Source organism: Triticum urartu, chromosome 2A, assembly GCF_056163025.1.
Source record: "Triticum urartu cultivar PI428250 chromosome 2A, HENAU_Tu73, whole genome shotgun sequence".
Taxonomy (NCBI): domain Eukaryota; kingdom Viridiplantae; phylum Streptophyta; class Magnoliopsida; order Poales; family Poaceae; genus Triticum; species Triticum urartu.
This window is the reverse complement of record NC_141874.1, coordinates 713,560,396-713,632,484: the sequence shown is the minus strand read 5'-3', so window position 1 is coordinate 713,632,484 and position 72,089 is coordinate 713,560,396. Positions and strand designations below refer to the sequence as shown.

The window sequence follows — 72,089 nt, the reverse complement described above, 5'->3', positions numbered from 1 at the left end:
ACACCGTTCTCCGGTACTATGGAGAGAGCAAAAGATTTATTGGAAATCATACATACAGATGTATGTGGTCCGATGAATGTTGAGGCTCGTGGCGGATATCATTATTTTCTCACCTTCACAGATGACTTAAGCAGATATGCGTATATCTACTTAATGAAACATAAGTCTGAAACATTTGAAAAGTTCAAAGAATTTCAGAGTGAAGCTGAAAATCATCGTAACAAGAAAACAAAATTCCTACGATCTGATCGTGGAGGAGAATATTTGAGTTACGAGTTTGGTGTACATTTGAAACAATGTGGAATAGTTTCGCAACTCACGCCACCCGGAACACCACAACGTAATGGTGTGTTCGATCGTCGTAATCGTACTTTACTAGATATGGTGCGATCTATGATGTCTCTTACTGATTTACCGCTATCGTTTTGGGGATACGCTCTAGAGACGGCCGCATTCACGTTAAATAGGGCACCATCAAAATCCGTTGAGACGACGCCTTATGAACTGTGCTTTGGCAAGAAACCAAAGTTGTCGTTTATGAAAGTTTGGGGCTGCGATGCTTATGTGAAAAAGCTTCAACCTGATAAGCTCGAACCCAAATCGGAGAAATGTGTCTTCATAGGATATCCAAAGGAAACTATTGGATACACCTTCTATCACAGATCCGAAGGCAAGACTTTTGTTGCTAAATTTGGAAACTTTCTGGAGAAGGAGTTTCTATCGAAAGAAGTGAGTGGGAGGAAAGTAGAACTTGACGAGGTAACTGTAGCTACTCCCTTATTGGAAAGTAGTACATCACAGAAACCTGTTTCTGTGACACCTACACCAATTAGTGAGGAAGCTAATGATAATGATCATGAAACTTCAGAACAAGATACTACTGAACCTCGTAGATCAACCAGAGTGAGATCCGCGCCAGAGTGGTACGGTAATCCTGTTCTGGAAGTCATGCTAGTAGATCATGATGAACCTACGAACTATGAAGAAGCGATGGTGAGCCCAGATTCCGCAAAATGGCTTGAAGCCATGAAATCTGAGATGGGATCCATGTATGAGAACAAAGTATGGACTTTGGTTGACTTTCCCAATGATCGGCAAGCAATAGAGAATAAATGGATCTTCAAGAAGAAGACTGACGCTGACGGTAATATTACTGTCTACAAAGCTCGACTTGTCGCTAAAGGTTTTTGGCAAGTTCAAGGGATTGACTACGATGAGACCTTCTCACCCGTAGTGATGCTGAAGTTTGTCCGAATCATGTTAGCAATTGCCGCATTTTATGATTATGAAATTTGGCAGATGGATGTCAAAACTGCATTCCTGAATGGATTTCTGGAAGAAGAGTTGTATATGATGCAACCAGAAGGTTTTGTCGATTCAAAGGGAGCTAACAAAGTGTGCAAGCTCCAGCGATCCATTTATGGACTGGTGCAAGCCTCTCGGAGTTGGAATAAACGCTTTGATAGTGTGATCAAAGCATTTGGTTTTATACAGACTTTTGGAGAAGCCTGTATTTACAAGAAAGTGAGTGGGAGCTCTGTAGCATTTCTGATATTATATGTGGATGACATATTACTAATTGGGAATGATATAGAATTTCTGGATAGCATAAAGGGATACTTGAATAAGAGTTTTTCAATGAAAGACCTCGGTGAAGCTGCTTACATAATAGGCATTAAGATCTATAGAGATAGATCAAGACGCTTAATTGGACTTTCACAAAGCACATACGTTAACAAAATTTTGAAGAAGTTCAAAATGGATCAAGCAAAGAAAGGGTTCTTGCCTGTGTTACAAGGTGTGAAGTTGAGTAACACTCAATGCCCGACCACTGCAGAAGATAGAGAGAAAATGAAAGATGTTCCCTATGCTTCAGCCATAGGCTCTATCATGTATGCAATGTTGTGTACCAGACCTGATGTGTGCCTTGCTATAAGTCTAGCAGGGAGGTACCAAAGTAATCCAGGAGTGGATCACTGGACAGGGGTCAAGAACATCCTGGAATACCTGAAAAGGACTAAGGATATGTTTCTCGTTTATGGAGGTGACAAAGAGCTCATCGTAAAAGGTTACGTTGATGCGAGCTTTGACACTGATCCGGACGATTCTAAATCGCAAACCAGATACGTGTTTACATTAAACGGTGGAGCTGTCAGTTGGTGCAGTTCTAAACAAAGCGTCGTGGCGGGATCTACGTGTGAAGCGGAATACATAGCTGCTTCGGAAGCAGCAAATGAAGGAGTCTGGATGAAGGAGTTCATATCCGATCTAGGTGTCATACCTAGTGCATCGGGTCCAATGAAAATCTTTTGTGATAATACTGGTGCAATTGCCTTGGCAAAGGAATCCAGATTTCACAAGAGAACCAAGCACATCAAGAGACGCTTCAGTTCCATCCGGGATCTAGTCCAGGTGGGAGACATAGAGATTTGCAAGATACATACGGATCTGAATGTAGCAGACCCGTTGACTAAGCCTCTTCCACGAGCAAAACATGATCAGCACCAAGGCTCCATGGGTGTTAGAATCATTACTGTGTAATCTAGATTATTGACTCTAGTGCAAGTGAGAGACTGAAGGAAATATGCCCTAGAGGCAATAATAAAGTTATTATTTATTTCCTTATATCATGATAAATGTTTATTATTCATGCTAGAATTGTATTAACCGGAAACATAATACATGTGTGAATACATAGACAAACAGAGTGTCACTAGTATGCCTCTACTTGACTAGCTCGTTAATCAAAGATGGTTATGTTTCCTAACCATGGACAAAGAGTTGTTATTTGATTAACAGGATCACATCATTAGATGAATGATCTGATTGACATGACCCATTCCATTAGCTTAGCACCCGATCGTTTAGTATGTTGCTATTGCTTTCTTCATGACTTATACATGTTCCTATGAATATGAGATTATGCAACTCCCGTTTGCCGGAGGAACACTTTGTGTGCTACCAAACGTCTCAACGTAACTGGGTGATTATAAAGGTTCTCTACAGGTGTCTCCAAAGGTACATGTTGGGTTGGCGTATTTCGAGATTAGGATTTGTCACTCCGATTGTCGGAGAGGTATCACTAGGCCCTCTCGGTAATGCACATCACATAAGCCTTGCAAGCATTGCAACTAATAAGTTAGTTGTGAGATGATGTATTACAGAACAAGTAAAGAGACTTGCTGGTAACGAGATTGAAATAGGTATTGAGATACCGACGATCGAATCTCGGGCAAGTAACATACCGATGACAAAGGGAACAACGTATGTTGTTATGCGGTCTGACCGATAAAAGATCTTCATAGAATATGTAGGAGCCAATATGAGCATCCAGGTTCCGCTATTGGTTATTGACCGGAGACGTGTCTCGGTCATGTCTACATTGTTCTCGAACCCATAGGGTCCACACGCTTAAGGTTTCGATGACAGCTATATTATGAGTTTATGAGTTTTGATGTTCCGAAGTTTGTTCGGAGTCCCGGATGTGATCACGGACATGACGAGGAGTCTCGAAATGGTCGAGACATAAAGATTGATATATTTGAAGCCTATATTTGGATATCGGAAGTGTTCCGGGTGAAATCGGGATTTTACCGGAGTACCGGGAGGTTACCGGAACCCCCCGGGAGGTATATGGGCCTTAGTGGGCTTTAGTGGAAGAGAGGAGAGGTGGCCAGGGCTGGGCTGCGCGCCCCTCCCCCCTAGTCCGAATAGGACAAGGAGAGGGGGGCGGCGGCCCCCCTTCCTTCTCTCTCTCCTCTTTCCCCCTCCCGAATCCTATTCCAACTAGGAAAGGGGGGAATCCTACTCCCGGTGGGAGTAGGACTCCTCCTGGCACGCCCTCCTCCTGGCCGGCCACACCCCCCCCCCCCCTTGATCCTTTATATACGGAGGCAGGGGGCACCCCAAGACACACAAGTTGATCCACGTGATCATATTCTTAGCCGTGTGCGGTGACCCATCCACCATAATCCTCGATAATATTGTAGCGGTGCTTAGGCGAAGCCCTCCAATGGTAGAACATCAAGATCGTCACCACGCCGTCGTGCTGACGGAACTCTTCCCTGACACTTTGCTGGATCGGAGTCCGGGAATCGTCATCGAGCTGAACGTGTGCTAAAACTCGGAGATGCCGTAGTTTCGGTGCTTGATCGGTCGGGCCGTGAAGACGTACGACTACATCAACCGCGTTGTGCTAACGCTTCCGCTGTCGGTCTACAAGGGTACGTAGATCACACTCTCCCCTCTCGTTGCTATGCATCACCATGATCTTGCGTGTGCGTAGGAATTTTTTTGAAATTACTACGTTCCCCAACAAAAAGGCACTACCACTCTATCGCCTCTTACAGTGCACGAATAACTTCGAATGGACAGCCGCTGCGACTGCCGGACTGGAGGAAATAAAGACCCTTCTAGCAAGCAATTCAATCCCGGCCGCACCAAACGCAGCTCAACCCATGCTGCTATACATATCGGCAACACATCAAGTGGTGAGCGTCGTGCTCGTCGTCGAACAAGAACAGGACGGACACAAATTCCCACTTCAAAAGCCAGTACACTATGTATCCACTATCCTCACACCATGCAAATCTCGGTACCCCCACTACCAAAAGATAGCATGCGCAGTTTTCATGGCATCCCGCAAGCTACGACACTACTTCCAGGAGTGTTCAATCATGGTGGCTTCCGAGGTCTCACTCAATGACATAATAAACAACCGCATTGGCACGGGACATATCGCCAAATGGGCCATAGAGCTACTTCCATTCGACATAACATACAAGATACGCCGATCCATCAAATCTCGAGTGCTGGCCGACTTCGTTGCCGAATGGACAGAGGCCGAACTCCCTAAAGTGTACGACGCATACTCAAATTGGGTCATGTATTTTAATGGTTCCAAAATGCTGGCAGGGTTAGGAGCGGGTGTCGTTTTAACGTCCCCTACTGGAGACGTCGTCCAGTACGTTCTCCAGATACTATACATAGACTCCAATAACACAGCCGAATACGAGGCCTTATTGCATGGTCTCCGGATGGCTGTCTCCTTGGGAATACAACACATAGAAGTGCGCGGGGACTCAAACCTTGCAATATCTCAAATAAATGGAGATTTCGACGCTAAAGATCCGAAGATGGCAGCGTATCATAACGCAGTCATAAAAATGTCTACCCGGTTCGAGGGGTTTGAGTTCCATCATGTGGCTCGAGAAAGTAATCAAGCGGCGGATGTTCTTGCTCGTATTGGCACTAAGCGTGACCCCGTCCCACCTAATATCTTCCTGGAAAGGCTCTTTAAGCCATCCGTGGTGTGGCATGGGGGAAACGACAATACTAGTCCGGATCCAAACATAACCCCAGATCCCGGAAACACCGACATAACACCGTCGGCGCATATCATCATGTCAGTCATTGCCCCATGGACCGAACCATTCCTGGCCTACGTTAATAGCAAGGAGCTTCCCGAGGACCAGAATGAGGCTCGCTGCATTGTCCGGCGGTCAAAGACCTACAAGGTCCATGATGGAGAGCTCTACAAGAAAAGTGCCGCCGGAGTCCTTCAACAATGTATATCCGAGGAGGAGGGGCGGCAGCTTGTGGCTGAAATTCATGCCGGACTCGGCAGTCACCACGCCGCAGCTCGGGCCCTTGTTAGCAAGGCCTTCCATACAGGGTTTTATTGGCCGATGGCCCGAGCGGATGCATAGGACCTTGTCCAATGTTGCGTTGGATGCCAACTCTTTGCCAATCAAAGCCATATGCCCCCCCACTGTCTTACAAACAATCCCCATCACTTGGCCTTTTGCTGTCTGGGGACTCGACATGGTTGGACCCCTTAGAGTGGGAAGCCATAAGAAAAAATATCTGCTGCTTATGGTGGACAAATTCACTAACTGGATAGAGGCTAAACCGGTCAAAACGGCTGAGTCTGACCCGGTGATTGACTTCATATCAGGTGTTGTGCACCGTTATGGTGTCCCACACAGCATCATCACCGACAACAGCCCCAATTTCACAGCTGACGAGGTAAAAACCTAGTGTACTAATCTAGGTATTAAACTAGATTGCGCCTCCGTCTACCACCCACAAACCAACGGTCAAGTCGAACGCGCCAATGGTCTTATTACTAGCGGCATCAAGCCCAGACTAGTGCGGTCTTTGAAAGAATCAGACAAGCACTGGGTTGAGGAGCTCGACTCCGTACTTTGGGGGCTCTGGACCATGCCCAACCGTACTACAGGGTACACATCTTTCTTCATGGTGTATGGTGCAGAGGCCGTATTGCCCTGCGATATTATTCACGACTCACCTAGAGTGCGTATGTACGAAGATAGAGAAGCTGAGCTCGATCGGCAGGACAACCTAGATGCCCTCGAGAAGGAACGTGATGTCGCAAAAGCCCGTACAGCAGTTTAACAACAGCAGGCTCAAAGATATCAAAGCAGAGAAGTACGGGCCAAGACTTACAACATTGGCGAACTCGTTCTACGCCTACCGGAGAATAAAAAGGACAAACTCAAGCCCAAATGGGGGGGTCCCTTCATAATTGATGAAGTTCTCACCGGAGGAGCCTACCGTCTTCGCGATGCATCAGACAATCGCCTCTAGCCGAACCCCTAGAACACGGCCAGACTCCAGAGATTCTACGCCTAGCGCTAAACCCCTTGTTCGTCTCCTCCTCCCCTGTAGTTTCCATTATTTTCTCTCTCTTTTCCGATTACTTTCTTCTTTCTCGCTTTAAAGCTTTGGTGCGGCCAGACCGCACACCACTGGCACATACATCTTTAAATATGTATGCCACTTGTACCTGGGGGCTTCTCGGACAGAAATTCTTGTCATTCCTTGAGCATCAAGCTCCTCACATATGAGTTTTTCCATATGTACCTTTTCTTTGCCATTATATGCATCGATATGACTTAAGTTTTGGCCAATCTGGGTTGCCTGGCTCCTGTGCTTATGCCCTACGTTCCCATTAGTTTGGCTAGGGCATAAAGGGAGCACCTCTGCGATTGTTACTGCCGGCTCATCCGGATGTGTACCTCAGACTGGGTGAAGCCGAAAGCTAGCATTCTTAAGGGAATATTCGGTCGGTGAATTAAAGATGTTTTTAAATTCACTCCATTGTGCACCCCCAGAAGTTATACAAACCATGGTGCTCACATCACAATTCAGACATGTGCATTAAAGCATGCACACCCAGGGAAAGGAACCCTTAACGAAACTATTCTCTCTGGAAGATTTTTCTTACGATATCAATGTAATATAACATAGCTAGCCGGATACAACTTGTCTGTTCAAGCAACTATGACCCCTACGCCTAGTTTTCCAGGCATACCCCGGCCTATTCCGCTGCGACGCTTTTCGGAAACACTCCGCACCTTCGGGACCGAAGGTTGAAGCGAAAAGGTCTGCCATGACAAATGATATACAATTCAGCTAGATGAGGAAAGTACACAGTCACTTGGACTTGAAAACCTCCTCCTAGCGGTCCGACCCTAGCGGTCCGACACGATCCATGTGATTAGGATCCAGCTTGGTATATCACGTCTTCACCATGGCCCAGGCCTCTCACGCACCCTCTCGGCATGCCGATATCTTCCACAACTGGATACGCCGCCGCGCTCCCTTGAACAGCTCTACCAGCTTCTCCATGCTTCCTGGAGGGGGGCCGGATGGCCATAAAGCCTTGGCTACACTCCGCATCGCCTGCCGAGCTTGCTCGTGCAACTGCGACAGCCCTTGCAGAAGATCACTCGATGATCCAGACACCTTCTCTTCGGGGCGGTTCATCAAAACACCTGCAATTACAACTATATCAGCTACTGTTACCTCCAAAACTGTTATAAAACAAAAGTGGCCACATACTGAATATGCCGCCTCGCAACTTCTTGTTCTCCTTCACAGAGTCAGCTAGCTGAGCTCGCACATCTTTCAGTTCTTTGCCCATTTTGGCGTTCGAATCCTGGAGCTTCTTTTTCTCTTGAACGACTTTTGCCAATACACGCTCGCCCACTGCTAGTAGCTTTTTGGCTCTGTGTTCTTCGCTTCGAGCGGCGTCCAGCTGCTCTCGTACTTGGTATAACGGCCGAACACAAAGATTAGCACCTAGATTCGCATTATCGGTGTATCATTATGAATTTTCGACAGAAGGAAACATTACCGGTAGATGCCTTGTATTTCTCCAATTCGACATTGGCAGCAAGCAGCTGGCGCTGACACTTTTCCAGCTCCTGAGCTAGCTGGGTGTTCTTCTCCGTAAGCACCTGGTCATACAATGATCCTTAAATTAGTTGTTTCAACTCCTTTAAGTCTCGGGGGCTACTGGCATATGGTTATCATAGTCAGACAAAACAAATTTACCTGGACATCTTTCAAATGTTACTTTGTGGCCCTGTTAATCCCATCTAGAGCAGCTCGAATGTATGCATCGCCCGAGTTGAAGGCGTTACACGACTCTTCTGAAAACCCAGAGTCTTGTAAATTGGCGCCCATGATTCATCGCACTCTCCACTTCTGAGTTGGTGATGGATACATCATCCGAGCCCTCGGCTGGAGGACAGTCCGACTTCGCCTCTGCATCATCTCCCGTCTTCATGGCAGGATTTGAATCCTAGCTGCGGGAAGTACGGCCGCTTGAACCTCCGGATACAGTCCAGTGCATCTTTCTCCTGACACATGGATAACAGGAAGGTCACGGTTGGACATGACTGCTCAAGTGCAGGTTGGCGAATTCATACCTCTTTGATGAAGGCACGACCGTATCTTCGTTTGCTTTCCTCTTGGAAGGCTCGCCCGGAGTGGGGGACGCTCTCTTCGGAGGTACCCTTGGAGTAGTACGGCGCGCCGAACCCTTCCCCTTTTGAGCACAAGACAGTGTGGTGGGTAAGAAGGAAGGAGATATATCTTTTGAATAAGGTGTGTTCAGATCACTTACGCGTGAAGCTGGAAGGAGGCCGGGGTAATCGGCAATAATAGGTACATATGTACCATCATAGCTCATCCGATAGAACGTTCCTTCTTCAAGCTCCACGAATACGTCTGGATCTTCTTCATATCCGGGGTCTAGATCCCGGTTGCAATTCTCCGGCTGAGGGGCAGGGTCATGGATCCCCTCGACAGCCTTTCGCCATTCCTGATTATGAGCAGGTTAAATGCTGCCTGTCAACAAATGATCTGGGGACAAGATAAATTAAGTGAAGCCGAACCTTACCCAGCTGGGAGGATTGTACATGGAAAGTTTGTCTCGATGTTGGAGACGACTGAACTCCTCCTTCTCCCCTTTACGTAGCTCGGCCAGAATCTTAGCTAGAGCGGCGGGGGTCTTCGGGCCTTTTCGTCCATAGCGTGAGGCGTCGTCTTCTCCGTTGTAATGCCACATGGGCAATCCTCGGTATTGGAGTGGCTGGATCCCCCGCGTTATGGAGATTGCCATCACTTCGACTATTGACAATCCAGACTGGGCAAGCATTTTAATCTTGTCCAGTAGCAAGCGGATCTCCGTGCTATCCTCTTCCTCGAGGCTCCGAGGATGCCAGCTATGGCGCTTCTTCAGCAGAGTATTTGAAAACTCGGGGAGGCCTATGCGGATGAGGTCGGGTAGAGCGACGTCGTCGATGTAGAACCAAACGGGAGGCGTTGGATCTTGTGCGCTGTTAACTGGCCTTCCAAGCACCTCTCTGCAGGCAGGAGACATGAAAATCCATACTAGTTTTGGGCTAAAACCTGACGATTTGAAATAGGCAACCACAGCAGAACGTGTTCCCACACCAAAAAGAAAAAGAAAAGAAGCAGAACACGTATCGTCATAAACAGAATGCACCAGAATTTCAATTATAGTTTATTTTATTATTGTATCATGAGAAGACCATCTTGAAGAACATCACCAGCCCAATCACATCAAGGAAAAGAAGACCATTGTCAAGAACTTCCGACATCTTCAGGGGATGCTTCTATTTAGCGACCTACGCATTGAATAGGGAGGAAAAACGCACCCCCCCACTCCCCCAACCCATGTGTACGATTTTCGGGGTGGCCCATGTGTGGGCCGGGACGCCCATGTTTTTTTTCAAAAAATTGTTCTTTTTTCTTCTTTAAAATAATTCATGATTTCAAAAAATTCCAAACTACAAAATAAATTGTGAATTTTGAAGCAAAAAATGTTTGTGAAATTTAAAAAATAATTCGTGAGTCAAACAATTTTTCATGAGTTCGATTTTTTTCATTAATTTCAGAAAAAAAATCGTGCGTTTGAATAATGTTCATGAATTCAGAAAACAATTATGAACTTTGAAAAAATGTCTCTGCTTTGGAAAATGTTCAGAACTTTCAAACACAATGTTCCCGAGTTTGTAAAAAATGTTTATGGATTTTAAAAAATCTCACATTTGAAAAAATGACCATGAACTCAAAAAATATTCATGAATTTCAAAACAATTTCGCAAATTCAAACAAAATCATGAATTCAGAAATGTTCATGAATTTATAACAAAGTTCATGAATTCAAAAAATATTCATGAGTTTTGAAAAATATCCATAAATTTTACAAAACTTTTGGAAGTTGAAAAAATGTTCATTTTAAAAAATGTTCACAAATTTGGAAAATATGTTCATGAATTTGAAAATTGTTCACGAATAGCAAAAAGTATTCATGAATTCAAAACATGTTTGTGGGTTTGGAAAATGTTCACTAATTTAAAAATAATTAAAAAAAGTGTAATGAAACAAAAATAAAGAAATAAGAAGACAAAAATCCACCGTGTGCCGGCCCATATAGAGGGCTTGGGGCACTAGAGGATACGAGCTAGGTTGCTATACGATCGTAAGAAAAGCTAGGTCAGCTAACTACAGATCAAATAGGAGCTGCGATCTTCGGGTAGCTCACCACATTCACTATATCACACAAACCTTCTATGCCTACTCCAAGCTTCATAGAGAGGTCCTAAACAGCGCTCTAGGCACCATTTTGTCCCTATAGCGAGTGAAGTCGGTAATATAGGCCGGCCCATCTAGCAACAAGCTGCTATTTTGTCACCTGTATTTTTCAGTTGACTGGTTAAATGGTTGGCCAGTTGACCTTTGACCATAAAAAAATCACAAATTTGGAAAATTTCAAAATTGAAAAAAAAAGTTAGCGGATTTGTAAAAATCATAAATTTGAAAAAGTTTGGTAAATTGGAAAAGTTTGCAAATTCAAAAATATATCATTGAGTTTGTCAAAAAAATCGCAGATTTGAAAAATGCTCGCAAAAATTGAACAAATGTTGGTGAAATTGGGGAAATGTTACAAGATTTAAAAAACATGAATTTGGAAAAAGTTTGCGTATTTAAAAAATAAAAAAGGGAAAAGGTAAACTTGGGAAACATAAAGAACGAAAAGAAAAAATAAGAAGGAAAAAACATAAACATAAATGTCAAACAAAGAGCCGGTCTAGAAAAGCGAGAAACAAAAAGAAAAAAACGCTGGAAGCTTCCCGAAACCGGCTGGGAAGCTTCCATAAGCTTACCAAAACCTGGACGAGTTTCATGCTAGGTACCTAACGATGGGTTGGCTCATTGTGCTAGCGAGGGATTCGGGCATGGGCGCCAGTTAGCAGATAAGCGTGTAACTGGCGCCTTAAGTGCCAAATAGGGATGGACGGTTTCATGAGGAAGAAACCATTGTCACCCCACCCTATAGACCGTGATAAGGACATCATGGATGGCATCCCCGCAAGGCACCTCAAATATCCTAGACCTATAGTCTTGTATGCGGGCAAGTTTGCTAGTGCAAGACCGACAACCACGGGTTGGGCCGCTGCAGCCTTCACAAGGCTCACTTCTGTTTTGTCACATGTATTGTATCATGTGATCTTCACCGCGTGATTCCGCTTCTTGGAACATTTGTTGTCGTGCGACGAAGGGATAATCTGCCTCCATGTAGATGTCTTCGTTGTTGACAATCCACTTGAAGGCTTTCCTTGGGAGAACTACTAGTGCAATTTTTGTTGGTTGTGTCACAATTCACAAGCATTTGCGTCGAGAGGCAAAATGGAGCCTTGCCAGTCAGAGGCAGAGCTATGTCTTACTAGGGGGCATGGCCCCCTTCCCCGGCTTCGGTCTAAAAGTTGGGGGGAAATGGAAGGTTTGGTTACAACAGTTTTTAGCCTTCCATCCCTAGGAAACTCGGTTTTTATCTTTCACCCCACCCCACACCCTCTCAGCAAATCTCTAACTCTGCCATTGTTGTCAGTCTAGATGCTCTGCAAGCTCTTGATGCTCGCTATTGTCGCTAGCTCCTAGCAACATTATATAGTTGCGTACACAATAAGGAGATGACAATCCGTGAGTAGTAGTAGTAGATGCAGGCATGAGCCGGTCTACGTGTCTCGGACGTGATGCCTATATACATGATCATTGCCTTGAGCATCTTCATAATTATGCGTTTTCTATCAATTACCCAACAGTAATTTTTTTACCCATCATATGCTATGTTCAAGAGAGAAATCTGTAGTGAAAACTATGACCACGGGTCTATCTTTATCATATATTAAAATTTAAAAATATCTTGCTGCAATCTATTTACTTTTATTTTATTTTGTGTTTTTGTTTATCTATCTATCTATCACTACGAGATTTGATCCTTATAATTAACCACCAAGGGATTGACAACCCCTTGTTTGCGTTGGGTACAAGTATTTGTTATTTTGTGTGTAGGTATTGTTCACAAGGTCTTGTGTGGTTCTCCTATTGAATTGATAATCTTAGTTCTTAACTGAGAGAAATGCTTATCTCTATTGTACTGCATCATTCTCTCCTTTTCAGGCAAATCCAAACGCATCTCACAAGTAGCAAAGTACAACCAGTTTGGCAAATTACATTTGTTGCCCCTGCCTCAACGCACGCTCTGTTCACTTATAGCAGAGACCTACTAAGCTAGTATGGGTTCGTTGATGGGCCTCATGGCCGGCCTCCCCTGTGACAGTCTTGAACGTACGAGCCATCATGCTCCGTTCTCTCTTCTCTACTCTCTTCTTCAATCGTTGTGTCTCGGTCTTCATCAAGGCCGTGACAGTCTAATATCAAGACAACTTCTCGTGGGCACAATCATGGATGGCATCCCCGCAAGGCACCTCAAATATCCTAGACCTATAGTCTTGTATGCGGGCAAGTTTGCTAGTGCAAGACCGACAACCACGGGTTGGGCCGCTGCAGCCTTCACAAGGCTCACTTCTGTTTTGTCACATGTATTGTATCATGTGATCTTCACCGCATGATTCCGCTTCTTGGAACATTTGTTGTCGTGCGACGAAGGGATAATCTGCCTCCATGTAGATGTCTTCGTTGTTGACAATCCACTTGAAGGCTTTCCTTGGGAGAACTACTAGTGCAATTTTTGTTGGTTGTGTCACAATTCACAAGCATTTGCGTCGAGAGGCAAAATGGAGCCTTGCCAGTCAGAGGCAGAGCTATGTCTTACTAGGGGGCATGGCCCCCTTCCCCGGCTTCGGTCTAAAAGTTGGGGGGAAATGGAAGGTTTGGTTACAACAGTTTTTAGCCTTCCATCCCTAGGAAACTCGGTTTTTATCTTTCACCCCACCCCACACCCTCTCAGCAAATCTCTAACTCTGCCATTGTTGTCAGTCTAGATGCTCTGCAAGCTCTTGATGCTCGCTATTGTCGCTAGCTCCTAGCAACATTATATAGTTGCGTACACAATAAGGAGATGACAATCCGTGAGTAGTAGTAGTAGATGCAGGCATGAGCCGGTCTACGTGTCTCGGACGTGATGCCTATATACATGATCATTGCCTTGAGCATCTTCATAATTATGCGTTTTCTATCAATTACCCAACAGTAATTTTTTTACCCATCATATGCTATGTTCAAGAGAGAAATCTGTAGTGAAAACTATGACCACGGGTCTATCTTTATCATATATTAAAATTTAAAAATATCTTGCTGCAATCTATTTACTTTTATTTTATTTTGTGTTTTTGTTTATCTATCTATCTATCACTACGAGATTTGATCCTTATAATTAACCACCAAGGGATTGACAACCCCTTGTTTGCGTTGGGTACAAGTATTTGTTATTTTGTGTGTAGGTATTGTTCACAAGGTCTTGTGTGGTTCTCCTATTGAATTGATAATCTTAGTTCTTAACTGAGAGAAATGCTTATCTCTATTGTACTGCATCATTCTCTCCTTTTCAGGCAAATCCAAACGCATCTCACAAGTAGCAAAGTACAACCAGTTTGGCAAATTACATTTGTTGCCCCTGCCTCAACGCACGCTCTGTTCACTTATAGCAGAGACCTACTAAGCTAGTATGGGTTCGTTGATGGGCCTCATGGCCGGCCTCCCCTGTGACAGTCTTGAACGTACGAGCCATCATGCTCCGTTCTCTCTTCTCTACTCTCTTCTTCAATCGTTGTGTCTCGGTCTTCATCAAGGCCGTGACAGTCTAATATCAAGACAACTTCTCGTGGGCACAATCACCTCACCAAATCCTCTTGAATTTATTATCTTTGTGCAGAACCAAAAAAATTATCTAAAGGAGTGTAAAATTAGACTATAATGTTTTCACCTGATTCAAGATAGAGCCCTGCTTCGGTACCATCCCTTCACAAAACGTATAAAGGGTAATACTTACCTTTGTCCACTTTTGTATGCATGGTGGGTCGGTCGCTGGATGCCATACGATAAAGTGTTATTTGCTCGTCCTGGGCATGTCCCTTATATTTTTTTTCTTTTTTCTCTTAAAGCTTCGAAAAAGGAAAGCACACAGATGGGAGTCGAACTCTAGCACTCCACCTTTAGCTCTGCATGTGATAACCACTGGGACAATAACCCTGTTGTGCAATTTTATTTCTTTCTACCCTCTTGTGGAAATATAACGCTAATAAAAAAGTGCGCTTCTGATCTGCTTATTTTTTGCTTGGCCGGTTTTCTTTTGGGCTTTTTGTTTTCTTTTCTTTTCTTAATTCACAAACTTTTCAAAATTTGTTGAATTGTGGATTTATGATGTAATATTCTTTTGCGGTGTGTTTGTCGAGATCCGATGAATTGTGGATTTATGATCAGATTTTCTATGAATATCATTTGAATCTTCTTTGAATTCTTATATGCATGATTTGATATCTTTGTAATTCTCTTCGAACTATCAGTTTGGTTGGTCAACTAAATTTATTTTTCTTGCAGTGGGAGAAGTGCTTAGCTTTGGGTTCAATCTTGCGGTGTCCTCACCCAATGGCAAAGTAGGGGTAGCGATGCATGTATTGTATTGTTGCCATCGAGGATAAAAAGATGGGGTTTACATCATATTTCTTGAGTTTATTCCTCTACATCATGTCATCTTATTTAAAGCGTTACTCTGTTCTTCATGAACTTAATACTCTAGATGCAGGCAGGAGTCGGTCGATGTGTGGAGTAATAGTAGTAGATGCAGGCATGAGTTGGTCTACTTGACACGGATGTGATGCCTATATTACATAATCATTGCCTTGAATATCATCATAACTTTGCGCATTTCTATCAATTACTTGACAGTAATTTGTCCACCCACCATATTATTTGCCCTCAAGAGAGAAGCATCTAGTGAAACCTATGGCCCCCGAGTCTATTTTCCATCATATTAGTTTCCGATCTACTATTTTGTAATCTTTTATTTTCAGATCTATAAACCAAAAAATTCAAAAATATTTTATCTTTCGTTTAGTTTTATTTATTTATCTCTATCAGATCTCACCTTTGCAAGTGACCGTGAAGGGGTTGACAACCCCTTTATCGCGTTGGGTGCAAGTGTTTGATTGTTTGTGCAGGTATTGGTGATTTGTGCGTTCTTCTCCTACTGGATTGATACCTTGGTTCTTAACTGAGGGAAATACTTATCTCTACTATGCTGCATCACCCTTTCCTCTTCAAGGAAAAAACCAACACAAGATCAAGAAGTAGCACTCGGAAGGTCTGCGAAGGCGTCCGAGGAAGCCAGATTTGTATCAGCTGGCGAACCTGATGTCACCAAAAATGCATCAAAGCAAATATGGCTTACCGGCAGCGTTTTCCCTGACTTATTGAAGCTCCTCGCGGTCTCCCCGGGCCTGGGTCTGAGCCTCTTTGCATGTCGAGCTCAATTTCTCGATCTTGGCGGATTTCTTCTTCTGGTCCTCCTGAAGGACGTCGCTCTCTGCGTACAAGCCTTTCAGGTCATCCTCAACCTCGATGACCCGGGCTTGGTCCTTGCCTCGGGCCGCCTTATCCTCGGCCAGCTCTTCACTGGCCTTCTTCGCCACCGTCCTTTGCTGCTCGGCTTCTTGCTGAGCCTTTTTTAGCTCAGCCTTGCGGGCCTCAAGCTTCGCAGTGGCAGCTGACAAAAACAACCAAAAACGTCAACTATTAATAGTTAATGTTGCCATTATAAAATACTTTCAGCTCAAGACCAGATTTTTGCTTACCTTGGACCCCATAGATATGCTTCTTCATCAGGTCCATGTCCTCCTCAGACCACGCCGGCTTGTGGTTCAGCTCCGCCAACTCATCAGAGTTAGAGGCTGGAGCCGAAGCCGAGGCCTGTAAGCTAAGTTGTTAGTTATATCCGATGTCGATTTCGATCCTCTGGCCGGCTTTGTCAATCCAACCAGAGTCTTGGGGGCTAATGCATATTCGCTCCTAAATGAATTATACAAACAACCCCGAAGTTAGTTTTAGAAACTAACTTAGGGCTCGGGAGCTACTGCTTATTACACACCTATGTGTATTTGCAGTTTATCTTTGTATAGTCTTGAGACAATTCTTTTCAGCTATGTCCGTCAAAGGCTATTGGATAGATTGAGTGTCAAACTAAACTACATATAAATCCCAAAAATAGTAAACAAGGTTATGTAGAACATACCTCAAAACCTTTTAAAAGGCCTTTGAAGACCTCTCAGATTCCGGTCTCTGCAGACCGAAAGCTGCTCAGCGCCGTGCCAAGGGCACGGTGCTCTTCTATGATGGAGGAGCTTGTCAAGGCCACCTCCATCTCCTCAGGCCATCCCTTTTAGGCCTGCTCTAGAGTAGGAGGGGTGGGCGGAGTCACCTCAACTCTAGCCCTCGTAGAGGTGGGGATGGAAGTCTCCGACCTTTGTGATGGTACCGAGGCAGCCGGGGCCGTGGACTTGGGTTGGCCGAGCCCTCTCCTTCCTTGACCAAAGGGATTTCTTACCTTTGGTCATCGGTGGCCGAGGTTTGGACCTCGGCCGTAGAAACACCAATAACGGCCTCCATATTGACAGTGGAGGGGGCCTAGTGTGATATCGCCTCCCCTAGCTTGTCATGAGCAGGGGAGTGCGGGGTGTGCTCGACGGTTCCGCTCTCTGCCATAAAGAACGAGGGGAGCTCGTTCACCGAGGTCCTGTCGATGAGGAAGACACACTGCAGGCTTTAAAAGCAGGCAGGTGGTCATGTATTAAGGACAAATATCCGAGAACATGTTCTGTAAAATGTACCAAGCTACATACCTCCTTGGTGCAGGCTTCTCCCTGCGTGGCTGAAGGAGGTTGTCCTATGAAGAATGAGAGAACACGACCATGGCAGGGATGGATGGCTTGCGTGGCTGGGCTACGAAGGCCTTTAGGAGCCGCCTGCGATCCCGAGGAGGGTTGCCCTCCTCGGAGTCTTTGGACGCTGCCCTTTTTCAATATTGGGGGAGGACACACCCTCCCCCTCACCTTATTCTTATTCCTCCTCATGGACGGAGGAAGCGTGAGTGTCCTCAGATCTTGTATGTGAAGGACCTTGGAGGCCAAGACCTCCTATTTTCTTTGTATCTTTTTTCTTCTTACCAGAACTGTGTAAGGGGCCTCGGCCAAGAGAGCCCCAAGCTGAGGAGACCGGACCTCTGCTATTACCTCAGTTGGGTTGTTCTTGGTGTCAAGGCTACAGTCTGGCCCCTCTTCAGGGAATTCATTTTGAGATGGCTGATGTCTACTACACAACCTTCTTCTTGTAGACGTTGTTGGGCCTCCAAGTGCAGAGGTTTGTAGGACAGTAGCAAATTTCCCTCAAGTGGATGACCTAAGATTTATCAATCCGTAGGAGGCGTAGGATGAAGATGGTCTCTCTCAAGCAACCCTGCAACCAAATAACAAAGAGTCTCTTGTGTCCCCAACACACCCAATACAATGGCAAATTGTATAGGTGCACTAGTTCGGCGAAGAGATGGTGATACAAGTGCAATATGGATGGTAGATATATGTATTTGTAATCTGAAAATATGAAAACAGCAAGGTAGCAAGTGATAAAAGTGAGCGTAAACGGTATTGCAATGCTAGGAAACAAGGCCTAGGGTTCATACTTTCACTAGTGCAAGTTCTCTCACCAATAATAACATAATTGGATCATATAACTATCCCTCAACATGCAACAAAGAGTCACTCCAAAGTCACTAATAGCGGAGAACAAACGAAGAGATTATGGTAGGGTACGAAACCACCTCAAAGTTATCCTTTCTGATCGATCTATTCAAGAGTCCGTAGTAAAATAACACGAAGCTATTCTTTCCGTTCGATCTATCCTAGAGTTCATACTAGAATAACACCTTAAGACGCAAATCAACCAAAACCCTAATGTCACCTAGATACTCCAATGTCACCTCAAGTATCCGTGGGTATGATTATACGATATGCATCACCCAATCTCAGGCTCATCTATTCAACCAACACAAAGAACTTCAAAGAGTGCCCCAAAGTTTCTACCGGAGAGTCAAGACGAAAACGTGTGCCAACCCCTATGCATAAGTTCACGAGGTCACTTGGGATCACGTGATATCCCATTGTCACCACAGATAAGCACGTGCAAGACATACATCAAGTGTTCTGAAATCCTTAAAGACTCAATCCGATAAGATAACTTCAAAGGGAAAACTCAATCCATTACAAGAGAGTAGAGGGGGAGAAACATCATAGATCCAACTATAATAGCAAAGCTCGCGATACATCAAGATCGTTCCAAATCAAGAACACGAGAGAGAGAGAGAGAGAGAGAGAGAGAGAGATCAAACACATAGCTACTGGTACATACCCTCAGCCCCGAGGGTGAACTACTCCCTCCTTGTCATGGAGAGTGTCGGGATGATGAAGATGGCCACCGGAGAGGGATTCCCCCCTCCGGCAGGGTGCCAGAATGGGTCTAGATTGGTTTTCGGTGGCTACAAAGGCTTGCGGCAGCGGAACTCCCGATATAGGTTTCTTTCTGGAAGTTTGGGGTTATATAGGAGGTGTTGGAGTCGGGAACAAGTCAGGGGGTCCCCGAGGCGGCCACGAGGTAGGGGGCGTGCCCAGGGGGTAGGGCGCGCCCCCCACTCTCGTGGTGGCCTCGGGACTCTTCTGGCCCACCTCCGGTACTCCGTGGTCTTCTTCTAGTCCAAAAATGATCTCCGTGAAATTTCAGGTCAATTGGACGACGTTTGGTTTTCCTTTTCTGTGATACTCAAAAACAAGCAAAAAACAGAAACTGGCACTAGGCTCTAGGTTAATATGTTAGTCCCAAAAACATATAAAATAGCTTATAAATGCATATAAAACATCCTAGATGGAAAATATAATAGCATGGAACAATCAAAAATTATAGATACGTTGGAGACGTATCAACGGCTTGAAAAGCGATGTCTACATCCCGTCTAAGTTAGTACGGAAAAAGTTCCACACTGTTGCCACATCCTCGGGCTTATAAAGCCACCTCGGATTTTCCCAGAGTTGGAGGGGGAGGATGCGGCGATGGAGCATCACGTCGATCACATCCACTAGCTTGATGCCCTTGTCCTCCAGGGACTTGATCTTCTTCTGGAGCACCTCCGCCTCCTCCGGATGGCCCCAATCCAGGCCTTTCTTCAACTAGGAGACTAGTCTCCTAGGAGGCCTGACCGAGAAGGGTAGAATTCCCGCCTGGACTTCAGTGAGCGGCTCACTAATATAGAACCACTCGCGCTGCCATGTCTTGATCGTCTCCACAAAGGTGCCTTCTAGCCAGGCTACCTTCTGAAATTTGCTGATATGGCCCCGCCACATTCAGCTAGTTGTGTGTCGCTGCTCTTCGGCTTGATGCTGAACGTTTTCAGTCATAAGCCAATGTGGGGCTCAATCACAGGAAGGCCTCATAGACGATGATGAAGGTCGCGAGGTGGAGGATGGAATTTGGGGCAAGCTGATGAAAATCTAGCCCATAATAGAAAAGACCCCCCCCCCCCCCCCGCACAAAAGGGGTGTAGGGGAACCCCGGATCTCGGACGAGGTGGGGAACGAAGATCACCCTCTCCCTGGCTTGGGAGTGGGGCCGCGCTAGTTGGGCTCTGGAGCCCGGCAGGCAGCACCCACGGGGATGTACCACGCGGTCCGGAGCTCCTGGATAGTGTCCTCTGTGATGGTGGAGACCACCCACTTGCCCTTCGAGGTGGCATCATTGGTGGGTGGTGAGGGTGCTGTATGAGGGTCAAGAAGATTGGAAGCGAATCCGAGCGCTGGAGCTCTGGAGGCTATGAGCAATGGCGCATGATGGAAACATGTGGGATGGCAGAAGTGCTACCTGGCCTTTATAGGGCAGTGAAATTCGAAGGTCCCTTTTACTGCGCCAGCTAAATCGCCACGCTCCAGTCTCTGGTGCCGTTATACGCGCATGGGGTGAAGCAATCCTTGATGATATCCCCCGAAATACGAAGCACACTCTCTCCTTGGATGAGACGTGCCAATGAGGGCGTTGCCTCGGGCCGCGGTTCGAGCTACAATAACTGGCTCAAGCGCCATGGGTGGTGATGGTTTGGTAAAAGTTATCAGGCCAGAACACTGTTCACACCTATATGGCAGGCCTTCGAGGCTAAGTTATCTTAAGACTTCGGGAGCCAAAGTGGAACCCTCAAAACATGTGGTCGGCAGGTGGCTCCCTTAAAGGGAAGCTCGGCAGTTGCTTTGAAAAAAGAGGATCTCGGGTTTTCGTAAGAACTACTTGGAAGGAGGAACTCGTCTGTCAAGCCGAATACATTGGTCTGAGGAAGATTGTTGCCCCTGGCTCCGAAGAGAAGTTCAGGGGCTACTAGCGGGGTCCTGGATTAAGGGGTACCAATCTTGTTGGCCCGCCATCCATGGGCCGAGCTTACGACCCACCGATCTCACAAGGTAGGACTCCGGAGGCCTCGAACTTAGACGTGACCAAGACGGACTTAGCCAAAGATTTGGCATGTACTTCAAGGACTACTTCACCTATCGGCATGTTTATCCCTAGTTGGCAACCGACCATGTGTAACCCTAGATACACGTGGTGCCTATATAAGCCGGAGGGTTTAGTCCGTAGAGACACAGTCACAATTACTAGATTTAGGGTTTAGAACACAACATATGATCTCGAGGTAGATCAACATGTACTCGATACTCCATCATCAATATAATCAAGTAGGATGTAAGGTTTTACCTCTTCGAGAGGGCCCGAACCTATGTACACATCATGCCCTTTGTCTCCTGTTCACCATCGTTCCAAGATCCACAACTCGGGACCCCCTACCCGAGATCTGCCGGTTTTCATACCGACACCGGCCATGGCCGGTCTCAGTTTCATAGGGTGAAAAGGGGGAGGTTGTTGGCGGCCACAACCATCGCATGCAAAAGGGAGGAAGGACGCGGCCGGTCATGAATGGCGTGTCTTCGGTGGCGGTGACCATGGTCGTGATGGGTAAGGAGGAGGCTGCGAGCGGCGGCCATGGTGGCGTTTGGGAGAGCCAAGGAACGAGGCGTAATTCTACGCCCCCCCCCCCCCCCAAATTTCATGGGGTGGGGCCCGAGCAATTCTTTCTTTCAGTCAAATCATGACAAACCAACTCTTACGTAGGTTTACCTAGAATGTTTAGGTACATGTAGCAAAACCCGAGAGGAAAAATGAAGAGGAGTACGGTATAAGGATGGAGAGCGGTGCGCGGGGACCACAGGGTCCGCGTGGCACCTGGCGCAAGGGGTTGGTCTCGCAGCAGCATAGCGAGGCACGAGCGACCAGCCGAAAATTCAGCCGGTCAACCAGCAGCAATCGTTTACCATAAAAAGATACCTTCCATATAAAAATATCTTTTTTGCGGGCATATAAAAATATCTTCCATATATGATTTTTGGAGGATGGACTAGAGATGCCCTAATAGAATACATAGCATGTGCTGATTCATGGCAGCTAATGGTGTTACAAAACAGCTAAGGAGAGAGACGACAAGGGAATGGAAGATGGGCATGCATGGACCAGCTAGCTAGCGAAGCGATCGATCTGACTGGTCGATGACCAGCAAGCTAGATTACGGAGCTGGACTGCTGGAGCAGGCGGAGGAGAGGACGATCTCCACAGAGCCGTAGTGGGTGAGCTCCCTGATCATCTCCTCGATGCACTCCTCCTCCTCGTCGACGCCTTTGATAATCTCCTCGACCTTGTTTCGCTGGGCGGCGTAGCCTCTGGCACTGGCCGCCACGGTCATCTCGGCGCCCTTCGCCGTCGGCATGCAGCATTTCTCCACCTTGGCGCGCAGGGCAGGGGACAGGCCGCCGCCGCCGGGGGCGCTGGAGGGGAAGTTGGTGCGCGCCGCGGGCCCGCTCATGAGGCGCGCCGCCTCGTCGTACGCCCGCGCCGCGTCCTCCGCCGTCTCGTACGAGCCCAGCCAGATCCTAGTCTTCTTGCTGCACCAACCACAGACAAAAACGCAAACACAGATCAGTACATATCGATCGTACGTGACGAGCACCTGATCACCGACAGAAAACTGCACCGAAAGAGATGAATATACAGTTTGCGGACGTACAGAAGAGGATGGCGGATCTCGGAGACCCAGGAGCCCCAGTGCCTCTGCCTCACACCTCTGTACTTCTGCAGCTTCGGCATGTCGTCGGTCGGAGGAGCACCGATTACCCTACCAGGCCGGCGTTGATCTCTCGTTGCCTGATGGCAGACACGTCGGGTCTATATATATCGCCGCTCGGGGGCAGGGTCAGGGGGGCTGCAAGTGATGGACCGCGATCTTTCTTGAGATATACGCTCATCAGCGCGCGATATTATCTCGTGGATCACACAAGATCGATCAGTGTGGCAAAATGTAATGCCAGACATTGATGGTTCATTAGCGCAGGGTGCATGATGAGACGACCACAAGCTGACCACAGCCTGTGGATGGATCTGCTTCATTAATGTAGTGTACGTCCTGCAGATATAGATGATACATGTACGATACGTACAGTAAGGTTAGCAGCAGTGCCGCGGCGGGGCGCCGCAGAAATCCTATTCGTAGAGATAGATAACGGTAATGTTACCCAGCGGACGTTCGCCCAGAGAGGATGACAAGCCAACATCATTTTATGATAGTTTTAGTTGTAAAGACAAATCAAAAGATGGCAGTTTTAGAATGAAAAATGTCTTCTATGAAGAAACCCATGCCGCTCTAAAGAAACTGCTCTTTCTTCACAACTAAAAATGTCGTCTAAAACGTTCGCGCATGCCATGTCACCCTACCTACCGAACGTTCGCCAGTTATCTAGACCAAAGTGTGCTAATAACCATCACCCAAGTGAACGAGTACGTGTACTCAGAAAAAAAAAGTGAACCAGTACGTATATTTCAAGAGCATCTCTAAACAATCCCTTAAAAAGTTTTAGATCAATAAAATTTCCTTCTCTAAACAACACGTAAGCGATCCCTTATAATAGTTAGAGGAGTAAAATTTATCCTCCGTGGCCATCCTAACTCATAAATATACTCGGCCGCCCATCTGCGGAGTAAAAAATTCGCCCTCCCGCATCGGCCACACCCTCCCCACCCCGTGCCACATCCACTCCATCGCCGCCTTACTTGCCTCCGCCGGCCACCACGCGCCACCTCCGCCCCCTAGCACCCGCCGCCTCTAGCCACACTCTCCCCCGCCTCGATTCTCATCATCGTCGTCGCCAAAATCAACGGATCTACGTCCGCCGCCCCCGTTGTCGGATTTGACGCACCCCGCCGTTAGTGTCGTTGCGTTTTGCAGTGATTCAACAGGGACGGAACCGCAGCCCCCTCGGCCACTCTGTGTCGCCTCTCAGTATGTCCCCCTCCTCTTGGCGCTCCCATAACACCCGCCTGCAGGTACAACCGCGTATGCTCGTCGGCCGGGCTCAACACTCACACAGAAGCTCGTAGGCTCGTCGCTGCCTATCATCAAGTGTGACCACCTCTCGTGGCTGGTGCTGCGCCACATTTCGAGCACGGCGAAACATCCTGGATGGGTGTTCTACAAGTGAGAAAAGGACGGGGTCAGTTCCATTTCGTACGGTTGTTCTTCAGATTCATCGCAATTTGAAACTCATTGTTTGCTCAAAATTTTATGTAGGAAGGATGCAGATTTTGGTATTGGGAAGAAGAGTTGTCCACCAATGTCATGCTTTCGGTAATAGGGTGGTTATCATCGAGCTTCATTTCAAGAAAGCATCTGACACTGTTGAACACCACAAAATCCAACCCGTCCTGGACAATGAGATTTATCATATGTGTTGCACATCAATTGTGCAACAATATTCCACTCACCGAAAGAGCATTCTCGGCCACAAAATTGCACTTCAATCCTGCTGCCACTGAATTATTAGATGTTGCATTATCCAATGTGATCCCAAATACCTTATCCTCAATGTTCCATTCTTGAATGCATTTGACAGATGTTATGGGGCGTGCTGGGAACAACGACATGGATGTTGCAACCAGTGGGACTACATGTTTCAAGCAACAATGGCGAATGATACGATTAGGGAGATGATGTGCTGCGAGTGACGAGGCGGATGTTGTGACCATTGAGACGAAATGCTGAAACTAGCAACGATGGACGCTGCGACCGGTGGAACAATGTGCTGCAAGCGGTAGAGCGACATGTTGCAAGGGCCGTCGTGACGAGGGCGGATGTTGTGACCGTTGAGATGACATGCTACAAATGGCAACGACGGACGCTGCCACCAGTAGGACGACGTGCTGCAAGACTGTGTCTCATCTATTGACTCAATCAAACATAAAAGAGAAAACAAAATCCTCATGAATCTCCACATAAAATCATCGGCATCGGAGTTAGATGAGACAACATAGTGCATCTAATAATCCGAGATGATTAACTCCACCGAGGCCCTGAGCTCATGCACCACTTGGTGCAAGATTACAGTGCCATTCAAAATGTTGCCGCCTTGGATAAATATTGACTGCTTCAGATGAATCACCCTTTGAGCAAGCGGGGAAAGGTTGTTGGTGTATGCTTGAACACAAATTTGAAAGTTGGCATGAGCCACCAACGATGCAAAAAGATTTTGGTGTACGAGAGCGAATGCTTGTTCATTAATTATCCTTACATAAACCAGATCACAAAACGAATCAATTTTGTGGATTTCTAGCAGAAAGAACTACGTAGTACTATAGTAGCTAGAGCAGGGGATTGAGCACTTGCCCTGCAAAAAGCAGAAGAGTCAATTGCACCATTGGTGCTAAAACTTGACACAAATAGTCACTTTAGTGCCAGAACTTGTGTTGTACATATAAGTGGTTCAAGAACTTGGCTTGATTGTGTAAATACGGTGTTGTATACTCCTGCAGCTCTGACTTGGCGTTCCAGCATGGCGAGGAGCCCACTTTCAGTGGCCGAAAGGGTAGGGCTGGGCGTGTGGCCTTTTTATTTTCCAAAAAGCCCCTGATATATTTTTTATCTCAGAAAAAAGTACAGAAAATAAAATGGTCCGCCAGAGGTTTGAACATGTGACCTGCGGAGTTCCTGAACAATTTTAATCCCAAAAACCAGTGCATTATTTTGCGGAAAAAATCAGTGCATTTTTTAGTCCCAAAAATCAGTGCATGATCGGTCATTCAAACCAGGAACCTAATCAGGTAAATAAGTGCCCGGGCATTGCACCACAACCGACAAGGCAACTTATTTTGATGTAAATTACAATTTATGAATATAACACACCGCGATCGTGTGACTAAACTGAATTGCATTCGGCGCAACCATTTTCAACATTTTAATTTTTCACATTTTTTAAATTTTGTAAAAAAATATGTAAACTATAATCATGCGTTATAAATAATATACATATAAATAAAATAAACTACATTGAAAATGTTCATATAAATAGAAACATATCCAGGTACTAATTTAACAAAAATCCATATAATTAAATTTTATGGCTATAACACAAAACGATCGTGTGGCTAAACTGAATTGTAGTCAGTGTGGACAATTGCAACGTTTTAGTTTTTTGCATTTTAATTTTTTGTAAATTATAATGATGTGTTATAAATAATATATATACTAAGAAAACAAATTACATTATAGAAGTTCATATAACATCAGAACATGTCCCCGCACTAAATTTAACAACCATATAATTAACTTATGAATTTAAAAAAACTATGATTTAAAACGTGTTCACATTTTAAGAAAATAGTAAATTACTTCTAGAATTTTTTATATTTAAATAAATTCATATATATGTTAATTGTTTCCTGATTTCAATATCATATTCATGTAGTATATAAAAGTGATCATGGTTTAAGGAAATTTTAGGTTGTTTAAAAGAGTTCAGGTGTTTAATAAATTTTATGTGTTTTCTATTTTTTTACATATTTTGTAACTAAAATTAAATATAAAATATGTATGAAAAATAAATAGGAGCCTAGTGTGCCATCGGATTGCAGATTCTGATGTGTACTATTCAAATCATATAAGCGTATTTTGTAATTCATTAGTATTTTAAATTGTATGAATATGTTTTAAAATAACACATTAATTCTATTTAAAATGACATGAACCTTTTGAATTATGCATAGTGTAATTATACTTTTTAAACAAGAGATGTCTTGTGTTGGGGTGGTATGCCTGGGTATTTAACTTGTTATATTTTGCTTATGGGATTAAAGTTCTTAATTTATATTGTTCAGCCTAAAGTATATAAAGCTTATATATCTTACTGTGTTGTCAAATCTGACTCTGTGTGCTGGATAGCCAACCGCACGTGTAGGTCGTGAGTTTGAATCTGAGGAGTAGCATTTTTCTTTTATGTACAATTTCTCTAGAGCAACTTTTTCGTGAGAGAGAAAAAATTATCAAGTGGCTTTTCGCAAAAAGGCAGACCACAGGCCCTGCCCTCTCCTTCTTCTCACTGACAGCGGGCCTCACGCCTAGCTGACACACCTAGTCAACGCAGCAGGCGTATACAACACCGTATTTGCACCGTCAAGCCAAGTTTTTAAACCATTTACATGTATACCACAAGTTCTAGCACTAAAGTGATTATTCGTGCCAAGTTCTAGCACCTGTGGTGTAATTGACTCAAAGCAGAATGCCGCTCTTGTCCTCCCTGATGAGGACCAGGAACGGATGATCCGCCACGAAGTCCACGCGAGCCGGTTCCTCTCCGTACAGAGAAAACCCAACATCACAGTCTTTCTCAAAAAAAAAAAAAAACATCACAGTCAGCTTCAGTGGCCGCAGCGGCCATGGTTCCATCCTCGTCCACCTCCACGACGCACTCGTGGAGCACATTCTGCACCTTTAGAGGCTCCGCCAACTCAATCATCTCCGACCAGTCGTGCGTGAAGCGGAACGGCAGCTCCAGGCCAAGACCTTGCAGCACATCCCCCGCGTCCATCTTTGATGACACCTTGAACTTTGGGATCGTGAGGTTCCCCACCTCGACGCCTCGTGCCGCCGGGACGCAGCGGGCCACGAACACGGCAGTGCCGGAGGAGCTGATCTCGCGCACCAGGGCCTGCAGGCCGTCGCGCTCGTCGGGGAGGTAGATGTGCATGCTGAACTCGTGGTTGCCTTTGCTCTCGTAGGGCAGCAGCAGGACTTTGAAGCCGGGATGGCAGCTGATTCGCTGATCGTTTGTGCTCGTCATGAACGGCACGCGCACACGGCTCCCGTCGGCGTCGGGCAAGAAGAAGTCGTCGTCCAGTGTGTTGTAAGGAATGAACGGATCTAGCCATGTGCCCCTCATATAGAGCGCGTTGCCGATGACAAGGACCGTCGAGATGGCGTCGAGGTGGCCTTCTGGCATGAGGTCCTTGATGAAGCCGCCTGTCTTGTCCTCAAACCAGCGGTTGATCTCAACCCTCGCCTCTTCCACCTTAGGTTGATTAATTCTCAATTAGTTGGACAAAACAAATTAAAAATACAGGCAATATATAGCGGTATGATCGATCGACATTTTCTCTGTGTATATATAGGAACTAGCTAGGCAAGATCTGAATTGCAGCAGAAATTAAGAGAAATGTGGTTGCCGGACGGATAATAATCAATTAAGTAGTGGAGAATTACTGTGCGTACATTCTCTCTGAATGGCATGGCTCGCACCGCGGCCTTGAACTTGGAGGCGACCTTGTCGGCGAAGGCGGGCCTCAGCCGGAGCGACGCGTCCACCCAAACGCCTACTGCGCACCGGATTTGGGGCTCCACGCCATCGGCCCTCCCGAATACAAGGGTGGCCACCTCCGAGGCGAGGGCCGCATGCGCAGCGCCGCCGGAGAGGCCCAGGAAGGAGACGATCTGGTCGAGGGTGTCGCCCGTGGCACCGGCAGCGAGAAGGACGAGCACGGAGTGGATAGACAGCGGGGAGATGGCCAGGTTGCGTTTCTCGCCGTCGCCGCTGAGTTGAAGCAGGAGCCGCGTGGAGAGGGCGGCCAGGTCCCTGATGGCTCCGGCGAGATCCTCCATCTCCATGGAACGGTGCGGCGTAGGGCGGTAGGGGTGGGTGTCTTGGTGGGTGAGGCAGTGGCGAGGTGTATCGTAACTAAGAAGGGAGTTGGGGTTTTATAATTCAAATTCCTTCCTCACGAAGTTCCAGGGTTTTACGTATTTATTGCCGGGAATGATATTACTGTACTTCGCCCTGAAGTTTTCTAGTATAAATGGATTTTTATTTTCTTTATCAGAAAATATACAATGCGTATTATACAATAACACGACATGTCATTGATCTTCTTGTAAACTTTGGAAGCGTTCCTACTCCTCATAAGGAGCCGCGTGATCTTTATTTATATGTGACAGGAAGAGCCCCTGTTCGTGGCGTACAAGTTGAGACCAATCGCTAGGATAAAGCAGTACATATAAAGAACAAGAGGAACAGGAGAGGGAATAGAGATAAAGGGAGTTTGAGATTACAACGTAGCCATGAACTTGCTGCTTATGGCCGTAGTACTGTTTGAATTTTGCTAGTAGGCCTTTGGCCCAAATCCTAACTAAAATTCTGAAATTCTCTTGGCCTATTCATGCACACATGTGAGTGAAATGAGTGAGGCTAAAGTTTAGTCCCACCCCGAAAGTTGAGAGAGAGTTGCACCTCTTTATAAGGTGAGCTCTTCTACCACTTGTATGAGCATGAGAAGAGGAGACCTACACACGCGCTCCTCCTCCTCGCTCGCCTCGCCACGCCACGCCTCGCCTCGCCTCGCCTCGCCTCGCCTCGCCTCGCCTCGCCTCAGACTATTTCAGAAGCCTAAGCATCTCCTGATGCTGACTACTGGAAGGAAGCTGTACGTAGCGAGATGGATTCCATCTTAGCTAACGGTACCTGGGACATCACTGACCGTGAAAAGTACAAGGCACGGCTTGTGGCCAAGGGTTATACCCAGAAACAAGGTGAAGACTTCTTTGATACTTACTCACCCGTGGCTAGACTGACCACAATTCGGGTGCTACTATCACTGGCTGCCTCACATGGTCTTCTCATTCATCAAATGGATGTTAAGACGGCTTTCCTCAATGGAGAGTTGAAGGAGGAAATTTACATGGATCAGCCAGATGGTTTTATAGTACCTGGTCAGGAAGGAAAGGTGTGCAAGTTATTAAAGTCTTTATATGGCCTTAAACAAGCTCCTAAGGAGTGGCATGAGAAGTTCGAAAGAACATTAACTACTGCCGGCTTTGTAGTAAACGATGGTGATAAGTGCGTGTACTATCGCTATGGTGGGGGCGAAGGAGTTATTCTTTGTCTGTATGTCGACGACATATTGATCTTTGGAACCAAACTTGATTTAATCAAGGAGGTTAAGGATTTCTTATCGCTGTTTTGAGATGAAGGATCTAGGAGTAGCTGATGTTATCTTAAACATCAAGCTATTGAGAGATGAGAATGGTGAGATCACACTGCTTCAGTCTCATTATGTGGAAAAGGTCTTGAGTCATTTTGGATATAGCGACTGCACGCCTTCTCCAACTCCATATGATGCTACTGTGTTACTTCGAAAGAATCGACGGATTGCTAGAGATCAACTGAGGTATTCTCAGATTATTGGCTCGCTTATGTATTTGGCGAGTGCCACGAGGCGTGACATGTCTTTGGCTGTGAGCAAGCTGAGTCGGTTTGTGTCAAAACCGGGAGATGATCATTGGCATGCGCTTGAGAGAGTTATGCGCTATTTGAATGGCACCGCGAGCTATGGGATTCACTACACCGGGTATCCAAGGGTACTGGAGGGTTATAGTGACTCAAACTGGATATCTGATGCTGATGAGATTAAGGCCACACGTGGTTATGTTTTTACACTTGGTGGTGGCGCTGTTTCCTGGAAGTCTTGCAAGCAGACCATCTTAACGAGGTTAACTATGGAAGCAGAACTCACAGCATTAGACACTGCCACTGTTGAAGCAGAGTGGCTTCGTGAACTCTTGATGGACTTACCTATGGTTGAAAAACCAATACCCCCTATCCTTATGAACTGTGATAATCAAACTGTGATCGTCAAGATAAACAGTTCTAAGGACAATATGAAATCCTCAAGGCATGTGAAGAGGAGACTAAAATCTGTCAGAAAATTGAGGAACTCCGGATTTATTACGTTGGATTATATCCAAACGTCGAAAAACTTGGCAGATCCCTTCACAAAGGGTCTATCATGTAACGTGATAGATAATGCATCGATGGAGATGGGTTTGAGACCCACCGCATGAGTTGTCCATAGTGGTAACCCACTCTATGTGATCGGAGATCCCGTGAAGTAGAAGTGGGAGACAAGCTGTTGGTCAGCTGGGAGGAGAGTATCCCTATATTAATTATCCCACTCCGTGAAGATGCAATACTCTCCTGATCTGCATGGCAGGTTGATACTTATCTTAATGTGTTCCAAGTGGCTTATTCGGGTAAGCAGAGATGTTGTCCTCAAGAACATCTTCTGAGGAACACACCTATATGAATTTGACTGTTAACGTCGCAGTCTGTGAGAATTGGGTGTTCTCTAATAAATTCATGAAAGGCCCTGGAGTATGACGTATACGCTCCACCCGCGGGGAAGCCTTGCGGCAGCCCAATATCGGTCAAGAATTTGTCTGAAACTAGTTTCACAGAAAACTTGTAGTTCAAGGCATAGTCCACTATTCAAGTTGTGATCTAGTGTAGCATAAATTTCTAAGTGGAAGTTCAACTTCACAGTCTCCACTAAGCACCGATATATAAAACAATGTTTTGGAACTAATTGATGAGATGTGCCAATGAGACTTTGTGGGGGATTGTTGAAATTTTGCTAGTAGGCCTTTGGCCCAAAGCCCAACTAAAATTCTGAAATTCTCTTGGCCCATTCATGCACACTTGTGAGTGGAGTGAGTGAGGCTAAAGTTTAGTCCCACCCCGGAAGTTGAGAGAGAGTTGCACCTCTTTATAAGGTGAGCTCTTCTACCACTTGTATGAGCATGAGAAGAGGAGACCTACACGCACGCTCCTCCTCCTCGCTCGCCTCGCCACGCCACGCCTCGTCACGACGCGCCGCGGGTTGCGGGATTGAGCCGAGCCGAGGACAGAGCTATGCACGTTGTCTATATTTTTGCTGCATGGGAAAATTAATGAGTCATTAATTAATAATTAACGGACGCGTTAATTACTGAACCGTTTCCGATTTTTTTGGATCGTGACGACTCGGACGTGGGGTTTACTCCCACGACCTACCCGGCACGCACTATATAGTCAGGCAAACGTCTACCCTAGCCGCCGCCGCTTCGTATGGTTTCTCACCACCGTTCCAGATCATAGCGCCGCCAAGCAAGTCTTCTCCATCCCTCCTTCCGGCGTGCACCGCGTGAAGGGACAGCAGGCCTCCGGAACCCCACCTCTCATGATCCTGTATGGGAGAGGGGCGATCAGGTTTTTGGGGAGCGCACTCGCGCGACTGCTGGCAGCGACGACTTCGCGAACGACGACTTCTTCCCCGACCTCGGCAACCTCGTCCTCGACGACATGGGCGACAACGTCAACGCCGGCGGTGCTGCACCCGCTGCACCGTATGTGATTCTATCCTTCCTGTTCGAGATCGTGGTAGAATTCATGCTTCTAGTATGTGCCCTAGATGTGATATGTTCATCTGCTATGCTAGTTCGCATGATTAGTTTAATCTCTGCTGCTGTGGTCATGATTTATCTTCTGTTTATTCGGATTAAATCTCGTACTAATTTGCTCATATTTCCAACAATCCAAAAACCTGATTATAGGCAATTTACTCCGAGTGGTTTTGCTGCGCATCTGAAGCCGCCTGCCTTTAAGGGGGCGCAATATAAGAGGTGGCGCACGAGAGCAGTCTACTGGCTTCAGACCATGAGCTGCTATGATGCCACCAAGGGCAAGCCTGAGGGCGATCTTAATCCAGCACAGCTGGAAGCTTTTGAGAAGATCGATATCCTCTTTAAAGGCGCTCTTCTGAGTGTTCTTGATGACTCCATTGTGGATTCGTATATGTAGTTTGACAACGGCAAGGACATGTGGGCTGCGCTCGAGGCCAAGTTTGGTGCCTCAGACGCCGGCAGCGAGTTGTACGTCATGGAGCAATTCTATGACTACAAGATGACTGATGAGCGCCCTGTTGTACAGCAGGCTCATGAGATACAGTCGCTCGCAAAAGAACTTGAGTACTTCAAGTGTGTGTTGCCGGACAAATTTGTTGCCGGAGGCATCATTGCCAAGCTTCCACCTTCGTGGAACAATTTTTCTACTTCCCTGAAACACAAGAGACAAGAGTTTTCCGTTGCGGATTTCATTGGTACTCTTGATGTTGAAGAGAAGGCGAGAGCAAAGGACACACGTGGTTGAGTTGCTGAGGGAGGTTCTAGTGCCCACATGGTACAGAAGAAGAACTCCCAGCCCAACAAGTTCAAAAACAATAAGAACAAAACTCAGGGCAAAGGCAAGTTTGATACAAAGAACAAGCCATCACATTCTACCAACTTCAAGAAGAATTCTCATAAGAAGGGGAAGGGACTTTGCCATGTCTGCGGTGATCCTAATCACTGGGCTCCGAAGTGTCCTAACCGCTTTGAGGAGCGCGAACATGAGAAGAGCGGCAAGTCCGCTAATGTTGTCATCGGTGATACTGATATGAAGGAATCAGGGTATGGTATTTTTCCTACCATCCTTTCAGTATTTCAATCCCCTGATTGGTTAATTGACACCGATGCCAATGTACATGTTTGTGCTGACGCCTCCATGTTTTCTTCTTACCAGGCAACAGGGACTTCACCCGTGCTGATGGGGAACGGGTCACATGCCATCGTTCGAGGTGTTGGTACGGTCGATCTGAAGTTTACTTCGGAGAAGACTGTGCGTCTGAAGAACGTTCATCATGTGCCGTCCATCAATAAAAATCTCGTTAGCAGTTCCCGTTTATGTCGAGATGGTTTTAAGTTGGTTTTCGAATCCAATAAAGTTGTAATTTCTAAGTGTGGACAATTTTTTGGAAAAGGATCTGAGTGCGGAGGCTTGTTCCGCCTATCTTTGTCAGATATTTGCACTAAAGTTATTAATAATGTTTGCCACAATAATGAGTCTGATATTTGGCATTCACGACTCTGTCATATTAATTTTGGTTGCATGACGCGGTTAGCCAATATGAATTTAATTCCAAAAATCTCTACTGTCAAAGGCTCCAAGTGCCAAGTATGTGTGCAAGCTAAGCAACCTCGCAAGTCCCATAAGACTGCAGAGGCAAGAGACTTGGCACCACTAGAGCTTATATATTCTGATCTTTGTGACATGAATGGCGTGTTGACAAAAGGTGGAAAGAGATACTTCATGACGTTGATTGATGACTCCACTAGATATTGTTATGTGTATCTTCTGAAATCAAAAGATGAGGCTTTGACTTTCTTTAAAAACTATAAAGCTAAGGCAGAGAACCAACTTGATCGAAAAATTAAACGGCTTAGGTCCGATCGTGGTGGAGAGTATTTTTCCAATGAATTTGATCTGTTTTGTGAGGAACATGGTATAATCCATGAGAGGACGCCTCCCTACTCACCCCAGTCAAATGGGGTAGCCGAAAGAAAGAACCGAACTCTAACTGATATGGTTAACACCATGTTAGACACTTCGGGTCTATCCAAGGAATGGTGGGGGGAGGCGCTAATGACTGTGTGTCATGTCCTAAACTGAGTTACCACAAAGCATAAGACCATGACTCCATTTGAGGAATGGGAAAGGAAAAGGTTGAAGTTCTCTTACCTACGTACTTGGGGTTGTTTGGCGAAAGTCAATATACCAATTCCCAAGAAGCGCAAGCTTGGACCAAAAACCGTGGATTGTGTTCTTCTAGGCTATGCTTTTCATAGCATCGGCTATAGATTTTTGATAATAAAATCTGAGGTATCTGACATGCATGTTGGTACGATTATGGAATCAAATGATGCAACTTTTTTTGAGGACATATTTCCTATGAAGGATATGTCGAGTTCATCAAATCAGGAGATACCTACTCCATCTAGTGAGGAATTCACTGTAATTCCTGAACGCACCATTGCGATGGAACACGTTGAGAATCCTGTTGAGGGTAACAATGGAACTCCTGTGAGGCGTAAGAGACAGAGGACTGCAAAGTCTTTTGGTGATGATTTCATTGTGTACCTCGTGGATGACACACCCAGGACTATTTCAGAAGCCTATGCATCTCCTGATGCTGACTACTGGAAGGAAGCTGTACGTAGCGAGATGGATTCCATCTTAGCTAACGGTACCTGGGAGATCACTGACCGTCCTTATGGGTGCAAACCTGTAGGATGTAAGTGGGTGTTCAAGAAGAAGCTTAGACCTGATGGTACGATTGAAAAATTCAAGGCACGGCTTGTGGCCAAGGGTTATACCCAGAAAGAAGGTGAAGACTTCTTTGATACTTACTCACCCGTGGCTAGACTGACCACAATCCGGGTGCTACTATCACTGGCTGCCTCACATGGTCTTCTCGTTCATCAAATGGACGTTAAGACGACTTTCCTCAATGGAGAGTTGAAGGAGGAAATTTACATGGATTAGCCAGATGGTTTTGTAGTACCTGGTTAAGAAGGAAAGGTGTGCAAGTTATTAAAGTCTTTATATGGCCTTAAACAAGCTCCTAAGGAGTGGCATGAGAAGTTCGAAAGAACATTAACTACTGCCGGCTTTGTAGTAAACGATGGTGACAAGTGCATGTACTATCGCTATGGTGGGGGCGAAGGAGTTATTCTTTGTCTGTATGTCGACGACATATTGATCTTTGGAACCAAACTTGATTTAATCAAGGAGGTTAAGGATTTCTTATCTCGCTGTTTTGAGATGAAGGATCTAGGAGTAGCTGATGTTATCTTAAACATCAAGCTGTTGAGAGATGAGAATGGTGGGATCACACTGCTTCAGTCTCATTATGTGGAAAAGGTCTTGAGTCGTTTTGGGTATAGCGACTGCACGCCTTCTCCAACTCCATATGATGCTACTGTGTTGCTTCGAAAGAATCGACGGATTGCTAGAGATCAACTGAGGTATTCTCAGATTATTGGCTCGCTTATGTATTTGGCGAGTGCCACGAGGCGTGACATGTCTTTGGCTGTGAGCAAGCTGAGTCGGTTTGTGTCAAAACCGGGAGATGATCATTGGCATGCGCTTGAGAGAGTTATGCGCTATTTGAAAGGCACCGCGAGCTATGGGATTCACTACACCGGGTATCCAAGGGTACTGGAGGGTTATAGTGACTCAAACTGGATATCTGATGCTGATGAGATTAAGGCCACACGTGGTTATGTTTTTACACTTGGTGGTGGCGCTGTTTCCTGGAAGTCTTGCAAGCAGACCATCTTAACGAGGTTAACTATGGAAGCAGAACTCACAGCATTAGACACTGCCACTGTTGAAGCAGAGTGGCTTCGTGAACTCTTGATGGACTTACCTATGGTTGAAAAACCAATACCCCCTATCCTTATGAACTGTGATAATCAAACTGTGATCGTCAAGATAAACAGTTCTAAGGACAATATGAAATCCTCAAGGCATGTGAAGAGGAGACTAAAATCTGTCAGAAAATTGAGGAACTCCGGATTTATTACGTTGGATTATATCCAAACGTCGAAAAACTTGGCAGATCCCTTCACAAAGGGTCTATCACGTAATGTGATAGATAATGCATCGATGGAGATGGGTTTGAGACCCACCGCATGAGTTGTCCATAGTGGTAACCCACTCTATGTGATCGGAGATCCCGTGAAGTAGAAGTGGGAGACAAGCTGTTGGTCAGCTGGGAGGAGAGTATCCCTATATTAATTATCCCACTCCGTGAAGATGCAATACTCTCCTGATCTGCATGGCAGGTTGATACTTATCTTAATGTGTTCCAAGTGGCTTATTCGGGTAAGCAGAGATGTTGTCCTCAAGAACATCTTCTGAGGAACACACCTATATGAATTTGACTGTTAACGTCGCAGTCTGTGAGAATTGGGTGTTCTCTAATAAATTCATGAAAGGCACTGGAGTATGACGTATACGCTCCACCCGCGGGGAAGCCTTGCGGCAGCCCAATATCGGTCAAGAATTTGTGTGAAACTAGTTTCACAGAGAACTTGTAGTTCAAGGCATAGTCCACTATTCAAGTTGTGATCTAGTGTAGCATAAATTTCTAAGTGGAAGTTCAACTTCACAGTCTCCACTAAGCACCGATATATAAAACAATGTTTTGGAACTAAATGATGAGATGTGCCAATGAGACTTTGTGGGGGATTGTTGGAATTTTGCTAGTAGGCCTTTGGCCCAAAGCCCAACTAAAATTCTGAAATTCTCTTGGCCCATTCATGCACACATGTGAGTGGAGTGAGTGAGGCTAAAGTTTAGTCCCACCCCGGAAGTTGAGAGAGAGTTGCACCTCTTTATAAGGTGAGCTCTTCTACCACTTGTATGAGCATGAGAAGAGGAGACCTACACACGCGCTCCTCCTCCTCGCTCGCCTCGCCACGCCACGCCTCGTCACGACGCGCCGCGGGTTGCGGGATTGAGCCGAGCCGAGGACAGAGCTATGCACGTTGTCTATATTTTTGCTGCATGGGAAAATTAATGAGTCATTAATTAATAATTAACGGACGCGTTAATTACTGAACCGTTTCCGATTCTTTTGGATCGTGACGACTCGGACGTGGGGTTTACTCCCACTACCTACCCGGCACGCACTATATAGTCAGGCAAACGTCTACCCTAGCCACCGCCGCTTCGTATGGTTTCTCACCACCGTTCCAGATCATTGCGCCGTCAAGCAAGTCTTCTCCATCCCTCCTTCCGACGTGCACCGCGAGAAGGGACAGCAGGCATCCGGAACCCCGCCTCTCGTGATCCTGTACGGGAGAGGGGCGATCAGGTTTTTGGGGAGCGCACTCGCGCGACTGCTGGCAGCGGCGACTTCGCGAATGACGACTTCTTCCCCGACCTCGGCAACCTCGTCCTCGACGACATGGGCGACAACGTCAATGCCGGCGGTGCTGCACCCGCTGCACCGTATGTGATTCTATCCTTCCTGTTCGAGATCGTGGTAGAATTCATGCTTCTAGTATGTCGTGGTTTTGTCACGGCAGATGTCCTAGCGTGAGGACTTAGTCGTGAAGCCAACGCATCTATGTGGTAGCTTGAGAGGGGTTGAGAGGAATCGAGAGACGCAACACAAGACAGGGATTTAGACAGCTTCGGGCCCCGGGAAACATCATCCGGTAACAACCCTACATGCTGTTTGAGGCTAGGTCTCATTATCATCACGAGGGAGTCGCCGTAAACCGGCTCTCCTCTTTGTGTCTATCCCTAAGATTGTTTCTTCTTGCTTGTAGCTTGTCCCTCTTTGGGGAGCCCTACCCCTCCTTATATATGTTGAAGAGGTGGGTTACATGTAGAGTCCAACTCGGACTTAAGACTTAACTATTCTGACTTATCTTCATGGGCTTCTTAACATCTTGGGCTTCATAACGTCTTAGGCTTCATAACCCCTGGCAACCCAGTTATCACTGTTTGCCAGTTTAACATTGTCTGCCAGTTTAACATTGTCTACCGGTTTAACATTGTCTGCCGGTTTAACATTGTCTGCCGGTTTAACATGGTCTGACTTAACTCCAGCCGGTTTACCGTCTGTCATAGCCATCTGTCTTAACTGTCTGCCTTAACTGTCCGCCGGTTTAACATCCGCCGGTTTAACATCCGCCGGTTTAACATCCACCGGTTTACCAAGTCCCAGCCGGTTTACAACTCCGGCCGGGTCATACCGCGGGGTATATCCCTGACATTAGCCCCCGGTTTAATTTGGATTTATCCATGTTAAACTAATCCTGATCCTCTTTAAATCCTTGTCATTTCCTTCCAGAAAATCCGGGTCAATAGGCCAGCTTCATAATCAATTTGCTGACATTGGTTTGTCACAGAGAAATATTGTGAAGAATAACTCCTTTGACTCAGCTCCCAATGCTTAACAAAAATATTGGTCTTTAAAATACTCATCTGATCTTCACCCGGTTTAAGAATGTAGAACTTTGCCGGTTTACAAATATTGATGGCACCGGATCATAACTATTTGTAAACATCAAGCTTGAAAATATACCTCCTTTGTATGCATATCACTTGTAGCCACCGAGTCTTAAGAAGGGAGCGTAGTAACTGCTTTAAGACTTGCTTCAATATGAATGTCACAGGCTTGAAGAAATCCATGTTGTTTATCCTAGTCACTTAGTAAAAACTGAATACTCCATATTATGTAGCCCCCAAGTTTCGGGTTGTCTTGCTTGCAGCAACCTGGGACTTGAAATTGCCTTATGCTCATAAAAACTTCAACCAGTGTAGCCCCCAAGGGCCGGGTCATTTATGCAAATAATGAGCAGGGACTTGAATTGTTGACAGGAGCAATTGGTAGCCCCCAAGGGCCGGCTCATTATGATGTGATAAGTCGGGTCTTCAATAAGACTAATAAAAATGACTTTGCATTAGCCCCCAAGTGTCATGGTGCATGCTTGCAGCGACATGAGACTTGCATATTTGATATAATCTTCAGTTGAATAATGTAGCCCCCAAGTGCCGGGTCGTGAGCCTACAGCGACTCGGGACTATTCCTTCAATTGTAAAATAAATCATATCCATTGATAATATAATAGCCATTGTGCTAAAGCGACTTTGAAAACCTTCATCATAATACTGGTTATTGATAACCATAATAAAATCCAGCCATGTTGGCTATTTGAAGGTTTGAATAATACAATCCAATGATTTATGAGCGCATGATTCCAATAGCGCAATCCAAATATATACTGGTGACTTATAGTCGAAACCAGACCGGTCTGATAGTCTCCGGATTATGATTTGACCGTGTTTCATCAATTTGTAATTGACAGTCGAACCGGTTTAATAATGTCGGCTTGAAAACACAATAAAAGAAATAGTTTAAAAGAGAACAAAATTCAAGCAAAGGCAAATATAAAACCATTGCAAATGAGGCTTTGAGCCGATCAAGAGGCATTACCATGGTCGGACACGACCAAGCCCCCAAAAGGCGTAGCTATGGTTCGAGTCAGCCAGGTCCCCAAATGATGCATTGGCATTACGCCGATCAAGAGGTGTAGCGATGGTTCGGGTTCGACCAAAGCCCCCAAGTGATGCTGTGGCACTAGGCCGATCAAGAGGCGTGACTATGGTTCAGACGTGACCACAAGTCCCCAAGTGATGTTGTGGCTTTACGCCTATCAAAAGGTGTTGCTATGGTTCGGACGCGACCAAAGCCCCCAAGTGATGTTGTGGCATTGAGCCGATCAAGAGGTGTGACTATGGTTCAGACATGACCAAGCCCCCAAGTGATCAATAATATGATAAGCCAATAAGGCTGGATACCCATGTTTGAACTGCGCATCATGGCAGCAGGTCCTCTTTGGCACCCTTTAACTTTTCGTAAGAGATAAATCCTTCTTGAACCGGGATTTTGAACCGGATATTGAGAGCTTCAAAGCTATGTGGGAGAACAAATTTCCCTTAAACCGGATTGCAAACCGGAATCTTCATTTTCAGCTAGAAATTTTCTGACGGCCTTTTAACTCAAACTTGCGAGAGGTTAATTCCTTTTTAAACTGGATTTGAGCACTTCAGAGCTTTGTGGTAGAATAGATTTCCCTTGAACCGGATTATAAACCGAAAGTATCATTGTGAGCCGGAATATTTCTGACGGCCTTTAAATTTTCATCAATATAACCGTAACCTCCGGGACCGGGTTATCTTTTCCTTTAACATCCTGGGACACTTGAATTTGCTGAAACTGGCAAGACTTGTTGATTCATATCATCGTAGCCCCCGAGTCTTAAGATGACTCAAGGAGTTGTCTTGAGATTCTCCGTACTTTGACCATAGTAGAAGGTATATATCATTGGTGTTGATAACGCGATGTAAATCCACAGAAGGCTGAGGTGACTGCGGCGGGTTATAAATGATCCCATATGAGCCGTGTCAGCAACTCGGCCAATGGTTCCTTCCAACTGGCTATTTGAAGTTGATCAAACTGTAGTGGCAGCGATTTGTGTGCATGTCCATTGAACCATTAGTGCAGACGGCGGCTGATGATAACTTGCCTCCAATTTGCTAAAAGAAAAACGGGCTACCCAAGTTGTGACTTGTTCATACGCAATAAACAGCTCGTGCAGACAGGTGCGGCCCGATATGTTGATGTAGACCAGGCCACGAGAGACGGACAGCAAAGACGACCGCGGCATCAGAAGCGGCACGGACAGATGAGTCGGCCGCGGTGTTATAAGCCGGCTCGGACGGGCGAGTTAATCGCGGGCGCGGTCCCGGCAAGCTGATGTAAACATGGCCACAGGGATGACGACGTGCTCACGTTCATTCACCAGGTGGCATGACACGGACGAAACACCAGTGCAGAATGTTGCTAGTGCGTGCTCCGCGCCCGTAATATAACGCCTCATTTGTAATGATCAATTATCCTGCGTCAAAAAATATCACATGCCAAAGCAATTGTTCCTTGACAAAAATATTATGCGCTAATAAAATAGTCCTTAGATGGATATCACCTGATATGTTAAGACGGAAATTATCCGCCGCGGAGTTGATGATCACCCCGATAAAGCTGATTTATTGTCCAATCGCGCGTAGTTGCGTTGAACCCGAGCAGCGGCTCACTTGCACTTAATAAACATCTCATGCAGACAGCACAGACAGCTGCTGATAATATAGACCGGATCACATGGTGGCGGTTTGCACATGTCCATTGGACAGCTTGCATGGGCAAGTGTAACCCTAATATGCTGATATAGATTGGTCCTGCATATAAAAATATACAAACCAACATAATTGTTCTTTGACAATAACAATATCTATCAAATAAAATAAACTTGAATGAATATCACCTGATTTTTTTTATCGGATGCTGACACTTAATAATGTCTGAACATAGCCCAACGCAGATGTATGTTGTGATCTGATGTAGCACTGCCTCATATATGTCTGGGTAGACAGACTGAAATATCAAATGTTGAAGTCTATGCTATCCTTCATATTCTAGCACTTGATCACTCGGTCTTCCCGACTTGATTTAGTACTTGGTCCATGTAATGTTGCTACCCACTCAGGTTGAATCTTTTCAACAAGTGCATGGGTCTTGCCTTGAAAACTGACCCGCCTATGACTGATGATCGTACAGCCTGAACCCGTGCAAGTCTTTCTTATGGCAAACTATTGCTCTTGCAAGGACAGATCACACTAAGTGCAAACAGAACCTTGATAACTGACAGCGTTTTAGGGGCTGAACCGATCTGACCCCCTTTTTCTCCCAATCTTCAGCACCAGAGGCTAGACTTTTGTATTTTGTTTTAGAACACGCTGATGTATCAACGGAAATGCCTTACGCTTTGTAGAATCACTACCACATCAATCCAATCGTGCACCTGCCATCAGCAATGATCAGATGTACACACAGGGGTGGCTCGTGGCGGCTCAAACCGGACCGGGTTAGGCGACACGAAACTGTCTCGAGGTACGCCTACAGCCGCGGGTCAAAGCGACATGAGGCCTGCCCGGGGTGGCTTATTACACAGCCAGCAAAGGCAGCGGTGGTTTAGGCGGGGTCCACGGCGGTTTAAGCGAGGACCACGGTAGTTTAGGCAACTGTGGTTCAGCGAAACAACAAGCCGGCTTAGCCAAGGCCATGGTAATAGCAAGTCGCGACTCACCGGAGAAGCAGCAACTTAGCAAGGCGGAACGGAGGTGACGCCGGTTTGGCGAAGGCGAGTTGCGGCAGCTCAGGTCACCGGGAGGCGGCAGAAACAGCAACTCGGAGGCGGGCCGCCGCGTGAGGGGCGCGACGCAGCAACCCGGCGAAAGTGAGCCGGTGAAAGCGGTGCGATAAAAGCCGGCCCTCGATGGTGGCGGCTCACAGGGCGAAGCAACGGAGGCGGAGCCCCACGGCGGCTGTTCGACATGGCAGTTTAACCCGGCGAAGGCGGTTTGGAGGCGCGGAGGCCCGGTACAGGGCACACCGCAGCCGCGGGAACACCGCGCAGAAGCAAGTGCTTGACCCGGGACTGGGAGCACCGTGGAGATGACCCGTGGGCGGTTCGGTGGAGACGAGGGTGCGGACAAGGCCTGGAGAAGATGAGCAGCCGTCCACGGCGGGTCGCACGGGGGGAGTCCCGCAGAGGCGGAGCCCGACGACTTGAAGACGAGGTTGTGGTGGCGATTCTGACGCGGCTGGTTTGACGAGGCGATGGCGGTTTAGAACGACGGGGCAGGGGCGCCGGCGGTTCGACCATGGAGACAGGCGAGACGACTCGGGGTCGCGAGCCTGGGCGGTTTAGAAGCAGGGGCGTCGGCGGTTCACGGCGACAGGGCAGGGTCAACTTGGCCAATGGAAGCGCCTCGGTGGTGAAAAACGGGCGAGCTATGGCGACTGGAGGTGGCTCGGAGCCAGCGGAGGCGGAGTAAAGCAGAGTGGCGATTTACAACAGCGGAGGAGCAGGGCGTCTCAGGGCAACAGAGATGAGTCCGGGGCGGCCCGGCACCGGTTCGGCGGCGGCTCGGAAGTGGGTGCGAGGCACGGGTGCAGCGGCAGGTTGGAACGAGTCTACGCCGGATCGGTGCTGCGGGCAGCTCAGAAGCTGCATGTCAAAGCGGAGGGATGAGCTGGCGGCAGCCGGAGCCGGTTCAAGGCGAGGCCAGCTTGGCGCGAGGTCGGCGGCGGTTTGGCATGAGCAACCCGGAGGGCAGCGGAGGCTGAGCTGACGGGTTGGAGAAGAACAGAGGCCGAGGCCGGCGACGGCAGCTCGGGCGACTCAGCGCGGGGTCTGTTTCTGGGTCGTCCGCCTTGCCAAGTCGTCCGCCTCACCTTTACGGGCCGTAACCAGTTGAACAGACCAGGTCATGGCCTGTTTCTCTCTCTCTTTTTTATAGTAATCTTCCCTTGAGAATCTAAGCACTGGCACTGGCATCTAATACCCTGGCAATCTGATGTGATGGCTTGTCTTCATCTTCACCTTGGCTTCCGTCCAACACGTGAGACGTACTGGCTGAATTAGTACTTTGACTTTAAGCGGTGATTTGGGTCTTCCCATGAGGACGTAAGTAGCTTCATCAGTTTGTTCGCTTCCCAAACTTTGAGATTTGAAGCGAACCTGCATACATCAGCGGCTCGAACGCAATCTGCTTTACGCGTAATTTTTCCATCCTGTCCCAAAACGGAGATAGGGTTCATAGTAACCCGGCGGCAGCCGCGTCTGAGGTGCTGCCACAGGAAAATTTCTCTGTTCCAGCTTCTGACAATGGTGTAGCGGAAATAGATCCGGTTCAATGGATCGCGAGGTCACAGCAGCACGCAGTACGCAACCCTCGTCATCTTTATCCCAGAAAGCGATCAGCAGCTACCAGTTGATACCCTCGGATGCTCTGAAAGCTCATAGGTACGGTACAGTAGTAATGCAACATGCCGGATTGGATAAAGCTTCAGTTCATCTCGGCGGATCAAAATTGATCAGACAAACCGCCGGACAGTAGCTACGAACAGACCCTGACCCTGACTGTTTTTGACTTTGGACCAATCTTGTATTTTGTTGCTCTGACTGCTTAATATTGAAACAACATAACTCCTCCGTTGATGACTCTTCTTTATCTTGAAAAATTGCAAACTTCTCGAACTTTAGAAAAGATCCCTCCAAGAACTCGACACCACCGTGCGCAGGCCCCACGGTGGGCGCCAACTATCGTGGTTTTGTCATGGCAGATGTCCTAGCGTGAGGACTTAGTCGTGAGGCCAACGCATCTATGTGGTAGCTTGAGGGGTTGAGAGGAATCGAGACACGCAACACAAGACAGGGATTTAGACAGCTTCGGGCCCCGGGAAACATCATCCGCTAACAACCCTACATGCTGTTTGAGGCTAGGTCTCATTATCATCACGAGGGAGTCGCCGTAAACCGGCTCTCCTCTTTGTGTCTATCCCTAAGATTGTTTCTTCTTGCTTGTAGCTTGTCCCTCTTTGGGGAGCCCTACCCCTCCTTATATATGTTGAAGAGGTGGGTTACATGTAGAGTCCAACTCGGACTTAAGACTTAACTATTCTCACTTATCTTCATGGGCTTCTTAACATCTTGGGCTTCATAATGTCTTGGGCTTCATAACCCCTGGCAACCCAGTTATCACTGTTTGTCGGTTTAACATTGTCTGCCGGTTTAACATTGTCTGCCGGTTTAACATTGCCTGCCGGTTTAACATTGTCTGCCGGTTTAACATTGGTTGCCGGTTTAACATTGTCTACCGGTTTAACATTGTCTGCCAGTTTAACATGGTCTAACTTAACTCCTACCGGTTTACCACCAGCCGGTTTATCGTCTGTCATAGCCATCTGTCTTAACTGTCTGCCTTAACTGTCCGCCGGTTTAACATCTGCCGGTTTAACATCCGCCGGTTTAACATCCGCCGGTTTACCAAGTCCCAACCGGTTTACAACTCCGGCCGGGTCATACCGCGGGGTATATCCCCGACATAGTATGTGCCCTAGATGTGATATGTGTTGGGGAACGTAGTAATTTCAAAAAATTTCCTACGCACACGCAAGATCATGTGATGTATAGCAACGAGAGGGGAGAGTATGATCTACGTACCCTAGTAGATCGACAACAGAAGCATTTGGTTGATGTAGTCGTACGTCTCCACGGCCCGACCGATCAAGCACCGAAACTACGGCACCTCCGAGTTCTAGCACACGTTCAGCTCGATGACGATCCCCAGACTCCGATCCAACAAAGTGTCGGGGAAGAGTTCCGTCAGCACGACGGCGTGGTGATGATCTTGATGCACTACTGCTGCAGGGCTTCGCCTAAGCACCGCTACAATATTATCGAGGACTATGGTGGCTGGGGGCGCCGCACACGGCTAAGAATAAGATCACGTGGATCAACTTGTGTGTCTCTGGGGTGCCCCTGCCTCTGTATATAAAGGACCAAGAGGGGCAGGCCGGCCGGCCACACAGGGCGCGCCAGGAGGAGTCCTACTCCCTTCGGGAGTAGGACTTCTCCCCCAATCCTAGTTGGAATAGGACTCGCGAGGTGGGAAAAGAGAGAGAGAGAAGGAAGAGGGCGCCGGCCCCCTCTCTCCTTGTCCTATTCGGACTAGGGGGGAGGGGCGCGCGGCCCAGCCCTGGCTGCCTCTCCTCTTCTTCCACAAAGGCCCGTTAAGGCCCATGTAGCTCCCGGGGGGTTCCGGTAACCTCCCGGTACTCCGGTAAAATCCCGATTTCACCCGGAACACTTCCGATATTCAAACATAGGCTTCCAATATATCAATCTTTATGTCTCGACCATTTCGAGACTCCTCGTCATGTCCGTGATCACATCCGGGACTCCGAACAAACTTCAGTACATCAAAATGCATAAACTCATAATATAACTGTCATCGTAACCTTAAGCGTGCGGACCCTACGGGTTCGAGAACAATGTAGACATGACCGAGACATGTCTCTAGTCAATAACCAATAGCGGGACCTGGATGCCCATATTGGCTCCTACATATTCTACGAAGATCTTTATCGGTCACACCGCATAACAACATACGTTGTTCCCTTTGTCATCGGTATGTTACTTGCCCGAGATTCGATCGTCGGTATTCCAATACCTAGTTCAATCTCGTTACCGGCAAGTCTCTTTACTCGTTCTGTAATACATCATCCCGCAACTAACTCATTAGTTGCAATGCTTGCAAGGCTTAAGTGATGTGCATTACCGAGAGGGCCCAGAGATACCTCTCCGACAATCGGAGTGACAAATCCTAATCTCGAAATACGCCAACCCAACATGTACCTTTGGAGACACCTGTAGAGCACCTTTATAATCACCCAGTTACGTTGTGACGTTTGGTAGCACACAAAGTGTTCCTCCGGCAAACGGGAGTTGCATAATCTCATAGTTATAGGAACATGTATAAGTCATGAAGAAAGCAATAGCAACATACTAAACGATCGGGTGCTAAGCTAATGGAATGGGTCATGTCAATCAGATCATTCACTTAATGATGTGATCCCGTTAATCAAATAACAACTCCTTGTTTATGGTTAGGAAACATAACCATCTTTGATTAACGAGCTAGTCAAGTAGAGGCATACTAGTGACACTCTGTTTGTCTATGTATTCACACATGTATTATGTTTCCGGTTAATACAATTCTAGCATGAATAATAAACATTTATCATGATATAAGGAAATAAATAATAACTTTATTATTGCCTCTAGGGCATATTTCCTTCAGTCTCCCACTTGCACCAGAGTCAATAATCTAGTTTACACAGTAATGATTCTAACACCCATGGAGCCTTGGTGCTGATCATGTTTTGCTCGTGGAAGAGGCTTAGTCAATGGGTCTGCAACATTCAGATCCGTATGTATCTTGCAAATCTCTATGTCTCCCACCTGGACTAGATCCCGGATGGAATTGAAGCGTCTCTTGATGTGCTTGGTTCTCTTGTGAAATCTGGATTCCTTTGCCAAGGCAATTGCACCAGTGTTGTCACAAAAGATTTTCATTGGACCCGATGCACTAGGTATGACACCTAGATCGGATATGAACTCCTTCATCCAGACTCCTTCATTTGCTGCTTCCGAAGCAGCTATGTACTCCGCTTCACATGTAGATCCCGCCACGACGCTTTGTTTAGAACTGCACCAACTGACAGCTCCACCGTTTAATGTAAACACGTATCCGGTTTGCGATTTAGAATCGCCCGGATCAGTTTCAAAGCTTGCATCAACGTAACCGTTTACGATGAGCTCTTTGTCACCTCCATATACGAGAAACATGTCCTTAGTCCTTTTCAGGTACTTCAGGATGTTCTTGACCGCTGTCCAGTGATCCACTCCTGGATTACTTTGGTACCTCCCTGCTAGACTTATAGCAAGGCACACATCAGGTCTGGTACACAGCATTGCATACATGATAGAGCCTATGGCTGAAGCGTAGGGAACATCTTTCATATTCTCTCTATCTTCTGCAGTGGTCGGGCATTGAGTCTTACTCAACTTCACCTTGTAACACAGGCAAGAACCCTTTCTTTGCTTGATCCATTTTGAACTTCTTCAAAACTTTGTCAAGGTATGTGCTTTGTGAAAGTCCAATTAAGCGTCTTGATCTATCTCTATAGATCTTAATGCCTAATATGTAAGCAGCTTCACCGAGGTCTTTCATTGAAAAACTCTTATTCAAGTATCCCTTTATGCTATCCAGAAATTCTATATCATTTCCAATTAGTAATATGTCATCTACATATAATATCAGAAATGCTATAGAGCTCCCACTCACTTTCTTGTAAATACAGGCTTCTCCAAAAGTCTATATAAAACCAAATGCTTTGATCACACTATCAAAGCGTTTATTCCAACTCCGAGAGGCTTGCACCAGTCCATAAATGGATCGCTGGAGCTTGCACACTTTGTTAGCTCCCTTTGGATCGACAAAACCTTCTGGTTGCATCATATACAACTCTTCTTCCAGAAATCCATTCAGGAATGCAGTTTTGACATCCATCTGCCAAATTTCATAATCATAAAATGCGGCAATTGCTAACATGATTCGGACAGACTTAAGCATCGCTACGGGTGAGAAGGTCTCATCGTAGTCAATCCCTTGAACTTGCCGAAAACCTTTTGCGACAAGTCGAGCTTTGTAGACAGTAATATTACCGTCAGCGTCAGTCTTCTTCTTGAAGATCCATTTATTCTCAATTGGTTGCCGATCATCGGGCAAGTCAACCAAAGTCCATACTTTGTTCTCATACATGGATCCCATCTCAGATTTCATGGCTTCAAGCCACTTTGCGGAATCTGGGCTCACCATCGCTTCTTCATAGTTCGTAGGTTCATCATGATCTAGTAGCATGACTTGCAGAATAGGATTACCGTACCACTCTGGCGCGGATCTTACTCTGGTTGATCTACGAGGTTCAGTAGTATCTTGTTCTGAAGTTTCATGATCATCATCATTAGCTTCCTCACTCACTGGTGTAGTTGTCATAGAAACAGTTTTCTGTGATGCACTACTTTCCAATAAGGGAGCAGGTACAGTTACCTCGTCAAGTTCTACTTTCCTCCCACTCACTTCTTTCGAGAGAAACTCCTTCTCTAGAAAGTTTCCGAACTTAGCAACAAAAGTTTTGCCTTCGGATCTGTGATAGAAGGTGTATCCAATAGTCTCCTTTGGATATCCTATGAAGACACATTTCTCCGATTTGGGTTCGAGCTTATCAGGTTGAAGCTTTTTCACATAAGCATCGCAGCCCCAAACTTTCAGAAACGACAACTTTGGTTTCTTGCCAAACCACAGTTCATAAGGCGTCGTCTCAACGGATTTTGATGGTGCCCTATTTAACGTGAATGCGGCCGTCTCTAGAGCGTATCCCCAAAACGATAGCGGTAAATCAGTAAGAGACATCATAGATCGCACCATATCTAGTAAAGTACGATTACTACGTTCGGACACACCATTGCGCTGTGGTGTTCCGGGTGGCGTGAGTTGCGAAACTATTCCACAATTTTTCAAATGTACACCAAACTAGTAACTCAAATATTCTCCTCCACGATCAGATCGTAGAAACTTTATTTTCTTGTTACGATGATTTTCAACTTCACTCTGAAATTCTTTGAACTTTTGAAATGTTTCAGAGTTATGTTTCATTAAGTAGATATACCCATATCTGCTTAAGTCATCTGTGAAGGTGAGAAAATAACGATATCCGCCACGAGCCTCAATATTCATCGGACCACATACATCTGTATGTATGATTTCCAACAAATCTGTTGCTCTCTCCATAGTACCGGAGAACGGTGTTTTGGTCATCTTTCCCATGAGGCACGGTTCGCAAGTACCAAGTGATTCATAATCAAGTGGTTCCAAAAGTCCATCAGTATGGAGTTTCTTCATGCGCTTTACACCGATATGACCTAAACGGCAGTGCCACAAATAAGTTGCACTATCATTATCAACTCTGCATCTTTTGGCTTCAACATTATGAATATGTGTGTTACTACTATCGAGATTCAATAGACCACTCTTCAAGGATGCATGACCATAAAAGATATTACTCATATAAATAGAACAACCATTATTCTCTGATTTAAATGAATAACCGTCTCGCATCAAACAAGATCCAGATATAATGTTCATGCTTAACGCTGGCACCAAATAACAATTATTTAGGTCTAATATTAATCCCGAAGGTAGATGTAGAGGTAGCGTGCCGACTGCGATCACATCGACTTTGGAACCGTTTCCCACGCGCATCGTCACCTCGTCCTTAGCCAATCTTCGTTTAATCCGTAGTCCCTGTTTCGAGTTGCAAATATTAGCAACAGAACCAGTATCAAATACCCAGGTGCTACTGCGAGCATTAGTAAGGTACACATCAATAACATGTATATCACATATACCTTTGTTCACCTTGCCATCCTTCTTATCCGCCAAATACTTGGGGCAGTTCCGCTTCCAGTGACCAGTCTGCTTGTAGTAGAAGCACTCAGTTTCAGGCTTAGGTCCAGACTTGGGTTTCTTCTCTTGAGCAGCAACTTGTTTGCTGTTCTTCTTGAAGTTCCCCTTCTTCTTCCCTTTGCCCTTTTTCTTGAAACTAGTGGTCTTGTTTACCATCAACACTTGATGCTCCTTCTTGATTTCTACCTCCGCAGCTTTCAGCATTGCGAAGAGCTCGGGAATAGTCTTATTCATCCCTTGCATATTATAGTTCATCACGAAGCTCTTGTAGCTTGGTGGCAGTGATTGGAGAATTCTGTCAATGACGCAATCATCTGGAAGATTAACTCCCAATTGAATCAAGTGATTATTATACCCAGACATTTTGAGTATATGCTCACTGACAGAACTGTTCTCCTCCATCTTGCAGCTATAGAACTTATTGGAGACTTCATATCTCTCAATCCGGGCATTTGCTTGAAATATTAACTTCAACTCCTGGAACATCTCATATGCTCCATGACGTTCAAAACGTCGTTGAAGTCCCGATTCTAAGCCGTAAAGCATGGCACACTGAACTATCGAGTAGTCATCAGCTTTGCTCTGCCAGACGTTCATAACATCTGGCGTTGCTCCTGCAGCAGGCCTGGCACCCAGCGGTGCTTCCAGGACGTAATTCTTCTTTGCAGCAATGAGGATAATCCTCAAGTTACGGACCCAGTCCGTGTAATTGCTACCATCATCTTTCAACTTTGCTTTCTCAAGGAACGCATGAAAATTCAACGGAACAACAAGACGAGCCATCTATCTACAATCAAGCATAAACAAGCAAGATACTATCAGGTACTAAGTTTCATGATAAATTTAAGTTCAGTTAATTTACTTAAAGAACTCCCACTTAGATACACATCCCTCTAATCCTCTAAGTGATTACGTGATCCAAATCAACTAAACCATGTCCGATCATCACGTGAGATGGAGTAGTTTCATTGGTGAACATCACTATGTTGATCATATCTACTATATGATTCACGCTCGACCTTTCGGTCTCCGTGTTCCGAGGCCATATCTGTATATGCTTGGCTCGTCAAGTATAACCTGAGTATTCCGCGTGTGCAACTGTTTTGCACCCGTTGTATTTAAACGTAGAGCCTATCACACCCGATCATCACGTGGTGTCTCAGCACGAAGAACTTTCGCAACGGTGCATACTCAGGGAGAACACTTCTTGATAATTCAGTGAGAGATCATCTTATAATGCTACCGTCAATCAAAGCAAGATAAGATGCATAAAAGATAAACATCACATGCAATCAATATAAGTGATATGATATGGCCATCATCATCTTGTCCGTGTGATCTCCATCTTCGAAGCACCGTCATGATCACCATCGTCACCGGCGCGACACCTTGATCTCCATCGTAGCATCGTTGTCGTCTCGCCAAGCTTGTGCTTCCACGACTATCGCTACCGCTTAGTGATAAAGTAAAGCATTATATCGCGATTGCATTGCATACAATAAAACGACAACCATATGGCTCCTGCCAGTTGCCGATAACTCGGTTACAAAACATGATCATCTCATACAATAAAAATCAGCATCATGTCTTGACCATATCACATCACAACATGCCCTGCAAAAACAAGTTAGACGTCCTCTACTTTGTTGTTGCAAGTTTTACGTGGCTGCTACGGGCTTAAGCAAGAACTAATCTTACCTACGCATCAAAACCACAATGATAGTTTGTCAAGTTGGTGCTGTTTTAACCTTCGCAAGGACTGGGCGTAGCCACACTCGATTCAACTAAAGTTGGAGAAACTGTCACCCGCGAGCCACCTCTGTGCAAAGCACGTCGGGAGAACCGGTCTCGCGTAAGCGTACGCGTAATGTCGGTCCGGGCCGCTTCATCCAACAATACCGCCGAACCAAAGTATGACATGCTGGTAAGCAGTATGACTTATATCGCCCACAACTCACTTGTGTTCTACTCGTGCATATTACATCAACATATAAAACCTAGGCTCGGATGCCACTGTTGGGGAACGTAGTAATTTCAAAAAAATTCCTACGCACACGCAAGATCATGTGATTCATAGCAACGAGAGGGGAGAGTATGATCTACGTACCCTAGTAGATCGACAACGGAAGCGTTTGGTTGATGTAGTCGTACGTCTCCACGGTCCGACCGATCAAGCACCGAAACTACGGCACCTTCCAGTTCTAGAACACGTTCAGCTCGATGACGATCCCCGGACTCCGATCCAACAAAGTGTCGGGGAAGAGTTCCGTCAGCACGACGGCGTGGTGACGATCTTGATGCACTACTGCTGCAGGGCTTCGCCTAAGCACCGCTACAATATTATCGAGGACTATGGTGGCTGGGGGCGCCGCACACGGCTAAGAATAAGATCACGTGGATCAACTTGTGTGTCTCTGGGGTGCCCCTGCCTCCGTATATAAAGGACCAAGAGGGGGAGGCCGGCCGGCCACACAGGGCGCGCCAGGAGGAGTCCTACTCCCTCCGGGAGTAGGACTTCTCCCCCAATCCTAGTTGGAATAGGACTCGCGAGGTGGGAAAAGAGAGAGAGAGAAGGAAGAGGGCGCCGGCCCCGTCTCTCCTTGTCCTATTCGGACTAGGGGGAGGGGCGCGCGGCCCAGCCCTGGCTGCCTCTCCTCTTCTTCCACTAAGGCCCGTTAAGGCCCATGTAGCTCCCGGGGGGTTCCGGTAACCTCCCGGTACTCCGGTAAAATCCCGATTTCACCCGGAACACTTCCGATATCCTAACATAGGCTTCCAATATATCAATCTTTATGTCTCGACCATTTCGAGACTCCTCGTCATGTCCGTGATCACATCCGGGACTCCGAACAAACTTCGGTACATCAAAATGCATAAACTCATAATATAACTGTCATCGTAACCTTAAGCGTGCGGACCCTACGGGTTCGAGAACAATGTAGACATGACCGAGACATGTCTCTGGTCAATAACCAATAGCGGGACCTAGATGCCCATATTGGCTCCTACATATTCTACAAAGATCTTTATCGGTCAGACCGCATAACAACATACGTTGTTCCCTTTGTCATCGGTATGTTACTTGCCCGAGATTCGATCATCGGTATTCCAATACCTAGTTCAATCTCGTTACCGGCAAGTCTCTTTACTCTTTCTGTAATACATCATCCCGCAAATAACTCATTAGTTGCAATGCTTGCAAGGCTTAAGTGATGTGCATTACCGAGAGGGCCTAGAGATACCTCTCCGACAATCGGACTGACAAATCCTAATCTCGAAATACGCCAACCCAACATGTACCTTTGGAGACACCTGTAGAGCTCCTTTATAATCACCCAGTTACGTTGTGACGTTTGGTAGTACACAAAGTGTTCCTCCGGCAAACGGGAGTTGCATAATCTCATAGTTATAGGAACATGTATAAGTCATGAAGAAAGCAATAGCAACATACTAAACGATCGGGTGCTAAGCTAATGGAATGGGTCATGTCAATCAGATCATTCACTTAATGATGTGATCCCGTTAATCAAATAACAACTCCTTGTTTATGGTTAGGAAACATAACCATCTTTGATTAACGAGCTAGTCAAGTAGAGGCATACTAGTGACACTCTGTTTGTCTATGTATTCACACATGTATTATGTTTCCGGTTAATACAATTCTAGCATGAATAATAAACATTTATCATGATATAAGGAAATAAATAATAACTTTATTGTTGCCTCTAGGGCATATTTCCTTCAATATGTTCATCTGCTATGCTAGTTCGCATGATTAGTTTAATCTCTGCTGTTGTTGTCATGATTTATCTTCTGTTTATTCGGATTAAATCTCGTAGTAATTTGCTCATATTTCCAACAAGTACCCCCCGAACCGCAGTGTGGTTGTACTCGGGGTTAGACTTCATTGTAAACTTGGTTGTGGCTGAGAGGCCCCCGTGCGTAATGAAAATTTCCTTTCCCCACAAAAAACGTGATTTAAACTGAATCTTCTAACACCCTCCCTTAATCTAAACTACCCTATATTTAAGTTCCTCTTGAATTCCTCAAATGGCCTTGCCGGAAGGGCTTTGGTGAACCCGTCTGCCACTTGATTTTTGGAAGGAATAAACCATATGTCCAACTTCTTCTCTGCAATATTTTTCTCTCAAAAAATGAAAGTCAATTTCAATGTGTTTGGTTCTATCATGAAAAAACGGATTAGCAGAAAGGTAGGTTGCTCCCAAATTGTCACACCATAAACAAGATGTACGATGTTGCTTAATTCCTAGCTCATGAAGAAGTGATTCCAACCAAATAATTTCAGCAGTGGCATTCGCTAAGAATTTGTACTCAGCTTCTGTACTTGATCTTTACACTGTGGCTTGTTTTCTGGCACTCCAGGAGATAAGATTAGAGCCAAAAAATACTGCAAAGCCTCCAGTTGATTTTCTGTCATCACTACATCATGCCCAGTCAGCATTAGAAAATGCACTAACAAGAGTAGAACTAGAACGTCTGAACTGGAGACCCAAACTTGCAGTATGCTTTATGTATCTTATAATTCTTTTAACAGTTATCCAGTGTACCGTAGTAGGAGCATGCAAATACTGACAAACCTTGTTAACTGCAAAGGATATATCTGGTTGTGTCAACGTCAAGTACTGCAAGGCTCCCACAGCACTCCTATATTTTGTGCTTTCTTCTTCCTTGAGTGGCTCACCTTCAAACGCTGAAAGTTTTTCTAAAGAGGACAATGGTCTGGGTGAAGGCTTACAGTCCTTCATCCCCATATGAGTTAGAAATTCAGTAGCATATTTTTCCTGAATCAATACTATGCCATCTTGAAGCTTCTTAACTTCAATGCCTAGGAAGAAGCGTACATCACCAAGATCTTTGAGAGCAAATTCTGAACTTAGATCTTGCAGAAGAGCATTAGTAGCACTTTGTGAAGAACTTGCAACTATAATATCATCAACATACATCAACACAAATATAACTGTGTTTCCCTTATTATAAATGAAGAGTGACGTGTCAGCCTTGGATGCAATAAAACCAAGATGCCTCAACTGAGAGCTCAACCTTGAGTACCATGCTCTCGGTGCTTGTTTCAAGCCATAAAGAGCCTTATCAAGCTTGCACACATAGTGGGGTGTTTTTTTATTCTCATACCCAGGTGGTTGTCTCATGTAAACCTCATCTTCCAGAACACCATGCAAAAAACGCATTCTGAACATCTAGCTGTCTCAAGCTCCACCCCTTAGACACAGAAATAGCTAGCACAAGCCTAATAATTGCAGCTTTGATGACAAGACTGGAAGTATCTTCATAATCCAGACCATAACGTTACTTAAAACCTTTTGCAACTAGTTGTGCCTTATATCTGTCAATCGAGCCATCTGCCTTTTTCTTGATTCTATAAACCCATTTACAATCAATGATATTTTTACCTCTTTGTTCAGGTACAAGATGCCAAGTTTTGTTTCTCATAAGTGTAGAGTATTCTTCATCCATTGCATTTTTCCACCTCAGATCTCTGAGTGCATCTTCTAACCTTGTTGGTTCCCCTGCAATACACAACATGCCATATGGTATAGTTCCATCAGTTCGGATTCTTGGATTTCTTATACCTTTTTGTAATCGAGTTGAAACACGCAAGATCACTGGTTGAACAGGAAGTGTAATTTGTTGTGCATGGGGTGATGCAGACTCAGCCGCAGAAAGATCCTGATCCTGGAGAAACGTCAGATCCACTTTGCGCAGCAGATCTGGAGTTGGACATTGTAGCCTGCGTTGTGGCCCCTTTTCCTAAGTCAGCAGCCATAGAGGATCCCGAGCCAGTCGCTGTCATGGGCTCTCGCTCGCGCGTGGATTGCGGCGATCCCGAGCCAGCCGCTGGCACATGCAGGCACGTGGGTCGTGGGACAGCCGTTGTAGCAACCGACATGGCGCCCGCCCGCTGGCTGGACTGGGTTCTGCCAGGCACGCGATCCCGCGCAAATCTTCGTGCGTGATCCAAGGGATCTTGGCGCACAGGAGTTCCAGGTGCCGCGGGATTCTCCTCGTGTCCATCGCCTATTCCGTCTCCTTCCTGTGCATGAAATATAACCTCATTTTCAATGAAATTTTGACCATTTTCTTCACCGTTTTCTGGACCGTTTTCTTCTGCTCTTCTCCATGAGCCTGCACAGGTATAGACACAGTACGAGTACTAGTAGAATCATCATTTTTGTTAGTACAATTGTCACCCCCATGATCAAAATCATGAAGATTGAACGGAAGAAGAAGAATTTCCTTTTTAAGGAGGGCTCTGGCATTAGGATGAAGAGATGCAAAGGGAAAGACAGACTCATCAAAAACAACGTCACGCGATATGTAGACCCTACCAGTGGAGATATCTAGACATTTGACCCGTTTGTGAATTGGACTATATCCAAGAAAAGCGCATTGCTTTGAACGGAAGGCAAGTTTATGTGCATTGTATGGTCTAAGGTTGGGCCAGCATGCACACCCAAATACACGAAGTGATTTGTAATCAGGAGTGATGCCAAAAAAGTCGTGTGATAGGAGTTTCAAACTTGATGACTCTGCTAGGAAGCAAGTTTATAAGATATGTGACAGTCAAGAATGCATCATCCCAAAATTTTAGTGGCATGGATGCATTTGCTAGTAGGGCAAGCCCTACCTCAACAACATGGCGATGTTTTCTTTCTGCAGAACCATTCTGTTGGTGAGCATGAGGACATGAAACATGGTGTGAGATACTAAGTTACTGAAAGAAAGAATTGAGTTTCTTGTATTCACCACCCCAGTCAATTTGCATGGCAATGATCTTAGTGTTTAGTTTTCATTCGACAAGATTTTGAAAATTCTTGAAAACTTGAAACACTTCAGATCGTTTTTTAAGGAGATAGATCCAAGTAAATTTACTATAATCATCGATAAAGCTTACATAATATGAATGTCTACCAACTGAAACAGGAGCGGGCCCCCAAACATCTGAGAATACAAGTTGTAAGGGTGCAGTAGAGATACTGGTAGAAATAGGATATGGTAGCTGATGACTTTTAGCTTGCTGACATGAATCACAAACTGACTCAATGCTAGCCTCATGAGTATGAGAAAGCTTATTTCTACTAAGAGTAAGTTTAACAATAACCGATGAGGGATGACCTAATCTACTATGCCACTTTGAAGAAGATGCCTTGATGACGACAAAAGCTTGCTTATTCAGCGATGATGATGATGACAATGATATGAGTGGGTAAAGACCTCCCACGCACTTGCCCCTAAGAAGTACTCTCCTCGTGTCCAAGTCCTTAACCAAAAAGAACTAAGGATAAAATTCAATGGGAACACGGTTATCACGAGTAAACGTATGAACTGAGACAAGATTTTTTGAAGTTTCCGGCACATGTAGAATTTGATTTAGATGCAAATTTTTCATGGGGGTTTTAACAATTGAATGACCAATATGAGTAATTTCCATACCAGAACCGCTTGTGGTGTGAATTTGATCCGGTCCATGGTACTTGTCTCTGATTATCAACTTGTCCAGTTCACCCGTGATGTCATTTGTAGCTCCAGTGTCCGCATACCGGTTGGTATCGATGCCATAGCTGTTGGTGACAGCATTAGCCTCTTTGTCCTCGTAGTCATCTTCCTCATAGCGATCCCAACATGCACGGGCACCTCCCGCGTGGAACTTGTAACAGATCTGGCACTTGGGATAATCCTGAGGGGCTTGTTGACGATGATGCTGCTGTTGTTGTGGGCAGCCTCTGTAGCTTCTTCCACCACTGCCAACAGAGGGAGAAGGAGGACGTCTTCCTCGGCCATGCCCTCTGTGGCCATGCCCATGGCCTTGATTCTTATTCTGGTCGCGCCCCCTGTACACCGTGTTTGCCGATGAATTGAAGCTCCCATCTGTACCATCACCGAGCATCTCTACTCGTTGATCGATGGCAGAAATCTGGGCGAAGAGCTCGTCCACCGTGATGGAAGTTTTGACTGCGCCAATGGCTGCCACAACCGGATCGTAATCTCGGTCAAGACCTGTAAGTACATAATCCACCATCTCGGGATCAAGACACCGGACGACCTGCTGCTGCAAGTTCGTCCCCAAGGTTTTTCATCTTGGCGATGTAGGTGTTGCTGGACATGGCCCCCTACTTCGTGATGGTGATGGAGATCAGCAGGTTCGTGATTTTGGACTGGGACTGCGATGCAAAAATTGTGGTGATTGCAGTCCATAGATCGAAGGTGTTTTCCTTACCGTGGTCTCCTCGGAGAGTGAATTCAGCAGGTGACTTAGGACCTGCTGATCCTTCGACAGCCACGGCGCGTACATAGGATTTGGTACTGCAACCGTGGTCTTGTCCGACTGTTGCTGCTCCACCGTGATTGGGGGCGCCGCATCTGTTCCATCTAGAAGCCCTGTGACCTGCGCTCCTCGCAGGCCGGGCATCACCTGAGCTTTCCACAAGAGGTAATTCCCCTTTGCCAACTTCTCGGATGGGGGAGGACCGAGGTTGAGGATGACCGTGGTTGAGGTGGAAGACATGGCGATGGAAGGAAGTCTTTCTGGAAGCTAGATTGGGAAGAGGGTAGCTCTGTATACCATGTAAAGTTTGGAAGCGTTCCCACTCCTTGTAAGGAACCGTGTGATCTGTAATTATATGCGACAGGAAGAACCCCTGTTCGTGGCGTACAAGTTGAGACCAATCGCTAGGATACAGCGGTACATATAGAGAACAAGAGGAACACGAGAGGGAATAGAGATAAGGGGAGTTTGAGATTACAACGTGATTTAAACTGAATCTTCTAACACTTCTAAGCGCGCGCACACTAGACAAAGACGATCGGTCGGCTAACAATCGCCGTGGGTCAGACAACCGTCACGCCTGATCACGGTCCTGTCTTCATTTCTGTGGAGATGACTAGTTGCCGATGTTTATGTCGGGCCTCACATTTTCTCACTTAAATGTATGGTCTTAACCTTTTGGATATGGTGACCTTAATGAAATAATTCAAAATGATATGGTGTAGTAAAATTATATCATGAAAATAGATGGCCAGAAGGCAATTTATGCTTCAATCCGTCGTTCCTCTTCTGGGGGTTCTTTTCTTTTCTCTTTAGCCGCTTATTTCGATTGTGGGGCTCGTTTTGGTTTGTTCGGAGTTCATCGTGCAGGCAATTGAATTTTTTGGCTTCGCTAAGACTGTTGTGGCTCGTTGTCTGGTGCATCATTGCGGTTTGGTTAGATGTTATTTCTACGTTGTCAATTTTTGACGGGTGCGCGTGTCGGGTACCGAATGTATTCTTGAGTTTTATGCTTGGAAGCAAACATAACCCAAAGGCACACTTTTGTCTCGGGTCTGGGTTCGTTTTTCAGGGGCACCCTCTAAGCCTCTCAGTGATGCTAGGGTGGTTTGTAGTCTTCGATCTTTGATCGGAAAGACCGAGCGAGTTGATATGCAGTTTACTCGGGCTCACGGGGTGCCCAGGTTACTTGTCAGTGTTCTGGCTATTGAGCACATTCCGGATGTGGTTAGGTGGACGCATGCCGGAATGGTATACAAACTAGAGATTAAATTAGAGGACGCTGAGATGTTTCAGAAAGCACTCCTGGATGGGGGTGATGTGGACATGTCTGATAAAGATGATGACACGGGCAATAGGGAGAACAATGGTAGTGATGGAGAACGGGAGGGTTCTAATGTGGCTGCAAGTCAACCCAATCCGCAGGCGCCGGAGAGGGGTTCAGTGCGGACTTCGTCCACACCTGTTCACACTCTGAGGTTTGGGTCCTTTGGGATGTCGTCTTCCGCACCTCCTCGACTGTGGAGTGACTGTGTCGATAATGATGATGTTGCAGAGCACAATTTGCCACCCATTCCGATGGATCCCATTACTGAGGAGCCACTTGTCTTGTCGCCGAAGTGTGGTTTGGCCTAGTCTGGCGTGGCGCGCGCCACGAGTCCGAAGCGGACGACAGCGGCTGGGCAGGAGGCCATGGCGTCATCACTACCAGTGTCGGATCAGGCGGGGGTCGGCTACAGGCCGGCGGCCCGTGCTTGCTACACGAGTCCGACGCGGGCTGGCGAGGGGTCGCCACGCGCTAATGGGCAGGCGGCACAGGAGTGTCCCGAGCCCCAGCCAGCGCCCGCACACCAGATGGGTGCGCCTGAGAGGTCTTCGCCGCAGGCGAGTCCTGGGCAGGCGGCTCTGGACTCGGCCGCGAGACTACCTCCGGCACGATCTTCACCAGCTTCGTTTGGAGGGCGCCGGCCGGCTATGGGTCCTACGGGAGGTGGACCTGGAGGCTCCAGGCCGCCGACTCCCCCTTTGCCTGGTCACGTCACGGCGGACGGCCCTGCGGAGGAGGTGCCCATCCCGCAGCCGTGGTCTACTGAGGAGGTGATTGCGTTTGGCGGCCACCCGGACCCTGTACTCTCTAGCAGGCACGTCAGTACTCGGGTTCAGGACCAGCCAGATGCCGACGACTTTCAGCTTGGGCGCGCTATGCGAGCCGCCAAGCTTAGGGACGTCGAGGCCCAGACAGGTATGTCGGTTAATAAGCAATGTTCTATTCTGCATTTTTCACAGCATGAGATTATGAGTAGAGCCTATGACATAGGAGTCTCGCTTGGGACAAATGGGGTAGAAATTGTTAAATCAGTTAATGACATTTTAAACCTAGAGGCTGAGAGATCCTTAGAGTTGATTCGACAGTTAGCGGCGGTTAAACCTATGTCGGATGCAGATATTCACAATTTTATAAGTCTCATTTCTATAAGTCTCAAGACTTTCGTTTTCCGTTTAATAAGTCTCATTTCTATGGCTTCCCAGCACACGCTCAGATATCAAGATGCATTAAATCATTGCATGCAAGGATTAAATGAAAACCCACCAATGCATGTAAAAGTTCTTAGTTATTTATTGGTCACACATGCATGTATTGCAATTAATTCATTGAAAAACATAATTGTTTGAGAAAAACGAGTGCATTTATTGAGTCCTTTTGTAAACTATCAAAATTATTCCATCACTCATCATCTATTTTGGTTGGTGAGATTTTTTAGTTGAGCATTGCTATTTGGCTATCTAAACCGGTAAGGAGGGAGTACTAGTGGAGTAGCTAAAGCAGGGGATTGACCACTTGCCCGGTAAAAAGAACAATGCCACTCTTGTCCTCCCTGATTAGGAACAGGGACGGGTGATCTGCCATGAAGTCAACATGAGCCGCCGGTTCCTCCTCCGCCGTGATGGAGAACCCCATCATTAAATCAGCTTCAGTGGCCGCAGCGGCCATTGTTCCATCCTCGTTCACCTCCACAACGCACTCGTGGAGTACGTTCTGCACCGCTACAGGCGGCGCTGGCTCTGAGAATTCGATCATCTCCGACCAGTCGTATGTAAAGTGGAACGGTAGCTCCAGACCAAGGCCTTTCAGCACATCTCGCGCATCTATCTTGGATGACACCTGGAACTTTGGGATTCTCAGGTTCCTCACCGCGACGTGTCGTGTTGGGACGCAGCGGTCCAGGAACTCGGCGGTGCCGGAGGAGCTGATCTCGCGCACCAGGGCCTGCAGGCCGTCGCGCTCGTCGGGGAGGTAGATGTGCATGCTGAACTCGTGGTTGCCTTTGCTCTCGTAGGGCAGCAGCAGGACTTTGAAGCCGGGATGGCAGCTGATTCGCTGATCGTTTGTGCTCGTCATGAACGGCACGCGCACACGGCTCCCGTCGGCGTCGGGCAAGAAGAAGTCGTCGTCCAGTGTGTTGTAAGGAATGAACGGATCTAGCCATGTGCCCCTCACATAGAGCGCGTTGCCGATGACAAGGACCGTCGAGATGGCGTCGAGGTGGCCTTCTGGCATGAGGTCCTTGATGAAGCCGCCTGTCTTGTCCTCAAACCAGCGGTTGATCTCAACCCTCGCCTCTTCCACCTTAGGTTGATTAATTCTCAATTAGTTGGACAAAACAAATTAAAAATACAGGCAATATATAGCGGTATGATCGATCGACATTTTCTGTGTGTATATATAGGAACTAGCTAGGCAAGATCTGAATTGCAGCAGAAATTAAGAGAAGTGTGGTTGCCGGACGGATAATAATCAATTAAGTAGTGGAGAATTACTGTGCGTACATTCTCTCTGAATGGCATGGCTCGCACCGCGGCCTTGAACTTGGAGGCGACCTTGTCGGCGAAGGCGGGCCTCAGCCGGAGCGACGCGTCCACCCAAACGCCTACTGCGCACCGGATTTGGGGCTCCACGCCATCGGCCCTCCCGAATACAAGGGTGGCCACCTCCGAGGCGAGGGCCGCATGCGCAGCGCCGCGGGAGAGGCCCAGGAAGGAGACGATCTGGTCGAGGGTGTCGCCCGTGGCACCGGCAGCGAGAAGGACGAGCACGGAGTGGATAGACAGCGGGGAGATGGCCAGGTTGCGTTTCTCGCCGTCGCCGCTGAGTTGAAGCAGGAGCCGCGTGGAGAGGGCGGTCAGGTCCGTGATGGCTCCGGCGAGGTCCTCCATCTCCATGGAACGGTGCGGCGTAGGGCGGTAGGGGTGGGTGTCTCGGTGGGTGAGGCAGTGGCGAGGTGTATCGTAGGAAGGGAGTTGGGGTTTTATAATTCAAATTCCTTCCTCACGAAGTTCCAGGGTTTTACTCTATAACTGGTATTTATTGCCGGGAATGATATTACTGTACTTCGCCCTGAAGTTTTCTAGAATAAATGGATTTTTATTTTCTTTATCAGAAAATATACAATGTGTATTATACGGTAGCGCGATATGTCACTGATCTTCTAAGCGCGCGCGCACTAGACAAAGCCGGTCGGTCGGCTAACGATCACCGCGGGTCGGACAACCGTCACGCTTGATCACGGTCCTGTCTTCATTTCTGTGGAGATGACTAGTCGCCGATGTTTATGTCAAGCCTCTCATTTTCTCACTCAAATGTATGGTCTTAACCTTTTGGATATGGTGACCTCAATGAAATAATTCAAAATGATATGGTGTAATAAAATTATGGGGTTGTTTGGTTCTAGACCTAGCATTGCTATACTTTGCCACACATTTTTGTCAAGTTTGCCTAAGGTTAGTTCATCAAAATAAGAGCCACAAGTTGGCAAGTCTAAGAAAATCTTACCACACTTTTTGTGTGTATGTCGTGTGGGGTTTAAGTCTGGCTTGCCTAAGATGTGGCTGGAACCAAACACTCATCTAAATTGGTCAAACTTGCCTAACCTAAAATGTGGCAATCTTTGACAAAGTTAGTCACAAACCAAACAACCCCTATATCATGACAATAGATGGCTAGAAGGCAATTTACGCTTCGATCCGTTGTTCCTTTTTTTGGGGGTTCTTTTCTTTTCTCTTTAGCCGCTTGTTTCGATTGTGGGGCTCGTTTTGGTTTGTTCGGAGTTCATCGTGCAGGCAATTGATTTTTTTGGCTTCGCTAAGACTGTTGTGGCTCGTTGTCTGGTGCATCATTGCAGTTTGGTTAGATGCTATTTATGCGTTGTCAATTTTTGGCGGGTGCGTAGGTGATACGTCTCCAATGTATCTACTTTTCTTAACGTTTTTCCTTTTGTTTTGGATTCTAATTTGCATGATTTGAATGAAACTAATCCCTGACTGACGCTGTTATTAGCAGAACTATCATGGTGTTGTTTTTGTGCAGAAATAAAAGTTTTCGGAATGGAACAAAACTTTGCGAGAATTTTTTATATAATATATAAGAATTTCTAGAGCCAAGACCTACCGAATGGGGGAAATTGGGTTGGCACAACCCATTAGGGCACGCCCCCCTCACCAGGCACGCCCAGGTGGGTTGTCCCCACTTGGTGGCCCCGCAGACCCTGAACCGGCGGTATAAAATCCTATTTTTTTAGAAAAAAATTGGGGAGAAAGAATTATCACGATCCACGAGACGGAGCCGCCGCCACCTCCTGTTCTTCATCGGGAGGCCAGATCTGGAGTCCGTTTGGGGCTCCGGAGAGGGGGGGGTCTTCGTTCTTTGTCATCACCAACCCTTCTCCATCACCAATTCCATGATGCTCCCCACCAGGAGTGAGTAATTCCTTCGCAGGCTTGCTGGTCGGTGAGGAGTTGGATGAGATTCATCATATAATCGAGTTAGTTTTGTTATGCCTTGATCCCTAGTATCCATTATGTTCTTAGATTGATGTTACTATGACTTTGACATGTTTAATGCTTGTCACTTTGGGCCCGGTTGCCATTATTTTAGATCTGAACCGCTTATGTTATCACCATTATATTCATGTTCTAGATCCGATCTTACAAGTTATAGTCACCTACTACGTGTTATGATCCGACAACTCCGGAGTGACAATAACCGGGACCACTCCCGCTGATGACCGTAGTTTGAGGAGTTCATGTATTCACCATGTGTTAATGCTTTGTTCCGGTTCTCTATTAAAAGGAGGCCTTAATATCCCTTAGTTTCCAATATGGACCCCGCTGCCACGGGAGAGTAGGACAAAAGATTTCATGCAAGTTCTTTCCATAAGCACGTATGACTATTTACGAAATACATGCCTACATTATATCGATGAACTGGAGCTAGCGCCGTATCGCCCTGGGTTATAACTGTCTCATGATGAATATCATCCAACAAGTTACCGATCCAATGCCTATGAATTTGTCCTATATTGTTCTTGCGAAGTCATTACTGTTATCATCACTGTTACCGTTACTGTTACTGTTGTCACTACTATCAAAACTATCATATTACTTTACTACTGATTACTTGTTGTAGATAATTAATTTCCAGGTATGATTGAATTGACAACTCAGCTGCTAATACCTTCAAATATTCTTTGGCTCCCCTTATGTAGAATCTATAAATTTGGGTTGAATACTCTACCCTCGAAAACTGTTGCGATCCTCTATACTTGTGGGTTATCAGCAGGTTGGCGGCCACATGTGTTTTTGTTGCTATGTGGCACTGGTGTAGGTTGATATATAGTTGACCAACAAAACAAACCCTTGCTACGAGCCCACAACCGACTCCCAACAGCACGATGCACCAGGAGCCTCGAATTTGATTAGGTATGACAAATCTCAATTAAATGTGTGGTCTCAACCTTTTTTTCTAGGAGAAAATTTTCAATCTATTCATCTTTAATCATGGTAGTATGAGGAACACTAGAAATAATAAAAATTACATTCAGATCCGTAGACCACCTAGCGATGACTACAAAAACTGAAGCAAGCCGAAGGCGTACCGCCGTCATCACCCCTCCTCGCCAGAGTCGGGCAAAACTTGTTGTAGTAGACACTCGGGAAGTCGGCTTGCTAAGACCTTATAAGACCAGCGCACCAGAACAACAACCGCCGTCGTTAAAGAGTAGTGTATACCGAAAGGATCCAACCTGAAGACACATAAACATAGATGAACTACGACAAGATCCGAACAAATCCACCATGGTCTCAACCTTAAGATGATATGATGATAAATACTATGTAGTTTCGAATAGAATAAAATAAATTCTAGAGAAATGCCTAAACAAGCGAAAACCCAATTCGGTTCCCAGGCTCATCTGCACCCGGTCAGAAAACAAATCAAAACAAATACTAAAAAAATTCAATAAAATCCAAAAAAATGTGTGATAGATATTTTATGCGTGAGGTTCGGTCCACATTTCAACTTATTTGGACATCCGAGCAGCTCTCAGCAAAAAAAACAAATCAGGATCAGAACAGTGTGTGAACAATAAACTTTTTTACAGACCCTGAATTTGTCTTTTTTACTGAGAGTTGCTCAGGTGTCCAAATGAGTTAGAAACTTGGAGTGCACCTCACGCATAAACTTATATACCACACCAAAAAATTTGAATTTTTTTAGTTTTTGTTGTGATTGTTTTCGTAAGGGCAGGTGCTGATGAGCTCGGGAGCAGAAACGTCGCTCTCCTAAACAAGGGTGTTTCTATGAATATTTCCCTAATAATAAAGCACGGATTGACTTTGTCGGGTTCACCGTCACAATACGCTTTCTTCCTATGAATTTACGCTTTCAGTTTGAATTTAAAATATATACGCGAGGTGGTACTAAAGCGTTGATCGATTTCGCTATAGCCATCGAGAACGAAGAACCAGGCCAGCGACCCCATCCGGTTAAAACGTTGGTTTGGTCCGTCCGGCACCCCTATGGGCCGAGCTGGGCCTGGTCCTACTTTTTTGAAAAACAAAAAGAAGGTGCGATATGGATATTCGAACTCACGACCAGCCGTTCTGTCTTAAGGACTACGGCCAAATAAGCTAGCTCTATTGATTATTCAAATTAGAAGATTGACTTATACTAATAGTCTCATCTTGCTTCCTTCCACTAAATCCTCCTAATTTATATACGTCTTCCAGGTTCCTGGGTCTCAAGGAGGTGTCCGAGGAATTAAGAGTATTTCAAATGATCTAGAGAGATACAACCAGGCAAAAGGATCGTGTGGAAGAAGAGAGACCGGCAAGAGGGGTAATTGACGAGGGAGAAGGAAAGCTGCGTGATTAGAGGAATCATGTGTGCTAATTAACAAGGGAAAAGGAAAGAAGGGCTAAGGAGGAATCACGCATGCCAATTAACGAGGGAAAAAGGATGCAGGCGTATGTGTCTAAGACAAGACCTAATTGCGAGTCGCCTAGGTATTTCAATAAGCCATTGCCGCTACCCAGGGAACTCCAATGAACGAAGTCCTCCTCCCCGATCGCCGCAGTCTGCGACGTGCTAGCTACATGGATCCCGCGCGTCGGCTGACCAGCACTATCCTCCGCGCTCGATCAAGTCGTCTAGGCTTTTTATCGCACTAAGCCGCTACCACCACCGGAGAGAACTCAGACTAACAGAGTACGTGCTACACAGCACGGACATCCGGGTTCGATAGAATATGATCCGTATTTTAAAGTTCTTGCAAATTGAACTGGCTATTTAATATTTCTTCTATACAATTGCAGAGGAGAGATATTGATATGTTTTTTCTAGAAAAAGGAGAGTATGAATTCAACGGCCGTGCTTCATCTATTATGTGATACACCGTCGTACAACACGAGTACTTTTTTCAAAATGGTGGCAAAAGATTTACCCCATCGTTTAATTACAACATGAGTACTATATTCTATGCGATCAGATTATGAATAACCTTGAAGTAGCATGCTCTGTTGTAACTCTCAACATGGACTTTTTCCATTGTACTTTTGTGTTGTTAGTTTGATCCAACCGGAATTCATAGTGTTTGAGAATGATGCCCATTTTGTTCAAGTGCAATGTGCTAGCAGCATCACTGTTATGAGTTTTATGTGACTTGTGCATATCCGTGGCCACTTCTTTCAATGTTCTTTAGTTCTTTAATGGTTTTTTTTAAAGTCTGGGATTTAGGACAACTTATTTCAGGCGCACTAAACCGTTGTTTGGACATCGTTCATGGCCCTTGATACTTTTGATTGCTTTTAATATTCTTATGCTTGTTGTGAAATTGTTTGAATGATAAATTATTTTTTAGGTTAATCAGCTTATATTTATTTATTTCCTTCCGTTGTAATGCACGGATATGTTTGCTTTAAAAAATATATAAACGGACTTGAATTTCTCCATTTTTTCATCTGTCATGGTATTTACCCGACACAAATGAATTGATGTCCCGTGAAGTGAGAGAGGGGCTAAAACACATTATTTAAACCAACCGTTTGAGCTAGATTTTTCACGACCCCGTGCAAAATCCGGAAAAAAATTTGCTGCTCAGTGCGAATTTTGACTTTTTTTTCATGGCGTAGTGCAAATCCCAAAGAGTACTCCAACTTTCCAAAATAATACCTTCTATGGAAGATTCGAAAATTAGTCCTTTAATATCAGAACCGTCATACAAAATTCATACAAAAGTATCGTATGTGTAGCATGGTTTTTTATGTATGACTTATATGTATTTCTGCTAGCTTTTGGCATGCACCTCCCTGTAGCCACCAGATGACACCGTTTAGTTATTGTTGTGTTGTGCTTATGAATGTATCTATGGACGCGTCAATTATCTCTTCCGTTGCAACGCACAGCCATTTGTACTCTCTTGCTTAAATATGCAATATCACCCATTCAATGCGATGGATCAAGAAATAATCGAAAATTACATAGTGACCAAAAAGAGTGCAGTGAATAATTAATGATCAAGTGAAGGTTGTTCGTGTGGAATCTTATCTGCGATCTCAACCTTCAAGCGATACGATCAATCGAAAGTGATTATTAATGACTGGACCCCAAAATCTACTTATAAATTGTATTGAAATGTGTGATCTTAAGTATTAACTTTTTTATATGGTACCGAAAATTTAATGGAAAATTATATACTGAGCCAAAAACCTACCAATGGCAAGACTATATAAAATTCCTTGCAGCTTAACCCTTTCAAGTTGCATCATGCATACTTATTTAAAGAACTCGAATCTATTATAAAACTTCATGAGAAGTACAAAGCACCTCAGACATAATAAAATTACGTTGAGATCTCTAGACCCCTAAACGACCACGGTTGCCACTGAAACGAGTCACGGACGCTCCATATTCTGGCTAAAATTTCCAGCAGCATAACGGTATTCCACAACAAAAATTGAACAGGACTGCAACCCAGCTCTTCTGGAAACGACAAGCTAATCTGACAACATGACAAACTAACTAAGCCGTCCATGATTTATTTATTTTTTGAAACAAGGCAAAAGACTTGCCATTTTCATTAATTAAGAAGAAGGTTGTTTTGTCGCGAGAATAGACCTTTTCGTTTTTGCCACCCCGCGACTTATGTCTAAAGCCGTCCATGATTTCATCTTGCTACTCGCCACCATCTTTCCTTCTTCAGCAACTGAATATCAACGGATCATCGACGCACCTCTCCTGGAGATGAGCCCACAATGCTCATCAGCCCAATGGCCATCATCTCTTTGTTGCCACCAACCTGGTAATCCTTGGATGAAGCAAACGTCCTACAGACTGCTAGTCCTTCCTATCAGAGTGAAATTCAGGGCACGCATCAGATTATCAGTGGCACCTACTTAAACATAATCTGAAGCGTAGGGTATTGTTTCACTACTGTGAGGTTATATATAGCATACTGTAGGGGAGATGGTTCCGGTGACGAGGCGTGGCCGGTCTTCATGGTGAGTCCAAGATATGTCAGATGGAAGAGCATTCTGTCACACAAGGGGCGATTTAGGCCACATTTAAGTGACCCAATCTGCGGCGGAAAGATGCTGTTAGAGTATGTAATGGGCCTAATGGGTCTGGGTTGGCAGTATAGCCTGTTAGTCTTAGAGTTAATTAGAGATAAGGATCACTTGCTTAGAGGTCAAGTAAGCCTTGCTTGGGAGTCAAGTAAACCTCTCTATATAAAGATAGGAGATGTATCAATCTAATCAAGCAAGAATTAAGAAAGAAATCCCTTTCATCTTACCCGGCCGTGGGCAAAAGGCCCCCGGCCGGCCCTCTCGCGCCCTCCTTCGAGCAGCGTTATAACAATTTGGTATCAGCTAGCTTCGGTTCGATCATGTCTTCACCGCCGCCCAACCCGTCTCTCCCGTTGGCGGTCACCTCGTCGCCTCCGGCGACCACCACGACCGTCGCCCCGCTCCTGCTTGCACCGGGATCTTCTGCCGCGCCCGCCCCCGTCGTCCTCACCCCGGAGGAGGTGTCCGGGGCGCTGCGGGACCTAACCTAGGCGGTCCAAGAGATCTGCCTGTTCTTGGCCGGGTCCTACGGGCCGCACCAGGCTGCGCCATGATGACCCACAAGTATATGGGACCTATTGTAGTCCTTTCGATAAGTAAGAGTGTCGAACCCAACGAGGAGCGGAAGGAAATGATAAGCGGTTTTCAGCAAGGTATTCTCTGCAAGCACTGAAATTATAGGTAACGGATAGTTTTGTGATAAGATAATTTGTAACGAGCAACAAGTAAGAAAAGTAAATAAAGTGTAGCAAGGTGGCCCAATCCTTTTTGTAGCAAAGGACAAACCTGGACAAACTCTTATATAGAAGAAAGCGCTCCCGAGGACACATGGGAATATCGTCAAGCTAGTTTTCATCACGTTCATATGATTCGCGTTCGGTACTTTGATAATTTGATATGTGGGTGGACCGGTGCTTGGGTACTGCCCTTACTTGGACAAGCATCCCACTTATGATTAACCCCCATTGCAAGCATCCGCAACTACAACAGAAGTATTAAGGTAAACCTAACCATAGCATGAAACATATGGATCCAAATCAGCCCCTTACGAAGCAACGCATAAATTAGGGTTTAAGCTTCTGTCACTCTAGCAACCCATCATCTACTTATTACTTGCCAATGCCTTCCTCTAGGCCCAAATAATGGTGAAGTGTCATGTAGTCGATGTTCACATAACACCACTAGAGGAGAGACAACATACATCTCATCAAAATATCGAACGAATAACAAATTCACATGACTACTAATAGCAAGACTTCTCCCATGTCCTAAGGAACTAACGTAACTACTCACAAAGCATATTCATGTTCATAATCAGAGGGGTATTAATATGCATATAGGATCTAAACATATGATCTTCCACCAAATAAACCAACTAGCATCAACTACAAGGAGTAATCAACACTACTAGCAACCTACAGGTACCAATCCCAGACTTAGAGACAAGAATTGGATACAAGAGATGAACTAGGGTTTGAGAGGAGATGGTGCTGGTGAAGATGTTGATGGATATTGGCCCCCTCCCGATGAGAGGAGCGTTGGTGATGACGATGGCGATGATTTCCCCCTCCCGAAGGGAAGTGTCCCCGGCAGAATAGCCCCGCCAGAGCCCTAGATTGGTTCCGCCAAGGTTCCGCCTTGTGGCGGCGGAGTCTCGTCCCGAAAGCTTGCTTATGATTTTTTCCTCAACGAAAGACTCCGTATAGCAAAAGATGGGCATCAGAGGGCCACCAGGGGGCCCACAAGGTAGGGGGCGCGCCTAGGGGGGTAGGGCGCGCCCCACACCCTCGTGGCTGGTGAGTGGCCCCCTCTGTTACTTCTTGCGCTCGGTATTTTTTATATATTCTGAAAATAACTTTGTCAAGTTTCAGGACTTTTGGAGCTGTGCAGAATAGGTCTCTAATATTTGCTCCTTTTCCAGCCCAGAATCCCAGCTGCCAGCATTCTCCCTCTTTATGTAAACTGCTACCTCTTGAGCACTGCGTTGGTTTTCCCTTGAAGAGGAAAGGGTGATGCAGCAAAGTAGCGTAAGTATTTCCCTTAGTTTTTGAGAACCAAGGTATCAATCCAGTAGAGGCCACTGCTACCTCTTGAGCACTGCGTTGGTTTTCCCTTGAAGAGGAAAGGGTGATGCAGCAAAGTAGCGTAAGTATTTCCCTCAGTTTTTGAGAACCAAGGTATCAATCCAGTAGGAGGCTACGCAGGAGTCCCTCGCACCTACACAAACAAATAAAATCCTCGCAACCAACGCAATAAAGGGGTTGTCAATTCCTTCACAGTCACTTACGAAAGTGAGATCTGATAGATATGATAAGATAATATTTTTGGTATTTTTATGATAAAGATGCAAAGTAAAGAAAGCAAAATAAACGAAAAAGGAAATAGCTTGTTGACGAAAGATTAATATGATGGAAAATAGACCCGGGGGCCATAGGTTTCACTAGTGGCTTCTCTCGAGAGCATAAGTATTACGATGGGTAAACAAATTACTGTTGAGCAATTGACAGAATTGAGCATAGTTATGAGAATATCTAGGTATGATCATGTATATAGGCATCACGTCCGAGACAAGTAGACCGACTCTTGCATGCATCTACTACTATTACTCCCCACATAGATCGCTATCCAGCATGCATCTAGAGTATTAAGTTCAAAAGAAA

At 45.9% G+C, this 72,089-nt stretch overlaps 3 protein-coding genes across 3 annotated transcripts; all 3 read right to left on the bottom strand.

Moving 5' to 3' along the window:
- Positions 1-22,075: 22,075 nt before the first annotated feature.
- Positions 22,076-22,931, bottom strand: LOC147987046 (ethylene-responsive transcription factor ERF003-like). The gene is made up of 2 exons (XM_087540231.1): positions 22,778-22,931; positions 22,076-22,655 (listed from the first exon to the last, which is right to left on the bottom strand). Exons 1-2 carry the CDS (start codon positions 22,855-22,857, stop codon positions 22,280-22,282), a joined length of 456 nt encoding a protein of 151 aa, XP_087396357.1. The 5' UTR covers positions 22,858-22,931; the 3' UTR covers positions 22,076-22,279.
- A 4,363-nt stretch (positions 22,932-27,294) lies between these two features.
- On the bottom strand, positions 27,295-28,742 carry LOC125538128 (serpin-Z1-like). The gene is made up of 2 exons (XM_048701428.2): positions 28,304-28,742; positions 27,295-28,103 (listed from the first exon to the last, which is right to left on the bottom strand). The coding sequence occupies exons 1-2, from the start codon at positions 28,694-28,696 to the stop codon at positions 27,423-27,425; spliced, it is 1,074 nt and encodes a 357-aa protein (XP_048557385.2). The 5' UTR covers positions 28,697-28,742; the 3' UTR covers positions 27,295-27,422.
- A 32,479-nt stretch (positions 28,743-61,221) lies between these two features.
- Positions 61,222-62,791, bottom strand: LOC125534253 (serpin-Z1-like). Its single transcript, XM_087540230.1, has 2 exons — positions 62,359-62,791; positions 61,222-62,158 (listed from the first exon to the last, which is right to left on the bottom strand). The coding sequence occupies exons 1-2, from the start codon at positions 62,749-62,751 to the stop codon at positions 61,349-61,351; spliced, it is 1,203 nt and encodes a 400-aa protein (XP_087396356.1). The 5' UTR covers positions 62,752-62,791; the 3' UTR covers positions 61,222-61,348.
- Positions 62,792-72,089: the final 9,298 nt, after the last annotated feature.

Excerpts from the sequence above, each read along its gene's own strand:
- LOC147987046 (XM_087540231.1), bottom strand. The coding sequence starts at position 22,857 with ATGCCGAAGCTGCAGAAGTACAGAGGTGTGAGGCAGAGGCACTGGGGC. Across the intron at positions 22,656-22,777 it reads GAGATCCGCCATCCTCTTCT|CAAGAAGACTAGGATCTGGC; the intron begins GTACGTCCGCAA and ends TGGTTGGTGCAG.
- LOC125538128 (XM_048701428.2), bottom strand. The coding sequence starts at position 28,696 with ATGGAGATGGAGGATCTCGCCGGAGCCATCAGGGACCTGGCCGCCCTC. Across the intron at positions 28,104-28,303 it reads CCATGCCATTCAGAGAGAAT|GTGGAAGAGGCGAGGGTTGA; the intron begins GTACGCACAGTA and ends AATCAACCTAAG.
- LOC125534253 (XM_087540230.1), bottom strand. The coding sequence starts at position 62,751 with ATGGAGATGGAGGACCTCGCCGGAGCCATCACGGACCTGACCGCCCTC. Across the intron at positions 62,159-62,358 it reads CCATGCCATTCAGAGAGAAT|GTGGAAGAGGCGAGGGTTGA; the intron begins GTACGCACAGTA and ends AATCAACCTAAG.